Raw genomic sequence first — 72089 nt, forward strand, 5'->3', positions numbered from 1 at the left:
CCCCGTCTTAGAGTCTCGGCAAGTTTCTCTGGATTCTGCAATAATAAATGTTTTCACAGGTTACAGCCAGTAGTGGGATTCAGCCGGTTCGCACCGGTTCTATAGAACCGTCTCACGGAATTGTATGGGATCAGCAAACCGGTCAGTATTATTGGTTACTGATTTTTTGTGATAAAACCGGGTGAAAAAATATGTCTTTTGTGATGGAGACGGCTGACAAAAAAATTGAATCCCACCCCTGGTTACAGCCAATAATGCTGAAATCTTTAATTTAATTAAACGAGTTAGATAAAATTGTGTACAACCGTAAAATAAACAATATTCATCATGTACTTTAAGTGATACTTGCTCCACACAAGGTTGTAATGGGGCATTAATTAAATAATTTAGTTTAGTTTAGCGTGTCTGAGAAGATGTATCCTGTTCAAGACAGCCCATTAAACTGGAGGAAAGCTAACAAACACATTGTCGTGTAAACGATAACTACATACAATGCTCTCATGACTGAGTCTATTACACGACTGATGGTTCTGTTATCTAAACAGATAGTAGGTGGGCAGAGTGTAGATTATTCTGATATTCTGGTAATGCCCTACCAGGAGTATCCGAAGTGCTTTGGAGAACAATACATGTAATCTGCTCGCAGTCAACCCCACGGCAACTGCAATCGTAATTCTTCTGTCCAATTGACGTTATAAATCTTTCTCCACTTTCATAACGAGGAACACTGAAGTCACCTTCGCAAGTCAGATCTTGACCTAAATATTTTGAAATATCGTTATTAAACTAAAATCTCATTAACTCTACGGCTTCGCTGTTCACCAGATTGCGGAACCGCAACACGGTGCGCAATTTTTAAATTTGATGAAGTCATCACACAAAACTTCAGGGTTAAAATGAATTCCATACAGTCATCCACCATACAGAAATTTTCGTAATGAGTAAAAATAATAGCCTTCTAGCGATAACAACAATGTTTAACTACTGAAAATTTAAAAGCAAAGCGATTTTTCACAATAACAACAACAAAAAAGAAAAATACTAACAACAACAATTTAACAAAACGATCGTGTTCAATAACAGAAAAGGCCAAAAAATATTATTATTTATCCTATGCCTGAATTTTTTGTCTCATTTCACAATGTGGACATCACTTCTTTCTTTGAGCAAAACATGCACAATAAAAACAGTTATCAGATATATATGGAATCGTGTCTATTGAGATTAATCACCATCACAAAAAAACGAGAATATCGTTCAGAGGCCGAAGACTTATCGATCGAAAGTTAGGGGATCCCAAAACAGCGCTCTTACTCCATAGTGACACCTTGTGTCCCGTCACTAATTAATTAATAACTCGCTAATTATACGACATAATTCGGCCAAAATCAATAGGCTTCTGGTCCGAGATAAGATGAATGCGCATGCATCTGGAGCAGATTCAATTTCGCTTTCGTGAGATATCGCGTGCATCTAACAGACAAACAGACATACAGACAGAAAAATACATATCAACATACTTACCGATTGAAATCGATAAGTAATAAGAATAATTTTGTTAATGCATTGGTCTAGGGCTCTAGGCATTTGTTAATTGCGCGTGGGAAAAATGTTTTGCCACCAGGATCGAAATGAAATTGCATACAGGTTATGTCGAAAAGCAAGATGCTTTATGACGTACAATATTACGATACGAGAAATTAAAAATTAATAATTGAAAATTTCGTTTTCAATATTTTATTTTCGCTTGATAAATATACGCTAATATTTTGTTTGAATAACTCATTTGAGTGACTTCTTTCGGGGTGGTTGTGCTATAGGTAAATTACCACTTTCATATTTCTAGTTTCAGAGCAACGATTATTAGCGAAACGTTGCCGAATACCATTTGTGAAATTGTTATGTAATAATTTTGATTCATTCAATAAAGTCGTGTTAATTCTTGCAACAGTATCCTCGCAGTTAGTACATGCTGTTCCACTAACATGAAGACAGAGATAAAAAAAATACTTTCGGAAAATCGGAACACGGTAATCTAATCAAGCATATTATTATATACATAGATTATTGGTATTCTTACTTCAATTTTGCTTCGACTATACTTCGCAATAATTATTTTCCACTAATAAACTACAAACTAGCAGAATGAAATAAAACTCTACTTACATGAACCGATGAGTGAGATGCCAGCCAGTATATAAAACGATATGATAGTTCTTGCCATCCTCTAATCTAGAGTGGAAACTATTCAAGAACGTTGGCCTCAGCTGGTGAAATTTAGTAAGCTAATAAGCTGAGGTATTTGCAAAAATGCAAAACGTTCCATTTTCGGTTCATTTACTCTCAGATTCTTAGTAACTCAATGGGGCGATTGTTTGACAGAAAACGGGGTAGTACTATGAAAACAACAATAGGTGTTTTGAAATGCCGACGGGTGCCCGACGATGCGTTGATTTATTACAGTCTGTTGAAAAATTAGGATACAAGCCCATAGTTTTATTACTTGGACTTTTGAGGCATGTTACGTGACTCAGCTATAGGATATTCGGTAATCATATAAATAACTAATCAATTGAATTGAATTTTCTGGCGTCCTACAATTATATGCAGTGGTCATCAGTATAAAGATAAAATTGAACCAGTATATCTTCATTTATAGAATTAATGCATTCAATTCTGCCGGTATATGACATGTTAACTACAAGCATACTGACATGCATGTATGGATGGATATAAATTGATATATATGCCGATTTTGTCAGGATATATACCAGTGATACTCAACTCAACAACCTTTCCTGCGGCTCTTGTTAATGCTTTAAAACTTAACTACTTTCAAAGAAATTTGTTCACTGAAAACTAATAATTTACTTAATCATTGTCTTAATCATTGCCTGTTAGTCGAATGGATTACCCCGTGTTTATTTGCGAGGCGTTGACTAATCTACAAGATGCAATAGTGACGCAACAGCAAGCGTATTCGCGGCCACTCGGACACTTTTCACATGGAGAGATTTTAGACATGGCTGTAATCATTGACTTGCTTTCGTAGATTTTTCAGTTTTTATCGCATTTGCGAATATTACGTTTAAATCAAATAACTCAATAATTATTTTAATTTTTGGAGAGTTTTAATTTTGATTCAGTAATCGAAAATAGTCCTGAAATATTTGCCAATCAACTGGCGATCATCTCAATCAGCAACTGTACCTTGCATCCTTCACGATTACGGCCCGCTTCGACATACTTAATAGAAATCAAAGCCAAATTAAATGGCTGTTAGTCTCGGGGTGGGCAAAATCGAATAATTATCTGTATCGAATATTATGAATAATTTTAACGAATACCAAATAGTCGAATAATGAATATTTTTTTTATACACAACAAGGATCCAGAACGTCGGAGGTCGTTACTCCCGTTTGAAATGAATAGAAACATTGAAACGCAGGCAATAAAGCGTTTTTTTACTGGTTAATTTCATCATAATCGCTGATTGTTTTTGTCACTGCGATCGTTTCGGCAGCGATATCCTTAAGTTGGTAATCTATATTCCCACCCTTTCTCTTTTTTTGCAAAAATAATGGGTCACCGGATATGGAAGTTTTATATTTCCAGTATATCCATGAGCTCACATCAGCGACAGCTGTTGAAGGAATTAAGGACTGATTTCAAAACCAAATTAATTTTATTCTGAGTTTTATCCTCTGCCTTGGCTTTGATCTTACTTATCACCGCTTGTAAATGTAACCATGTCTGTTCAAACAATTTTTAAAATTCAGAGTAAGGTCTTATTTTCAGGCTAGGTCTTATTTTCGGGTAAACACGGTATTTAACCGGAATATAAATGTATTTTTCCCTGATATATATATATATATATATGTTTCTCTTTTTTGATTCGGTTAAAAATTTACTTTCAGACATACATGACTAACATTTGTTCGTAGATAATAGTTTAAAATCGAAACGATATTCAATTTATAATTCTCGTGATTGTGAAATATTCGAAATCACATTGATAAGGCCAAAGTATACATTCAAGTTTCGACATACGTTGAAATGTGATATCACCTCTGACATCATCACTCTTTGTGACATCAACGAGTTGCGTAAATAAGGTCGTTTGAATGACGACTTCATGTTTTTAATCGAACAAGATTCTAAGAATTATGAGCTGCTCAATTGTTCTTTGGTTTAATTATAGCAATCAGTTTACACTGAAATTTATACGAATATTATTTATTTTATTCTTCACTTGAAATTGATAATAGAATACAAGTCTCTAATCTGACCATTGCTTTCGCGCTGATCAAATTGAATGTTATGAGAATGACCACACACTGGAATATTACTCAGTCCAGTTACTTTGTCCAGATATGGCACCATTCCTGTTCACGCTCGCGTGATTAACATGAAATAAATGTCTGTCACGCCTGATCGTAGTTTTAATCCACCCATTTCAATACCCATTTTTGTATGGTCATGTTAATATCTGGGCTTTGTATGTAAAATCAGTTATTAAATACAATATAATTACCGGTAGTACACTAAGCATGCATTAAATGTCTGAGGTACAGTGAATAGCTACGACGATAAATATAACTAGCCACAATATAGGTTTACCCATCAATGGCGCTTGGCGCGTTCTGTGCAAAGGCAGCGATTGTTATATGTACCACGTGTTACGGTGACGCACATTATTTGTTGTACGCTGGGTTACGCGTCGGCTGGTTGTTTCGTAATGTTTATTGGCTTAGCGGGTATTTTAGCGAGTAGCATCAAAGCATGACTTTGTCACAACATATCTTTATCTATGGAAGTCCAATGTCGGTTATGTTTGGCTTTGAGGCTGGTTAGGACAGTAGGAGGTTATGCTTTATCTTTTCATGGGCGTAGTGTATTATAATACCACGCCTTCTGTCCTGAATTTGCACCGTTCTGCAATTCTTCATTGCATCAGTATCTTATCCATATTCCACAATTCGGCAGTTTGACAGTCACTACTGTGTCATGGTCCTCTGGCAGTCTGGTCTATGTATTCAAGTACAGAAGTATTACAGATTGTATAACTGCTGAACTGTGTAAGGACAGAAAAAGATGATAGTCATATACAGACTGCAGACAGACATAGATAGAAGCATCTCTAAACATTGTACAGCTGTAAGTCTGTAAGCCAAAGGCTGAAAGGCATGGATCAGACTAGGAATTCTGTCGGTCTGTTGAGACTACACTTTCAGACTTTGAATAATTTGAAATTAAACAGTTAAATAAACTTAAGTAATGTTTTAATTTTCATTAGTGCAGTAGTGTGAGATATCCAAATTTAAAAAGCTTTGTCCCATGTCAGCATGTACTGATGTAGCTTAATAATCTTTAGCAAGTTCCAAGGATAAACTGATAAACATATCTGAATACATAACTTATTTCAGTATTTATGCAAGTACAGAAGTACACAGTAATTTAAAATTGGTTTATTGTTCAACAAAATAGTAAGTGTTATTAAGCCTGAGTGTATTTTAAATTTTGACTTCTGTCATTTGAAAAATGTCTGAATGTGAATGTCTGCTGCATGTATCAATTGTACATGTTGGATTATTTTGAGATCTTTATTGATAGGATTTTCATATAGTTTTACTCATTAGATATAAATATTGATAATGCATCAATAACATGAGTATGGCAATGTTGGAAACCAATGATATTCCCGATCTCGATATTTTAATAAACGCAGCAGAAAATGGAGATTCTTCAGAAGGAAGCTGTCCGGGTATATAAGCTATGTTTCTTTATATTGTGATTGTTTCATTTCTAAAACATTTTTTGAACTAGTGGTGTGATCACACAGTAATGCTACATTTAGGGATCATCAGACCAACTAGCAATAAGCTTCATGTGATTACATATTTGCTTTAATACTGGAATATCTGGAAATTTCTGTTACTGCAGTACTGCAAGTTACAATTTGACCAAAAAAAATATTGGAGCAGTATGTGCAAGTCTATTTGGTAACAGAAATGTATTGATGGATTTTAAACTACTGTTTTCAAGGAAATTCCAAATCTCATAAAAACTTGCAATTATTTGTTTGAAGCAAAAACCCCAGTTTACTACCAAAGCTATACCAAAGTAATGCATTGATGTTTTTATTTTAACCAACAAAATGTTGTTGGTGTTGGCTTGGCATGGCATTTTTGTTGGTCATGGTGTTTTTTACAGCTGGAAAAAATAAACGGATATACTACTTCATTTTACATTATTACCAATCGTGACACATGCTGTGTGTATAACTTTCGGGATCCTTAAATCATCAATTTCATCTGCAGTTAACTTTTGTTATTATGTATTATGCTTGAGAGTTATCGAGTGGTTTGCCAACTAGATTTACATTGCTTCTATCATTGCAGTTTGTATTGATTACTTTTGCTGAATTCATAGATCACATTGCAATCACAATTTTATAATTTTATTTTCCTTGTCCAAACATAAAGCATAATCCAATTTTTAAATTCAAATTTTGAATAGTTCGAGGCATTTTCAAGTCCTATTTTTTTTTCTTCAGATAAAGTAGCTTTTGATCCTGATGAATATGCTGGTGTGGTACAATGGTATAATCAACAAACACAAAATTTACAGGAACACTACGATACCCATCTCGAGTATCAAGTAAGCAATTGTTCTATTATTGAATCACTTTCATTCATAATTGGTAACTAAGGTAGCGGGGGCAATCTGGTTTACTGGCTGGTAACCTAGTGCTTGGTTCATTAGTCTATGTTGTTTAGTCAAAACAGGGAATGAATGGCTAATGTTTTATGTTACATTTCAGTCTTTATCCATTATATTTTAACATTTCAATAAGGACAAACATATACAATTTTGAAAAGAAAATCGATTTTGTGTTTTAAACTTGATCTATTTTTATATTCAAAGCCCTATGAATTGTTTGTTATCTTATTTTTCAATTGACCTAAAAATGGGAGTAGTGGTCCATAAAATTTCTCACGCTCGAAAAAATTCTTAAATGAAGTCATTTTCGTGGATTGTTTTGTTTCCAATTTGATTGTATTGCTATCACTTGTAAATACGAAAATGAAAATTTTGGGCCTGAAAATTGGTCTCAAAATTAATGTTATGCATCAATATGAGCTAAGTATTCCACAACATACAGCAATAATTTTAATGCCATATGTTAATTAATAAGCATAACTATTAGTAGGTTATTAGTTTCTCCTTTGATCAAAAAGTACATCTCGTTCTAATATAATTTATATTTTACAAGTAAACAACCGTTCACAATATCCCTGAGTGCAAGCTGTTTTTTCTGTGTCACGAAATCGTGTGTTGGTGTTACATTTTTTACTTTTTTTAATCTGTTTATCATTTAAACTTTTCACAATATCTTTGTAAATGTTTTTGGTGGGAAATATCATATTCTGATCATTTTTAATGAATGTTTTCATTTAAGTTGATTGTTAAATTTGATCTTATTTTCAATTAACCTTCAAAATAACTTTGCATTTTATCTGATTGCTTGTTAAAATTGTAATTGGGTATTTGTTCTTATTAGCATAGTTCAAATTTCTAATTAGACTGAATTAAAGTTTACCCAAAGTCCATATTATAAAAGTCGCAACTGGCTATTTCTAAATATATATCATCCAGTAATTTGTTTTCAAATTTTTTGAATCCAAGTTAAAATATGTTTCAACCAAGTTATTTGAGATTTTTTTGTTTTGTGTCAACAGAATGGAGAATGTTATGGAGATATATCGTATATATATCGAAACAATATTGTTTTTGCATTACAGAAGCAAAAATTAGCTGAAGAAAATGAAGCTGGATTATTAGAAGCGTTACAACAATCTCTTGACAATTTTGAATCTGATCACATGTCAGATTTTGCTTGTCTTTCTTCATCATTAGACAATCCATACTCAACATGCACTTTCTCTAACTCAAGTCCTACTAAAACATATACAAGTCCCAATTCATCATCAGACTTCAACAATCTTTTGGGTCAGCCATCAATGGTAAGGGTTTGTATGTCTTTCGGTTGTATGCTGTCAACACAAAGCCACGTGCTTTAATGATTTGTTTGTACAACATTCAAGCAGAGTCATTCATATTGGTTTGTCAGAGGTCAAATTTATGTCGTGTGTCATCTCACAATTTTCTTTTAATAGCCATTATATTGTCATTTAGTCAATGTGCCCGTATTTGAGCATTGCTCCATTCTTTCTCAAAATAATAGCCTTTTTGAAGTAAGATTAATTTATTTTATACAGCTATTTTGGGCAAATTTGCATCTATAACCGATTACTATTGAACATCTTTTATTAGTTAAATATGTTTCAACTCCTGGTATAGCAATCAATGTTTTTTTTACTTTTCTTGTAGCTCAAGAAACTACTTTTGAGTCCTTCAAATGAAAATTATCCAAAGGAAATAGATTCACCGAATTCATCAGATGCCTCTTCCAGCAAGGTTAGATATTACTGTATTCTATATTTTGTTGTGAAATTTACCAAAGAGACTTTTGTTGATTTCAGGTATTGCAAATTTATAATTTACTCAGCCATTTAGTTTTTATCTTTTTTTCTGAATTCAAGAAATTTTCCCATAAACACTGATGTACTGACCGTGTTATGGTCAACTATTCTTCTATAATTGAGTAGGTTCTTCAGGCTCACCACTCAGCAGTAGAATCTATGTTCATTATTTTTATTTATCTTAGTCCAAGGTATCGAGTCCTTCGCAAAGTTCATCATCAAGTCGTGAAGATGACTTTCGTCCCAAGATTCCTAGAAAAAAGAAACCTTTCGCTGAATTATTAAAGCATATGGAGGCAATAGAAACTGATGCTAAAGATGAGATAAATGGTTAGTTTTATCCCTGCTTATGTTTGCACAATAATTTTCTGCATTACATGAGAGTGTTATAGGCACCAGCACCAGGAACACACTTGCCATCACACCTCTACCCTGTATGGTTCGTAGATTGGAATTATGGGAGAGATAATTTTGGTTGCAAGAAGATGGCTGAAGTCCTCGCTGTCATTTTGTGGTTTTGTAGCTACTGGCTGGTCCTTCATCACAGTAGTCATGGAACAATGGACCTGTAATCTATATCCTATTGGACCTGGACGAACAGGATGATTATGTCATCCTATTTCCTTTTTTCTCCGCAGAATTAATATGAAAATCCTGTTCTGTTGATGGTTTGTGCTAAAACCATAGATAGACCTGAAACAGTTATGTGATGATTCGAGTTTTTTTTATCTCAATTAGGCACCATAATATTTCACTGTCTGTCTACTTTTGTTACCATTGCACCTAGACTGAGGCAAGTTGATTTAAGGTAATAAATTTTTTCCAATTGTTTTACTCTGAATAAGGCAAAGCACAAGCAGCTGACTGCTTCGGTTCCAGTGTTATTGGACCAACATGCAAATCACCGGTAGACTATCACTTCCCACACTCTCAAGAGTCTCAGACTTTCATGAATGTCTGCTCTGGCTTATTTTACTAAAATTTTTAGGATGAAAAAAGTTCAATTTTCTGAAAGTTGAAAATTAGTAGATTATCTGAATTTATTTGACATTTCTTTCATATTTTTCCATTAGTGGTTGATCCTCCAGTAGTTCAAAAACCAAAACCTATACAAACAACAAGATTATTGAACACTAAGCAATACATGAGAAAATATGGATCAGCACCAAACAGCAGGGAAAGAACACCACCCTCGGAAAAGGTGACTGCAAAACAGCCAAAGAGAGCTAGGTAAGTTGAAAGCAAAAAAAAAAGTAAAAAATATTAAAAAGAATATTGAATTTCTAAATCATTGTATAATAAATTAATTTTAAATTTTTTATTTGCAAATATAACTTATAAGCGCGCTCACTCGTATTTATATTGATTTTTTATAAAAAAAATTGTAACACAATTGAAGATTTTAATTTGAAAATAGTAATTTATTCCTCTTGAACTTTTATTAGCACCAAAATTTACATTTGTATAACAGGATAATCCTTCATCCTGTGTCAAAATCCATTAATTCAAGTGGATTGCAGAATACAAAAAGTAGTGAAATGTGAGTTTGGGTTTTTAATCATTCAAACTCCCAATGTTGTAAATCAGGGGTTCTCGAACTTATTAAGCCACACCCCCTTTTTAGATTTTGTCGAGTTTCGCGCTCCACCTCAAAAATAACTAGCTAACAATAACCCTTTTTAGATTTTGTCAAGTTTCGCGCTCCACCTCAAAAATAACTAGCTAACAATAAGCTACAAATAACAGATAGTAAGGCGAAAGTATGTTTTATTTGAAAAAACAGGTTGAAAATACGTGGATAGAATGTGAATAATGAAATAAAGGGAAAGTTTTGAAATGTAAATATCCAAAATAATTCGGGTCTAAATCTAACAAATTTACAGGACTACACCCCCCTCGTGGGCCGCACCCCACCGTTTTAAAACCACTGTTCAAAATGCTGTAATTTGTACCCTCTTTCTCAGCCATTTAGAGGCATTTTCATCATGTGTGAATGAACGAGATACCTAAAACGGGTATGATTTGGTGCCTGGCATTATTCAATTCATGTTAATTTTCATATTTTGTTTAGATCACTAAAACCAAAATTACCAGAATCTGTGAATTTAAAACAGCAGTTAATCAGCAATATTGCATCGCCAATATCATCTGCAAGTGATTCCTCAGTGTCAATTAAAAGTAAGTTGAATACAATAATCTTTTTATTTTATTTTTTCTATAGAATAATCTGTTTTAAAAAGAACAAACTCTTCGGGTAGCCTACCCAGTTTATTACACAATCAGTAAGGTGGAAAGCGTGGAATTTGAACATAAAATTGCTCAATATTATATATTTTTTTAATATTTTTTGTTTCCGTATCGAAGGCAGCAAGAGAGGAGCGAATAGTGAAATTGATTTACTGAAAGTAAAGAGATCTCGAATTGCAGCTATGAATGATGAAAATGGCCAAAGAAAGTCAGAATCTAAATCTGTGGATCACGATTACTGTAATGGTCAAGATGCAGCTAACAATTTAATTACAACAAGTGAGTGTGTTTCATAGTTGATTGGTGTATCTCTTTACATTGGTATGGCAAATTGTTTTAAATCAGCAGACCAATTGGAAATCAATCACTCATTGTTTTCGTAACTATTTATGCGACCATAGCTGTTGAAAGTCTTTTTTCCTTAGTTTCATGTTCGACTTGGTTGTAGTCATTGTTTTTAGGATATCACTGTTTATGGCCATTTGTGCCAGATGAATTATTTCATGTATTACATACTTTAGTGTTTTCCTCACACAAACTCTTTTTTTCACACATCTTTTTGAATTTTTAAACACATCTGCACGATTCTCCCATCAAACTAATATCTTATCTCAATTTTATAATATGGGTGTCTAATTTCTACTATTTATTATATATTTTCTAGATTCTGGAACGATTGGCGGATCAGAAAGTAAAGAGTCTGAAGGAAGTTTCACTCAACCTGAGAATCCGCCAGCTTCTCAGTCAAAACTAGCATCACAGAAAGTTCTTAAGTGGGAAGATTATCTTCAACAAGTTCGAGCGGGAACAAGAAGTGCTCCTAACAGCCCAACATGCTCACCAAAAGTTTTAAGGGGTGCAGCTCGAACGCCAAACAATTTTATGGTTGTTTCGATCCCTGCATCTTCGACTCCACAACCAAAAATGATTTTGACATCATCCGCGGAAAATAGAGTACAACATCGCTCACAGAAAGTTGTGCATGAAAATGTTCCAGTTCCCTTACCTGAACCTTTACGTAAAACTGTCATCAAGAACCAGTGTGGTTTACTTGAATTTGACGAATACATTTCGGTGCTAAAGAACACTTTAAATACGCCGTCATCCATATCTGATACTTTGAGCGATAATGTATCGAGTATAGTAACAGGCACCGATGCTTTCTTATCCAGTGATCCATCCACTGTGAATGCTTCACGTATGAAGAATTCCGTGTCGACAAAACCACAATGCACAGTCGTTCAGAGAGAACAAAAAACCGATAAAGTGCGCAATAACTCTGGATTTATCAAACCAACTACGAAAGCACAACTTCTTAAAATCGGAAATAATTTACGGATTTTGCAGACTAGTATTAATAGTAATAACACTATCAATGTCAAATCATCGCCAGTTGTTGGCAGTTCAGGACAGATGTTAATGATACAAGTTCCAACAACTGCAACTTCTTCATCAAAACCAGCGCCGGTTCCAGTCGTATGCAAACTTGTGAGCAGAAATAAGGATTTGAAATCGGTATCAAATGTTAATAGTGATGTTATTCCTATTCAACCTTCATCCGTCGTTAAAACCATACCGGTATCATCACCAATGAAATTACCCAGCTGTTCAAATGCTTCATCGGTTCCGACTGATCCACGTGATAAACGAAATCCTGTCACCCCTGTCAAAGATTTAAAAATTCCAGCTATGATGACAAATAGGTCCATGCAACAAAAACAAACCGAATTTGTCGGTACAAAACAACCAGCTTCACCGACTTTTAAACTTGTTACGTCTAATAAACATGGTGTCGAAACAAAGTCGTTAATTCTTAGCGGTGTGACTGGACAATTGAAAGACATTTTGACTCTTATGGCAAAGCAGCAAATTAAGAAAAAAGATGAAAGTACTTCTCCGCAAGATATTGCTGATAATAAAGAACAACAAGCAGACGCGTTGAAAAAACTATTATCTGTGATAGGATCTCTTAAGCAGCCAGGAAATGATCAAGTTCCTGTTGTGAAAGCGGGAAGTTCGCATAGCGAAACAGCAAACTGTCGACAATCTAGTTCAGAAAAATCTTCTTTTCCTTCACCATTGACGTTGATTCATGAAATCAAACAAAACTTTAATAAAAAGAAAGAGGCTGAACTACATGAAAAGCAAAGGAACGTTGCAGTGAATGATAAAAATCAGTCAAGCAAGACTGTTTCATCCATTGCGAAGACTTCTAAACTTATTCAGAATGTTGAACCAATTATGAGTACAAAATTAAAACCAGTAGTTCAGACAATTATTGATCAACCATCATTTTCTGCATCATCTAAAATGGTTACCAGAAATGAACATAATAACAAAAATTTGAATTCGGAAATGATACACGGGGCATCTTCAACAGAAGCTTCAGATATCAGTACATCGGTTAAAGATTTTCCAAATAATGTTTTACTACCTGTCACCTCACACAAATTGCAGACATCATCTGCACAGTCATTGCAATCTGATTCAAATGCAATTATTACAAACTCGTCACCCTGTGTATCTAGTACAACCAGTATGACTATTTCAAGCGAAACACAATCCATTTCAAATGTTCCAATTACAAGCACTATTCCTAATTTGATTTTATCCAATCAGACAGTAGTTTCTTCATCTATGTTACAACCAAGCGATTCTGATGCCTCAACTGTACTTCTTAAATCAAACCACAGGACTAAGGACTCTGGAAATATCCCATCTGACCAAATTGAGCTGAATTGTAATGTTGTTAAAGACTGTCCTCAGGAATATGTACCTTTCGAACCAGACATTGCACCTGATTCTGCCCTTCCTATTGATTCTAATATAAATACCTCCGTTGCTGGGAACCCTAATAAATCAAGCACAGAATTCGCCAGCACGCCAGTTCCTATTTTACACCCTGGAGAGGAAATGGAAGTTATTGATGAAGTGCTACCAATATCATCTGTCACTGTCCCCTCACAACCTTCTGAGAGCATCACAAATACAGATACGGTGCTGTGTGCTAACCAGTCAAAAAGTAAAGCAAAATTTTCAATGACTCGGAGTATGGCGGCTGCTGAAATGTTAGCTTCTGATGTTATCGACGATGGAACTCAAGAGGTGAGATTGACGTTTTAACTGTTTTTTTTTGTGATGAAACTTAAATATACGGTAACTTAAACTTAATTTTCTATTTCAAAATTCCTACTGTATTTTTTTGACATAGCTGTTTATCTTAAGAATGACCTAGTGCAGGGCTACTCAACTGGTGGACCGCGGTCCGAATCCGGACCTTTCGTGTATTAGATTTGGACCGCACCTAATTATTTATTTTGGATCATTAGCCCCACTTTTTGAATTTCCTATTATAAAATGACTTTCATAGTTTTGAATATATACGAAAAGAACTATAACACCATAATAAACAAATTTAATTTGCTACTAATCATACTCGTTTAAGGATGCCGAAATATCATACCTGGAAAGACCGGACCCAAATAATTTTGAAGTTTTGTTTGCGGACCTTCGATAAATATAGTTGAGTAGCCCTGACCTAGTGCATTTTCCACTTAGGTGTAAACAATTTTTACAGTTCTTGCTGAAACATTGTTTATAGGCCGCGGACTGGCATGAATAGCTAATCAATATCAACTGATTGTCTTTATAATGACATAACATAACAGAGTGTCAGTCAAAATTTGACAGTATATGAGATATAGACGAACTTGTTAAGATATTTCAGTTGATATATAATTAGAACTTGCTAAACAGCTCTTCATTATTGAAAACGTATAGAAATGCATTATTAGGTCAGTTTATATAGAACTAAAGTTTATGCAAAACTGTGAATGGCATTTCTTGTAATTTTGGTTATTAATAATCAGTCAAGATAGTATTAATATCATACATGTACATCGTCTGGAATCTGTACCATAAATCTGTATTATGTGCAATCTATGCTACAACCCATTTCCTGAAACGGTATTATTGAATCAGAAGATGAAAGACTGAAGAACTCTGTTCTTTGATATTCTACTGCTTTCAAGCATACTAAATGGGAAAATTATGCATTCTTCCAATAATTCAATGGAATCTATGATATTTCTGTATTGGAGAGTTCGTTTTATTTTATCCCTTATTTATAGATTTTGCTCTACAACAAAACAACGGAAAACACAAGCCCGGAAGTTGATAATAATAATAATGCAATGGAGTCGACTCCTCTAATCGATGATCCTGATCCAGCTGTTATAACGTTAGAAGATGCAATGGCAAGTTTAGAAGAAGATCAGTTATTAGGTGGACCAGATGAAACAGGTTTGTTCTGAAAAATGAATTTTTTCAAATGTACATTACTTTTTTAACCTTGTTTGGAAACTTTGATTATAACACTAAATTCAGTTTTGCTTCAGCCATCACTTACTGCTTAAATTTATATGATCGTGCAATAGTGTGAAGATAACGGTTCGTGTTTATATGTAAAATAATAGGAGAATTTTTTTTATTATCCAATGTGTGTTTTTCATTTACATCTTTCTTATTTCACAGCCGCAACTAATCTATCCACTGCTGATAAGTTATTCTGCAAACTTCCATCATATTTTTTGACTGGAAAGCTCGTTTCAGAAGGTTAGTAGTTATGTATTTCTGTATATTTCACAGGTATACTTTCATTTGATGTGGAATCCCCCCTCAACCTGACTGTTTTCCTGGCCCAGTTGAATTTAATTATCTGTATTGCTGGCCGCTGTCTTAATAAGATTGCGTTTGACACTTCTATCTATCAGTACGCTTTTTAGTTGAATCCTGGAGATCTTTTTTCGTTGGAAATTCTAGGATAGTCATGCTTTTTTCTTAGCATTTTTCACCTCTGATTGCAAAAAATTGTATCTAAGGTCTATCTTTTCTATCAGTAATTCAGTTCTTTGATCATACTCAATTCTGTTCTTAAACGAAACCAATTGTACAGAGACTATTTGTATGGATGTGGAGACTGGACTTGAGGATTAAAACATACCATGCCATTGTCAACATAGTTGTATCATCAACGTCAACGTCAAAGCGGTAGTCTGTAGTACTCATGATAGTTAGTTTTCATCCCCTTTTTACATGATGCATGTATAATGCACAATGTGTTGATCATGCACAGGAGTAGTTTAGTGTATATTTTCTATTAGTTTGATATGTGTATTTGTATATATTTGCCATGTATTTGAGCTGAGGAAGATAATTAGCCTGTTTGTAGATGAACTAGTCGGACTGCTGCCCTTCAGAAGACACACTGTCAAAGCAACATGCTTTATGAGAGATGTTCTCTTGTGTAGGTACTAAAGTACAGGAAAAATGTGATTATGTGATTATGATGTGATGATTATGTGAAAATGTGATGTAAATGAAAAAGTGTTCAGGTTATTGTTTTAAGGTTGGTCCTAACCAGTACTAGAAAATGGAAGCATTATGAGTATTGTATATGTTCAGATAATGGAATGAGATCCAGTGAAGGTAGTGATTCACGAAGCAGATGGCGTCTAGCAAATATGTGGTCTTATCAACTCAAAAGAGGTGAAATTGTTTAGAAATAATGCTGCATGGCAATTGGCAAGATTAGTTTATCTGATTTAATTTGGATATTAATAAAACATACAGTCAGTGTAGTAATATTGTGTCAATTACTTCAGATCAGTTTGTTTACATCAATGATTGCTTTGTCTACACCTATAATTACTGCACCTATTTAGTCTTGTACTGTTCACTGGTCACTTATGTTTTGTCTGTGTTAAAGTAAGGAGCTAATAAACTCTGTGTTAAGTTAATATTTATCTGCATCCTTGGGAATCAGTACAGTCAGTTTCCAATTTTATAATTTATCATAACATATCATTTCGGCCAAGTGCTTTTCTATCTCTCGCGCTGGGTTACCATATTTGTGTTTTGAATTCTTACTCTACTTTCAATATCATGCATTAGTTGAGGGTTTTTGATTTATGATTCAGCTTAATGTGCCTTATTTGAACTACAATATTACAATTCATTTTTTCAGAAATTTTGGTCTTGCAAAAGTGATACCTCAATTGGCAACTTTTCTTCTATTGAATGAATATAAAATCCTATCGTAATTTGCTTCCTTATTTTGTGATTTGGTGTTATCAAATAAAAATATAAACATTAGTCTTTTAATGTATAGATATCGTATAAGTGAAGTTTTCACGATTCAATATAAAAAACATGTCTTTAGAAATTAAATCTAAAGGAGATTTTTTTTTAAAATACTTTTGTGTAATGTTGTCCCAAAATTTTACATTTTTCAGAAAGACAAGAGGATGGTGCGGATGGGTCAAAGAAACGAGGATTGAGGAATGTCATGTGTGATCCACTGATTAACACAACAGATAACACTGGAAATGACATTGAACTTGAATTTAACAAATTACCTCATTATTTCAGTTCCGGTAAAACAAGGTATGTGAAGACATAGACTTGCAATATGCGCTTAATAATAAGAATATATTAATGGTGTAGCTGTCTTACCTAATATTCAAATGGCTTTTGTCTAAATCAAAATATATACAGAATTGTATTACTGTATGTAAAATATTAACATCTAGATTTCACTGATTGAAGGGTTTATTCATCAAAATGTAATTTTTTGTTCTTTTATGTATTTTATTTTTTATGATTTATTAATAACTCTGAGAACTCTTCATGTGCAGCCACTGCTACGTAAGAATCTACTAGAGTTTAGAAGACCCTTAATTTCCCTGATTCGGCATTGCCTACCCTATGCAAGATTTTACCCTACGATGCCATCGTATTTACGTCTAACATTAACCACTATTGTTGTGAAATCAGAATTTTACTCTATTTAATTCCAACAATACCTGGAAATAATCTTACACCTCTCTGATAGAATATAGCATTCCTTAGAGCAAAGCCACAAAGATCAATGTATTATGAGAGAAAACCTAACGAAATTTGAGGGTCTACATACTCACTTCAAATGAAGTCAAGTCACTACAAGTCAAATGAAGATAAATTTTTGTCATATCTTCATTTAATTATTTTCTAACAGGCCAAACAGTGTAACACGAAACAGTGGAAGAACCCAGAACCTGAAAAAATCAAGAAGTAGCAATAATTTTGCTGTGAAATTAACAGCAGTCGGAGAGAGTCAACATTTAACTCCACAGGGAACTCCAGTCAATGAAACAGAAACATATTATTCAAGGCTTCCTACCTATTACTCGTATGTATTAAACAATGCTTTTGAATTCATATTATTGAACGCAAAGAGGACCTATGAATTGTTTTGCCAAATTGGTGAAAAAAACACTTTCCTTTGCAACTAATGCACCAATCGAATATAAATTTTCAATATTTTGAGATGGAAGAAATGTCTAGAAGGCTATTGCATTCCACGAGTCCTAGTATTTCAACAAATTTTGCTGTTTTTATATTTGTGGAAAGCATGTTGTATGTCATCTAGTACAATTCTTGGTGCTCCAGAAGTATGTGCACCAAGATGGCAGACAACGGAACGTAGTATGTGTGCCAGGTTAGGGTTAGGCCATAATTTTATTCCAATTCCAATTCTCTTTATTTCAGTTCTATTACGAGTCTCGTAGTATTTGTACCTGAAATTATGGCCTAACTCTAACCTGGTACACATACTATGTCCCGGTGTCCGCCATCTTGGTTCAGATACTACAGGAGTACCCAATTCTTTTTTCATTTGGTTGGAATTTGTAGATATTAGCGGTTATGAGTTTTATCATGCAGCCTTGGACTGTTCCCTGAAGATGGATTTTGTATTGATATCCATACTGGTCAATCTTACTGTCAAGACTTGACCCATTACTATATTTCTCCATGCATAGAAAGATGAATGGTCAAAAAATAGTTTACAACATCAGGCCAGAATAATTTGGAAATATTCGTATGGCTTTTCTCCTAATCAGTTTCCTAATCAATAAATCATGTGCTTTATGGTATTGAATGACCTACATGTTCAAAGATAACTAGGAAATGTTATTTCATTCAGTTATGGACGTCCTCACCCTGCAGTCAAAACTTTCAATGATGATGTTGCGGATGCAAAAGATGACACTGTTACTTCTGAAATTCTAACACAGTACGTTTTTGAATTGATCATTTTATTCACTTTTAAATTCATTTGCCCTCCGTGTTTAATATAGGCTCAAATTAGTAAATAAAAATAGCGTTTGGGCATACCTGATTCAAGAAAATGTAAGTTTATATGAGCTATTTTTAAAATGTAGAGAAAAATCTATTGTAAATTTTATTTTTTGAATTACCTTGGCTCAGATTTTTTGAAAATTAGAATCCCATATGCTTGTTTTTAGTGATAAGCAAGAACGCGAAAAGCACAGACATTCAAGAAAAAAGAGAAAAACAAAAAAGAGAAAGAAACACAAAAAACATAAAAGTAGCAAACAGGATGAAGAAACATCACAAAAAGTTTTATACTCTAAAATTCCAAGTTACTATTTATCTGGTCGAGTAGTAGCAAGTCAAGGTAATGATGATTCTCGCCGCATGTCACCACCTCATCGATCTCCATCTGTTCGTTATTCTTCCTCACCAGACTCTCTATATTATTCGTCAAGGAGTAGTCGATCCAGGTCAAGGTCGAGATCTAGGTCACGAAGAAGGTAAAAAATTTTGTTTTCAAGACTTTAAAATTTTATACTTTGGAAAAAATTTCCAATCACATGTTAGAGAACTTGGGTCAGAGCCTCACTTCAACCCGGAGTTATACAAGCTATGTGTTGGGATAGCCATGTTGAATCCTAAAAATTCAAGTGTTTGCTTATCTGGAGTTTTGTTTTGAAAGATAATTTTTAACACTTTGTGGAAATTTATATTGTGAACATCGAACATTTCGAATATTTTTTCTGAAGACTGAGATTTTTTTTCCAAGTAGAACACCTTAATATTTACCACAGTAACAATTTTATATAATTGGTGGTACCCAAAAAATTTGAACTCCTCCCACATCTTGTTCTAGGTAATGTATTTCACCCCAGTGTAGTAATAAGCTTGTCTGAATAGCTAAGCGAGACCCAACAGTGTCTATCAAAAGTGCAATACCTTGCATATACTGTTTAACTAAACACATTGAATGTATTTGTACAGATCATATTCCAGAGGAAGATCAAAACGATCATTCACACCAAGAGAAAGAAGTTATTCTAGAAGTTCACGTTCACCTTCTTATTCATCAAGTTGTAGGTTAGTGATTGAATATGTACTTTTAGCATGTGAATTCAAATCACATGCCCTCCACATAAGCATAGGAAATTGGGTAAGTTGAATGATAAACTGGAAGATTTCTAGTCTATCTAAAAACATAGCATCTTATACATATGTGTGATTGTGAAATCCTTTATAAAAGCATATCTCTTTGCATTCAATGCCTGGTTGACAACAATTTTCTTATTCAGTGAAAAAGAATATCGTGGAACATGGGATAACGAAAGAAGGTCAAGGGAGGCGAGACGGAATAGAAGAGAAAGATCAAGAGAAAAAAGAAGAAAAAGTTACGATTCCTCAGATGAAGATTCAGATGATTACCGTCGGTAAGTGAATCAACGGTTGTGTTGAAAACATACTTTTAATGCTTCCACATTTGAAATATAGGAAAATCAAACGCGAGTCCTAATACCCCTTCGATATGTTATAAATAAAATTTAGGATTAGATTAGGATTTTCATCTTTATCCTTGCTAATCAGGTTCCTATATATATTCTTTTTCAGGAGAAGAGAAAGGGAAGCTTGGAAAGAAAGAAGACTTTACCAGGAAGCTAAAGAAAAGAAGGTAAGTTTAACAGTTTTAAGGTTGTGATTACTAACTCCATTACTTTGTTACTTATCGATTTAATTGGTAAGTATGTTGATAGGTATTTGTCTGTATGTCTGTTTGTCTGTTAGATGCACGCGATATCTCACGAAAGTGAGATTGAATCTGCTCCAGATTTTGCGTGTGGATTCATCTTATCTCGGACCAGAAGCCTATTGATTTTGGGCGAAATATGTCGTATAATTAGCGAGTTATTAATTAACTAGTGATGGGACACATGGTGTCACTATGAGGTAAGAGCGTCGTTTTGGGGAATCCCCTTTCGATCGATAAGTCTTCGGCCTCTGACCAATATTCTCGTTTTTGTTTCACTCAAATGTCGATGCTGAAGATTTAGTATTTTTGATTTTTGTTGATAAGTTTGTGTATCTGGCTCTGAATGTAGTAACAGAAAGATAGGAAGATTTTATTGCCAGTTTAAGAAACAGGGTTGTGGAGCCGGACTTTTGACTACGAACTCGAAGCCATTTTAGAATAACTTCAGTTTCAAATTCTCGAGAAAACCATTCTGATAACAAAAACTTAGTGTAGTATTCAAGCTATCTTCGATTGAAATTGCTGCAATCCAAAATACTTACGTACATAGTCAATTTTACGCTTTTTGAGTTTCTGTCTGAAATTTTGACTACTACTATAACTAGTGAATGTCTGAAATCCCGAATCCTGGCTTGGGGAAGTTTTAAAATATGACACCAACTTCTTATTCTACAACCCACTGCTAAGGACAATACTCCGCAAGAGAGAATGTCACCGTTATAGATTAAAATTTGAATCATGTTATGATCGTTTGAAATATAAAAATATCATTTAGCAATTGTAAATGTGTGTTCACATATTCATACTAGGGGAAAGGGAATCCGATAAGACGGTTTATTCATATTGCGAAACACGGGCTCTCGTCCGGTCAGTTCATGTCTGGGGAGTATGGGATTAGTTAGCAAGTTATTTGTTCCAGATGCATAGACTTGATGGCGATGACGAGGGGTCTAGCACTCTTCTCGCTCATAATTATCCCCGCAGGATTTCACACAGGATGCGATGGCGAGCGTATTCCTAATGCTTAACACGATGCGCCACGTCGTCAAAGCCGTGTTATAACAACTAATATCAGTTTTTGATGTTTTTAGCAACAACGTGCAATGGAAGAACGTCGTGTTGTGTATGTTGGTGGTATTGACAAAAAAATGACAAAGCAGCAATTGCGACGATTATTTATACGTTTCGGCAATATTGATACAGTAGGACTTTATTTCCGTGAAGATAGGTAAGCACATAGAATATATCTATAGATACGTGTGCTTATGTATAACTTACTTCTATGACCGTATCATACTGATAGGAAAATAGCTATTTCTCTCTGAAGAATCAACATTTCTGTTTCTCCATTTCTAGTGACAGTTATGGATTTGTGACATTTCAACACAAGAATGATGCATGTCGAGCTATAGAGGAAGGAAACAATGGATTGGGACCCAATGAACCTCGTTACACATTGTGCTTCGGTGGACGAAGACAGTTCTGCAAAACTGCTTATGAAGATTTAGGTAGTTTATTTGACTTTTTATTTGTGTTGTGTTAATTTTTGAGCCACCAATGCATGATGAGAAATAGTGACTCTAATTTGTCTGATTTTCCAGATTTATACTTTGTCAAATTTGGTTAATTAACCCCTGTAATAGTTTGAATTAACCCTTTATTTATTTATATATAATTACAGATAGTAAAATGCAGGAACCAGAACCGAAGGAAGAAGAACTCGATGATTTTGATGCTCTGTTAAGACAAGCTAAACGTAGCTTACATCGTTGAACAAGAATTCTTTCAAAATATGCCAAATTTCTGAATGCACTTTGTGTTCTTAATATTCTATCATTTTGTTTTTTTCGGGTTTAATTTTGATTTTAATTTTTTTCTTTGTTTGCAATTTCTATCTATCATTGGCCACTGTGGATGTTTGACATCTGGCCAAAAAATTAGTTTTTTTTTCAGATTTGATTTATTTTCTCCCTTTTATGGTTATTTTACCGCAATCAGGTAATTGTTCTATGAATTGAACTGTCATCTATGCTTGGGTGGTTCAAGTGATATGTCCATGGGTATCACCAACAAAACATACAACGTCACAAAACTTCAACAATAGTTTAGGACAGGAATTTGATTTTCATACACGCTACAAGCTTTTATGAATACTAATCAATATGAACAATTTGGTAAAAGTTTGGCCAATAAATCAGTGATGTGTGCATTGATGTCTTTCGACTAACCAACTCTACTAGTTTAAGGCACTGGCGATAGTTATCTAATTTCAGGCACCCAAACTAACTGTTACTATTACACTGTTTAATTTTGGAAATTGCTTAAAAACTACTTAAACTTTTTTGGTGCGACCATTGGGGTGCTATGCTTAAGGCCCACGCCTCTGAAAAACATCATGGTTGAAATTGGTTATCTCCCATTGTTTTCCAACGCTGCTCATTGAATTGAATGTGAAAAATCATTAGCCGTTGATGTATGCCCATTCTGTATTGTTGAGTAACAGATTTTTCCTTAATCCACTCGAGGAAGTGAGTGGAGTGCATTGGCACTTTTGTGATTATCCTATTTTTGGTGTCGGTTTTTTCAGCTTTTCATATTTGTTCCAGCAACAATTTTTGCGAATATTGAAAAGTGTTTTGATTTATAGCTATGCAGTTTGAGAGACCAACCTTGTAGTAAGATCGCAATAATGGGAAAGATTATTTTCCGATATATTGTGTCAGGCGCAAGGTAAGGTACCTTATGCGTACCGGTATGCTGCCGTGTATGTATGTATGTTTATTCGTCTCGTAAAAGCAATATAAAAGAGTAAGTACTTATAAATACTGAAGACGGGATTCTTGACGGTTTTGGCAGTTCACCTCCTGCAAAAAGCTACTTTGATGCTTGCTTCTTCAATGTGTTGCCTGGCTTGCTTTTGCACACTACAGTACGCCTGCGATTCATTCAATCCGGTAGGTTTCAAAGGGGTTGCTAACCAACTCCACGGGCAGTTTCGCAATTGTATGGCATCTGCTCGCCCAGAGCGTTGCGCGAGCTTCTTCCCCAACTCCAACTTGGCCTCATTGTCTTGATACAAACGTCCAATGCCAACATTTATACGAATAAGCCGCGGTAACCGGTCCAAGCGTTGGCTTACTGGTATCTGTCCGCTCTCTGAAAAAATTATACTGGATGCCTTGTTTACAATAGGTCAAATCCCGCGGATTCAAATCTTTATTTCACGACAAATAAGCCCACTATATGGAGGCGGAATACGGTATCTGACATTTTAGTTTTATCTTCGTTGCTCTAGACCAGGGTGGTCCAAACCCAGGCCCGTGGTCCAAATGTGGCCCTCGGCCTCATGATCTGTGGCCCGCGTCGCATTCGGAAATTAGTCAAAGAATTGAATTTGGTGTTGTTTTCATATAAAAATAACCAGAAAAATCTATGGACATATCGTTACATCACTAATGTCGCTGAATTGATTAGTGTTATTATCGGCAGAGACAACTAGCGAAGTTAATGATGTGCTTGGCAGTCTAAATTTTTTTTTATTTTTTCGGTCAGGAATATATATATGCTAACAATTTTGGCATTATAGAAAACTAAAAATCGATTGCGGATTTTATTAGCCTAGGTTGGCTATGCCTAATAACTAAATATTATTGTTATGGCCAAACAATATAATTCATGCCGGGTGTTTTTTGCAACCACCCTGAACAGTATTGGAAAAAAGGCTTCCTTGATGTCAGAAAATTAGGTAATTAACCTCCTGTTAGCTTACATTCGGTAATCAATGAATCTAATGGTATTTACAAGTTATTTCGTTAACATGAGTTTGAAAAGAAAGCAGAAGAAGGCCTTTGCAGGTTTTAGTAAGTTTTTACATGTTTTAGCTTGATGAATGCCAAATAGTGATCAATGTGTTTGCACAATAAAATGTTTGATTTGTATTGCACTGTTTACCTATATTCTTGGCATTATTGTGGCCCGCGAACAATGCAAAAATAATTTTGTGGCCTCCGGAGCCGGTAACCTGGGACCACCCTCTTCTAGACTTATTTAACAGGCCATAAACTTCGTGTTCTGCCAGTACATTCCATATCTGCGTAGTGTTGATTGACAGTGAGCTCTGTCGTGTTCACCATCATCCAAGTAATGAATTCTAACCGAGTTCGTTTCAAAAGAAGCTCGCTAGAATACGTCATTTATTTTTACTTTAATTAGCTTCATATAACTTTCTTCCCCACGGTGATTATTACTGTACAGAGTCTTAGATTTGTTGCAATTCCTTGACGACTAATACTTGAATTTCAACGAAAAATACACTTATCTAGTTGTCTGAAAAAATTGTTTACCTGGGTTTTAATGAGACCGTATTCTCGGAAACCAAAATTCCGTACAAACAATCGGCTGAATTTCATTCAATTGGAGGAGAGGGAGAAAAATGGCAAACAAGTTGGTGCATATGTCGGGAGTCTAAAAACGTCTGACTATAAGAATAATATATTTTAGAGAGGACAGGCGTTTAGAAGGGGATGAGACGACTTTCGATTGTGGAGAACCACTGTCAGTTGTCAGTGATTCTGTTAAAATAGTTAATTTACCAGTTCATCGTTCCAGACAAAGCATTAGTCTCTAAAAGTTTAAACAGCATTTCAACGTAACTTCAATACTGTTAAAAAGCGTCAGTCGTCAAACATTTAAATGGCATTTCACGATAACTTGAATACTGCTAAAAAGCGTCAATCGTTTAACGTTCAAATGACATTTCATCCTAACTTCAATACTGTTAAACGCAGCAGTCATTTAACGTTTAAAAATAATCTCGTCGTAACTTCAATACTGTTAAAAATCGTCAGTCGTTACACGTTTGAATAGCATTTCACTGTACCTTTAATATATATTGTTAATATTGGATTTCACCGAAAGTATAATTTTGGAACGCAAGACTAACTCTATTTATTATACTGAAGAATTTCTATGCGTATAATAATGCACGGATGTTGTAGCCAGGGCTGAATTAATCATTAAGCAAAATAATCACGTGCTTTGGGCACCACAGAAATTTTCATAGCCGAGATTTCAATAGTGCATCAGTGTTTCATGAAATGATTGGTCAGATTAGTTCGGACCTCAACATTGTCCCGGTTGAAATAAATGAAAAATTTTGCTTGTTTTTCTTTCTCAAGTATCATCTTAAAGCTCTACTAGTGTGCCTAAGCATAAGAACTATTTTGAAAAAATGCCATGTAAATCAATCATAATTTGACCTTCAATCAGTATTGAATACTAAAAATTATTTAATTTCAGATAACACAGAACATTAGTTACTTTTCTATTATTATTATTTTCTATATATCGGGCACCAAAGTCTTAAGTGCTTGAGAACTCTAAGAGGCCATGATCAGGCTCTGAGCACAATCAACATGTACTCTTCCCGGAGAGCTGTGAAACATTTTTTCTGCAGTAACAACAGAAATACCCATTGCAAGTTAGCAATAAGCATCTTTCTTTTTGCTCTGAGCAAACTTATTAGATTTCAACTTCTGCGGAAAACTAAATAATATGACTATAAAATGTCTTTTTAACACATCTATTTAATTATATGTAGTGAGAAACTGATTTTGGTTTTGATTCAATTTTAGTTTGCGCTAGAAAAACTTTGCTCAACGCACTGCCAGTCAAGTCGTCTGAATGGAAGTTAGTTTATAAAACTCAATACATACTATACTTCTCGAATACAGGGCCGCTGGAAATAATTCTTTTTCTCCGATCTTTCTAATCTTGAATGATAGGTTGCGATCAGCTTGTTATTATTATGTATTTTAAGCGCAAAAAATCACGAATTGTATCTGAGGCTGATTATGCTGGAAGATTAATCCGTTTTAAACTGCTCATTTTGATTGTCGTTGACAACATTCCATATATATATATTATCATATATATACGTCTATGTATATATGTATAACATATTATGGTTTGAGAGTTTTATATCTGGTACTGGTATTTGTTCCATAACTTGGACTTTATTATTGAATGATAATCCATATATATATACGCTTTTTCAAATGTATGAGTTGTTCAAGTTAATGTGCATACAACTTCACAAAACTTCAGCAATAATTTACGACAGAAATCTCATTTTAATCCACACTACTGACCAATATGGTATTAGTCAATACGGATGGAATGTGCGAATAGATTATAACAAGACATTGTCATAAATCATGAGGGTGCCTACTGCCTATATTCAGGGATGTGCATTAATGTCTTGACGCTGACTGTTCCTACTAGTTCAAACCATTGGTGATGCGTTATCTAATAAATCGAAGTAGGCTACTTTAATGATGCCATGTTATTGTTTAATTTGGAATTGAATTATGCTCATTTAATCCTCAGTTGGAAATGGCTTGAACCACTGAAAGCTGTTCAGTGCTACCATTAAAGTGCTATATCAACGTGTACTATTATACAACTGCATATCGCTCTTCAGAAGTATTATGTCCTACATCCTCTTAATCATTAGCTGTTGATGCATGCCAAATCTGTAGGATTGAATTACAGATTCATCTTTGGGTAATTGGTTTTTAGTGAGGCAGTGCTCTTGGCATTTAGACCTCTGTCCGCATTCTATTATTTGAAGTCATTTGCAGTTTTTTTTTTTTAACTCTGCATATTTGTTCCTGCAACAATTATTTAACTATGGAAATGTGTTTTGCATCACAGTTATGTGAAATGAATATTTGTTACAGAATGGCTTGTTATATAGATACGAATAGTGGTCAGATTTTGTTTAGAACATATTGCGCTAAAAATAGAGCGTAGCGTTAAGACGTTGGTGCTTGCATGTTAGGTTACTAATCAGTTTTGCTATTTTGCCTTATTCCTACAGATACCCGTTCTAGCTGTCTTAGTGTCGTTGGTTTGAGCTTGAAATGTTTTGACACAAGGTGTCTACGATCTGTTCGATCAGATTGGTTTGATGATTGCCATTGGTCACCCAATTTTCAGTGGAGGCCCAATTTCATACTTATCTCCATATGTACTCGTCCACAACGGTGCCATATCGAAAGTGATACAAGCTCTTACAACAATATCTCGTAATCTTCCCAAAATTCCCGTCCTCCAATATATTAGGCTATATGGATCATTATTTTTATTATTTACTCTAATAGCTTGGCTCGCATTATTTCGGAAACGACATCATGAGAAACCTAGTGCTTCAGGTTTATGTTTTATGTAGGAAATTCAGGCCTGATAATGTTTGCATTGGATAATTTCTAGTGCGTCAAATCTTTATTTCGCAAAAGCAAGCATATTAAAACAGAATACTGTATCAGACTTTTCAGTTTTCTCTTTCCTGCTCCAGACAACGCCAAGTATATTCCACAGGCCCATGAACCTGATGTTCTGCCATTGCGTTCCAGATCAGCGCAGTGTGATTAACGGTGGGTTCTGGTGTGTTGACCATCATCCAAGAAAGAAACCCTTAACGAAATACGATGTTTAGTTTTAATATTACATTAGTAACAAGCTTTCTATAATACAGCATTTTTTTTGCCTCCAATTCGGTATATTCGTAGGAATGACAAGTTTCAGTCGCACTATCCCCGACTTTAATATATTCTGTCTACATGGTCTTAGTGTTCATATTTTGTCTACATGGCCTGCGTTGTCTTCATAAATGACTATTACTTGGTTTTCAATAAAAATATAAGCTCTCTTGTAGAAAGCCCCCCGCTGAAAAAACACCCTCGTCACCGTTCAAATTGAAAAAAAGAGCCTAACTATCGAGTTGGGACCTGGTATACAGTGGATAATTATTATTATTTTTCATTTTAAAACGTCTCGGGGATGTTTTTCTCTCATTTTTGCATTAGTGGCGGGCTTTCTATATCCGAAATATGCTTACCTCCGCTGGTACACATTACGGGAATGAAATAATTTTCTTCGTCTGTTAATATTGCCATCTCTAGTTGACTGAAAAACTGTTTACCTGGATATGAATGGGAATATATTACCAGTAAGAACTGTAAGACAAATGTTTGTAAAAACAATTTGCCAAACTTCAGTCAATTGAACAAAAAATAGGTCTTAACAAGTTGCTTATTTTGATTAATATATTAAAATTGTTTGCTCGGTAAGTTTTTGGTGGTTTTCAGTTTCAGCGCAAATTTTCAATTTTACTGAAACACTGCATGTTCTCTTGTATTGCGGTATTCTAGCTAGCCTAGCACGTCTGTGCGATTACGACCCAAACAACACCAAATTTGTAAAGTCAAACAAATGATTGCGTAATGGATATTATATTTGTACTTTCAATAATTCTTTTAACAGCAACGAACCGTGGTATATTATCTGAAATGACTTTATTTTTCAATCTTAATGATGTAATTGTCAGGACTCAGGAGTATGATAAGAGCTAGCTCAAGTATAATGATAGGGTTGTTCGCTGGTGGAAGTCGGATATAGGGATAGTTTATAGTCCAGTTTATCGTTTCAAATAAAGCCTCAACTAACCAGCTTTTAATTTGTCTTCTAAATCGGGCGTGTTCCTATGTTCGTTGGCTTTCATCATACTTTCCACCAGTTTGTTTGCTGAAAATACAAGTAGCACTTGATTCCAAATTTCTGGCATTGTATATATACGTGTTTTCAAAAGTTAATAGATTTATAAGGAAAAAACATGACGCGAAAATATAGTTTACGTACATTAGTGAACATGACGTTTAAAAGTTTGAAACCCACTACATGAATGCAGCCCAAAATGTTTATTGTTACTAAACTTCAACCATAACTGCTAAATTGAGCAGGATAGTGATTAAGAAATAGACACGATGCGATTTAGCTAATAAGCCTACTTTTTAAATTTCGAAAACAAAGCATCTGATATCTGCATGGTTTTTTTCTCAATTTTCAAATGACGTTTAAAATGAAGTCGATTTAATAAATAAATACATATTTGAACTTAAAATTGCACTTACTTCTGATTGGATCCAATGTATAAACACCTGTTCGTACTTTTGTGTAATGAAGTTGATAAGTTTGCTTGTCGTATCTTAAAATCAATCAGAAATCAGATATTCGACACAAATCAAATAGGATTTTTTTTAATTTTCAAATTAACTAAGCCTATATATACATAAAGACTTGGATTTTGCTTGCTTTTAGGTTGTTTTGAGAGTGTGGTACACGTGGTATTATGGATTCATAAATATTTCCGATAAAAACAAGTATTAAGTATTCTAGGAATAACAGAATAAAAAATATAAATAGGCTATTGGTAAGTGTCACGGAGACGGAATTATGTAGCGAATCACGCCTTTTATTAGATTAGGACTGCCAAATAGGATACTCGTATTACTAGCAAATTAATCCTTCCATATTCATAAACTTAAATGGCGGAGAAAGCTGTAATAATAAAGCGTTTATTACACAACCACCCTGCGATGGCGATAGGCTCGACAATGTTTACAACGAACAAAGGAGCTTATTAAATTACCCACAAGTCTCCTGTTAACAATTAACGGAAATATGATCATTGTATTCGTTATGCGTGGAAATTGCAATCACAGCTATCCGAATAAACGAACGACTTTATTTTAAGATATAGAATAGCTAAAATGCGCTCGGTTACCCGGATAATAGAAATCCGGGCAATTCAACCGACCCCACCCCATGAGGGCCGCGACATATAGCACTTTACATAATTTTCAATTTACAATTGGCAATGAAACATGATATAATAGTAGTAATAAATATATGTTGTTATTAAAGCGTACAAGTGGTAACTAAATACAGGTCGATAAATAATGCCTGCATATCCACAAGAAAAAACAGATTATCATAATACGATTAATTATAGATGTGTAAATCATTACCCGTGATTATTGCGGATACATCAGCATAAAACCCATATTCAGTTCCAGTAACACTTAGCCAATGATAGCAATCCACGCTACCCGCACTTTCTGGCATATCAAATATGCTATACCAGGAACTGTTTATCTGAAAAGAAAACAGGAAATATAAACTGTGTAGACATCGTTTTGTTTTCTTTAAGTATGGTGCTTGAAGTTAATTAAATTTGTTTATTACACCAGACCGTTATGCTCCATATCAAATGACACAAACAAATCAATAGCAAAATAACAGATAATATGAATTAAATTCGTAATATCCCAATGTACCCAATAATTGAATAAAAACAGCAAAATTGCTGAATCTAATAACGACCCCGACCCCAAAAGAGTCAAAAAGTGCTCTTCATAACCCATAGGTCCACTTTATATCTAATAACTTAAGAGGCCATAAGTAAGAAGGTATATAATCTGAGATAGCCCGCCACAAACACTATCTGGGAATCAAATTATGATTGTAACAAGATGTTAATTGTGTTTCTAAATAGAAGGCTAAATAGTATATATATATGTTACTGCTAATTCTACCAACAACTGAATTTTGAAATAAATACCAAAGAACAACACTACGCCATCCAATTCAAGGCTAATATTGAAATCATTAAATTTAAACTTGAATAACTTAACACAACGTAATTGATAAGCTAATGTTCATTGTTCTTGCTCCAGCATAACCAACTTGTATTTCATACCTTTGACCAATTGGGATCTTTTCCGGGAGAGATGGTGGAACATTGCCTTTCTGCAATAACAGCAGAAATCCATATTGTGAATAAGCAACAAGCAGCTTTCATTTTGCTCTTAACTAACTCTTAGCTCTTTACTTCTATTAATATGAAAACGAAATGAACATAAAATTTCCTTATCACGTCTTTCTAAATATATATAGCAAAAAAATATGATTTGAAAACAAATATATATTTAGGTTTTGAATTAATTTTAGTTTAAATAAAGATACAAGAAGCTTAATGCCCGCCATTCGCTCTGGATATTTGATTGAAAGTGAATACTTACTGCTGCTCGAATACAAGGCCGTTCAGCATTTCTTATAATCTTGAATGATAGATTGCCATTATCTTTATATTAAAATGTATTTTAACTTTAAGCCTATAACGTCTCGAATTGAGCTGGTACCGATTACGCGAGCACAATAAGTGGCTTAAAAATTCTGATTTTGATTGACGACAGCATTTTATCTGTGAGAAATCGAAAAATAATTCTGCCATTTAGTATGCTCTATCAATTGTATACTTAGATATACTCTCTTGTATAGAGAGATAAACTATATTAAATATGTACTCAAATAGCTATTTTGTACCATATAAATTGCTCACATGGCAATCACTTGCACACATAAAAATTTCATGCTACGCAACATCGATATTGGCCAAGGAGGTCAAATCGATAGGAGATAAGGATTTCCTTTTTATTCCGAGGGAGTAGAAAGTTGGTAAGAAGACTTAAGCATATGGCGAGCCACGGCTTTTCGTCCGGTTACCAGTCTATGTTGGATATGAGAATAGCTACCCAGTTATTTGGTTTATATGCATAGACTTGATGCACAAAATGAAAAATAATATGCATAAAAACTAATTCTATGAACATAATCAAGAGCCATATCATGCGATTGTTTGAAGTTTAAATTTGGATTTTTTATTCTATATATACAGCAACTTACGCACCACAAATAAATAACATTGGCTAATTCAACTACGATAACCTCGTACATAATTTTTGTAAACCATGTGCTCATGGACACGACTTCATTACTTGTATTGAGAATTCTGTATGCTGCTATTCTCCGGAAAAAGCTAAGGCCCCAGCGAAACGAAAATAATCATTCAACTGCTATCGGCAAAATGTAATTCTTAAAAACAAAAGATCGCTCCCGAAGGATGGGAATAAATTCAGAAAAATACTCAATAAGGCTAAAGAGAACTATGCAAAGTCAACAAAAACCCATATTCCGCTCAGAAATTTGGATACCGGGATTTTTAAAAAATAATGGTATAAATGGCGTAAATCGTCATTTTTTGTATTTAAATAAATAAATTAAACAATCACCTAAATACATAGCGTAATTGTTTATCAGATTATCTTCTAGCAATAGTAGATTCGAGATATATATATATATACATATATATATATATATACATTCATCTAAATGCAAAACGATTAGAATCAAAATGACCTTCCTGACTTGTCTAAGTCAGGGGTAAGCAAACAACGACCCACTATGATTCCGTGGATTCTATTGTAAAAATTGGAATGATGACTCTTGCATAACAAGAGAGCGATGCTGAAATATGTGGACATGAAGACCAAAATAAAGTACTTTTCATGCTATACCTGCCAATATCAATTAATCTCCGAGTTTTGCGTAGCCTCGCGTCAAATCGGAAACATCCGTCGCGCTTGTGGAATTGAAAACCGTGTTTTCATGAAAAATAAAAATATAGCAAAAATTGGATGAAATATCATATCTCATAGGATTGCTAGCAAATTTATGGATAAATATAAGTAATTTCAAAGCAATTGGTTCATTAGTGAATGAAAAAAGTGATTTTTTTGTAACAACAAGACGAATAATGCCAACAAGAACAAAAATAACATAATAGCCAACCGAACCGTGGGTTCACTTTGTCTACAAAATAACGACACAATTTTTTTCTTTTGTTGTGATTATCAATGCCGTTTGGAACACCCAAAATCTTTAAAGATAGATTTCAAAGTTTTCAGACGAAGTAGGTAATCAATTACAAGTCACTCTAAAGTCGAAAATCAAAGATCCCCAACCCCTCGATAAACTTTTAATCTCAAGCTTGGGGAGAGATCTTGCACGAATCATTTTAATTTTGTCTGGTTGGACTTACCACCACTAAGACCTTGATTAGGAATGAGTATATAATGAAACTTCAAAGGCGTCATGGAAGTAGGGAATAAAATGTATTAGTATTTATTCACGAAGAATACATTGATTGTGTTACAACTTTTGGAATACATATTTATGTGAATGGTTAATAAAAGGGCAAAAACAAACGAAATTCTGATTTATCTAGTAACAAGCTATGAGTCACAATTCTCAATAAATTATTGAACATGAATTCGTTCATGTATTGTGTTCCATGGTTTGACAAATAAAAAAATAAACTCTCCCATTTGAACATCTGCATCTACTTCGTTTTTCTTCTTCGGATAAATCGTAGCTTGTTAGGGACTCCATGCAGCACAATTGTTTTTGAGGCGCGAGGTCGGGGCTGTGTTGAGCTTTGAGATGTTTTTTTTTTTGTATTTAATATTACAGTACGGTAGATGTCTGTTATAAATTTGTTAATTTAGGAGTCAGAGAACACCGGTGCAATTATTTATCACCATTGCACTGTTGTACTAGTTTATTAGGCTTACCATATATCTGGGGCAAATTGGGCAAGCCAACCTTTGTTCGATTCCAACGCCTCGGAGCTTACTGCAAGTACTGGCTTAAACTTTTTCTATATCCTTGTAGGTAGGATACGGGCATCAAAATTAGCTGTAAATCTTAATAAAATATCCTGTATTGGTCTTTGATTCAAATGGGCTAATGCCTGAATGCAGTAGGCTACCGGCATGACCGGTAACTGCAGAACTGGGTAATGCAAATCGCTCTTCAACTCATCAAAAAAAATTTACATTTTGTTTTCGGCATTTTGACGATTCAACGATCTAACGACAGTAGAGTTCAGTGTTAAATTAACGTCTGGCTCATACTTCAGTACTTCATATCACTGTATCATAACTATGGCCCAGTCTGGATTTCATGGCCTTTTTGAACGAGAAATCGGGCGTGCAATCAGATTCTCCCGCGTGCAAATAGGAATTCCTGGCGTGCAATTATAACTCACGCGTGCATATATGCAACGCGTGCCATATGGATAAGCCGTCTTATCGGCTTTCCTCTCCCCCGGTATAAATATGTAAATCCTATCCTAACTGACTTCGACATTAGAAATCTCTCAATACCGTACATTCGCGTAAAATTACCGGTACTGAATAAAAAATACGTTGAATCAGAGCAAAAATGGACGTTTGACCTTTGACCCCCAAACATTATTTTTACAGTTTGTCGCTGTTTGTGCGACTTTGGATACTGTTCAGTACATCCGCGTAAAATTATAGGGTACAAAATACGTTCAATTAAAGCAAAATGGCCATACTTTGTCAATAATCTTGGAAGTGGGTTTACGTGGTATTATTGGATAAAAAATACGTCAAATCATAGCAAGAAATGGATGTTAACCTTTGACATTATTTCTATTCTTTGTTACTAATTTTGAGAAATGTTTGTGCGACTTTAGATATCGGTACTGTTCAGTACATGCGTGTAAAATTATTGTATAAATAATTCGCTGAATCAGAGCCGTAACTGGCCAGCGTCAGTGCAGAGGCGAACTTTTCGCCCATCACGGGATTCCTATCAGTCAACACGATATGGTCTTTTTGCTTCGCATTTTTCGATCAGGTCAAATCTTGCAAACTAGTATTAGTCGAAAATTATGGAGTTACAATTTGTTGGCATCTTGATATTACTGGATTATTGATTCAAAAACCATTTTAATTTCATTGGTGAGCAATTGCAAATTTTCGGCGTGCAAAATTGAATTCGCTGGCGTGCATTTTTGCGGAGCGCTAGCGCCCTCGGGCGTGCACCTGCCATGGAATCCAGTCTGGACTATGGCATGACAATTTCTCTATCTGAACCAGGGAAGTGAGTCAAATCAGTGGTAATAAATAAATATTATTGCAGTATTGGCATATTCTGATATCTTGATATTGTAAGAAGTTATCTTCAGAGTAATCACCCAGCGCCAGTTGACATTAGCTTTGTATTGGTCTGTTGGTAGACCAATTCTGCAATTGCTGAATTCAGCAATGACCAGCAGACCAGAGTCTTAGAGTACAGAATCAATTGTCTACCAATCTACAGTTAGTATCAGTTTCAACGGTTTAATGTTGTCACAGTGCGATATAGCAGCGTTAACTTAACATATACAGTACAGCACACTATCCAAATTTCAAGGATTTCCCCTTCATTTGGCTCAATAAAACAAAGACTCTATGTGTCTCAAAAACGAGGGGCGTCTGGGACCACGTCAGATGCTTCATATCGCGCCATGCTTGTCTCAATAATAATCTAAATTAATCGCGGCCGTCACATGACTAAAATTGCCTGTTTTTTCTAAAAACCTTACGAATGCACGGTAAATTTTTTTTTCCTTTGGTAAATCGGATTATTTTTTCTCAAGGAATTCAATGATGACGTTATTAGATTGCGCTTTTTTATAGTATTTTGGGCAACTTCATTATACTGTATTATTACCGATATTGAGGACAACAATGTCCAGACGTCTCCCAACAGAGGGGTGTCTGATCATATGTAAAATGGGTTTTTTTGAAACGGGACAATGTCACCCGATTTGCATAGTGTGTTGTACTGATATATAGGTAGCCAAAAATTTCCATATTAAGTTGGTACAAAAATAAAATATCATGTTTCATTAATTACAATACTGCAATACGAGATATATTTTAAGCTTTTTGTCAGGTGTTAGCACTGTAGAAAACAAAATTCCTTTCAGTCTTCTGACCTAACATTATATGATTATAGTTCTCTGTGTTAAAAAAGGAATTACTGTATTTCATTGCCCAAAAATGTACAGATTTTGAGAAGAAAGAGGAAAATGTAGTTCACTGCATGTCACATTACACCTTACCTCCCACATACATAATTCATTCAATGGAAATCTTGACCCTTAATTTAATTTGGTCTCGTGTAGTTTCGTACCTAAAGTCTGAAAGTACTTTCAGTGGGCGTAGCATAACGATGTTAATCCTAACCCCCACCTGACTATGCCATCCAAAAATTATGTCACTACTACGTTACAATCACATCATAGAGCTTGTCAATGTATACCTACGATTGCCCAAAATGGCATCTGCCCGGCGATAAAGAACTCGCTATCGACAGCGATCTTTCTCTTATCAGGATGGATGCGATGAGAAAACGAGTTTGCTAGGTTTCGGGTGATTGTCTGCGTGTTTCGTATAACAGTTCGTATTGTTTAAATTTGAAGGGCCTAATTACTTTATTACGTCACTGTGACGTCGCAGTGACATAATTTTTGGATGACACGGTGGGGGTTAGGATTGACATATGCAAAAATTGTTATGCTATGCCCTCCAGATGTACTTCAGGTATGAAACTACACTAGACCCATTTAATTTAACTTTCTTTTTTATTGTTTTCATTTATAAAGTATTTGCTAGATCTTATGTTGATATACAGTGGCAAATCATAAATTATCATGGCGAATGTGTCATACCATATCTCGAATTTATTGGAAAAGATGACTTCAAGTGATAAGGATTTCAGGTTAATATTTTGATTGAATCTACATGTACTTTGGCTGTTTGTTGCCTTGCAAGGATTACTATTTATTTGTTTTGATCTCGATAGGGATGACCTGATTTTGTGTTAAATTTTGCAAGCACAAAATTCAGATACTTCTCTATTATGCTATGCTAAAGGTTTCATTACCGGAACAAATTTGGCTGTGAAGCACATAGCGGAATGCAATGTTCTCAGTTGCGTGATACATGCTGTTATGTTCTCATTGAGGAGAAGACTGTCTGCATGTTAGTTATGAATAGAAAATCTGAATTCATATTTGCTTTAACTGTATTTATGTGAACAATTTATTTTAGACAACACACATTTATTTACAAGCTTGAATTCCTTCTTCTGAAGCCCCTTTTGCTTCATGAAGTCATTATAGATATTTATAGAAAGAGAATATAAAATAATTTTGTGTTTTTTCTCATTGCATAAAATAAATGATTTTTTAGATTCATGGCAACAAATGATCTGATGACTGAGTTACAGAAAGACTCCATAAAATTGGATGATGACAGTGAAAGAAAGGTTATTAAAATGCTTCTCAAATTGCTGGAAGATAAAAATGGAGAAGTTCAGAATCTTGCGGTGAAGTGGTGAGAATGGATGACTTTTCTACCCATATCCTAAATTCATAAACATAGTATCCATTAAGCAAACTTGTTTTCAACTTCTTTTCACCCACAGTACCCAAAAATGCAACTACTGTTAGGTTTGTTGAATTTTTTTTCATACAACAAGGCTTTATACAAGCAGCCACTAGTATCTATTGATATGTAGGAGGCTACTATTTTACAAAGGACTGGAAACTTGGCGTTGCCTGCCCAACTTAGAACACTCTGTTTAAGATATTGGGCATAGGATTTGAAACTGAGATGAATATGCCAACTCAGTTAGATCGAATTGTTTAACGCCATCAGGATTCTTGTCCAAAAGATGTTGATAAACAATAGGCTCTTGATCTAGAGCAGGTGAATTTAAACTACGGTAGTTATTATTTTAGCATTTCGAATGTTTAGATACTTCTGTTACAGTAGCACTATAGAAGGATTTACATATTGGCTAAAATCTCTGAAAATGATCAAAGAAATAGACTGGATAATGTAATAGACACCAGTTGTCGTCAAACTGTGGTCTTCAAACGACCTCACTTTTACCGTAAATGTGTATATTTGGTCCAGCAATACATTAAGTTTGCTGACCACAGATGCATTCAATTGCTTTTCGGATTGATGATTGCTGTGTAAACTGTGAATGAATGACCATGGCTGTTTTACTCAGTTGTCAAATTTTTTTTAGTTTATTTACCCTTATGTTGTAATATTTTCCAGTCTTGGACCTTTGGTTGGTAAGGTGAAGGAATATCAAATTGAATCAATAGTGGACACTTTGTGCAACAATATGTTGTCAGATAAAGAACAACTGAGAGATATATCAAGGTAATTTGATCATAGAATCAATTTTAATAAAAAACTGATTATGATTTGATTGAGTTTTATTCCATTTTCTGGCAGTCAACTTGAACAATACTGAGTTTAAAGTGATTTTTGAACTGCAATTCTGGGGAACCGTAATCACAGGGAACAAAATTGTCCCAACTGCGATAAATGCAGATTTTTAAACAAACTACATCAGAATAAACATCCCTCAATGTTTGTAACACTGTGTACTGAAATGAAATTATATTTTGTAATCTTTTGATTAACAATCGTCTAACCTGTTTTTAGTATTGGTCTGAAGACTGTCATTACCGAACTCCCAACATCAAATTATGGAACAGTTGGAACTATTTGTAAGAAGATAACCAATAGACTTACTTCAGCTATTTCTAAACAAACTGATGAATCAGTGCAACTGGAAGCACTTGACATTTTAGGTTTGTTGAGTTTTTTGTATAATACAAATTACGATTAAATAATAAAAATGTGATTTCCTCAGTGCTACACAAATTTACAAAAGCTATATTGATGTACAGTATAGGTCACCTTTGTGGTTAGTTCTGTGATTCTTACTATTAATAAATAGAAAGGTTTAAACCCCTTTTATTTGGAAAATTTTGAGATGTTATCTGGTGTGAGCGCAGTCAGCCATTTTTTGTATGAAAAAGTATGGAAATTGTTAATAAAGTAAACATTAACCATATACAATATGAAAAGCCCTACTACATTTTGTCATCATTCATAATATACAATGATTTAAATCAACAGTATATCTATTTTTTAACCTCCCATTTTTTTCAGGCGATTTATTGAGCAAGCATGGTGGTCTTCTATCAAATTTTCATTCTCAAGTAAAAGATTCGTTGCTTCCACTTCTGAAAAGCCCTCGTATGGCTGTTCGCAAAAGGGCTATTACGGCAATCGGACATTTGGTAAGAGGATTGTTGAGCAGTTTTTCAATCAGCAAATGAAGAATAAACTGTGTCTAAATTAATATTTAAAGTCTCTATCTCACACATAACTAATTAAGGTTTGAGCCAAGAATTTCACTGTGCAGGATGTTTTCTTATCTAACTTTCAAGTACTTTTTAATACTTTTTAGTACTGTGTGAAATACCCGTTAGCGTGCTTAACCTGGAAAAATCTTGTCCCTAAGTTCTTGCAAGTTATGCTGCTAATCACTGCTATAGATTTACTAAAATGTTAAACTACTTTTATTACAGGTTATCACCTGTAGTCAGACCACTTTTACTGAACTTGTAAGTCATTTGGTCACTCAATTAAAAGGTGGAGACAATATAGATTCAAAGAAATTGAGACAAACATATGTTCAATGTACTGGTGCCATCGCCAGGCAAGCTGGACACAGAATCGGACAATATTTAGTTGAAATTATGCCGTTGGTCAGCACTTTCTGCAAAAAAGAACAGGTGTAGTATAATTTTTCTGTAAATAATGGTTACAATTCATATGTAAGCTGTAACCGCTGCCCAAATAATTGCTTCTGATTAGGCAAATCCCACTGGAAATAGCTATCAGTTTGTGTTATACGAGGCTACATATCCTTCCTGTATGCTTTTTCGCTGATGGTCGCATTCATTACACACTGACACAATGCATCTTTAAAAGTTCCATCTGACTGAGGTCAGACTTCTTCAGACTAGTAGTATTCCAATCTGTGTGATTGAACAATAGTCTTTTTAACCATCTTTTTTCTGCTCCTCTAAAATAAGTTGTATTTTTCTATTGTCCAGGAAAATGATGAATTGAAGGAACACTGCATTCAGATATGTGAATTGTTTGTGAGAAAATGTCCATTAGAAGTTACTCCATATATCTCGGATATTACTAATTTATGCCTCGAGTATGTATATTGCTAAAATATTGATACTTTCAACTTTCAAGCTAGTTTAGAAGCCATTAAACGTTATTTACCCATAAGTAAAGTTGTACTTTTCAATTATCTGATACTTTTATCTTTCTTGGGGCCAGGTGCTAAGTACAATGACCATGCTTGCCATTGTACTTTTGACTACCCTGCTCAAATTGGAAATATTGAATTCTATGGAAATTTTGCATTTCGTTATCAATAGATATTAAAAATTCTACAGTTTATCAATCGTCAGTTTATGACTGAACATGACTGATTATGAATGATCTGAAAATGGTTAAATTATGTGATGCTCACTTTGTATTGACATCAAGCAGCGTATTTATTATACTATACTGTGAAATATTTTTTAACCCCAACCTGGTACACATACTGCTTTCCGGTGTCCGCCATCCTGGTTCACATACTACGGGAGTACCAATATTTTTTACTTATTGTTGACTTTTTCTACAAGATTACCCTGTTCAATCTAACTCCAGGTATTTGACTTATGATCCGAACTATAATTACGATTCCGATGATGATGACGTTGAGAATGGAATGGATGATGATGATGACCTTGATGTTGATGATGACGATGATTTAGATGATTATTCTGATGATGATGACATGAGTTGGAAGGTGGGATTGTTTTCAAGTGGAAATTGAAACATTCAGATTCAGCTCTGAACTCCAAGGAAGTCATATGTTAATAAAAAAAACAAAATATTTCAAATTAATAAACTGTTAAGAAAGCTTATAAACTGAAAGATTATAATGTTCATTGGAAACGTCTTTTATCACTATCGAAAATGAAATTCACACTCGGAACACTGGTCACTGGGTAAATTAGAACTTCCACTCCACTACTGGGAGTTTGACATTAAGACTCCAGTGACAACATGCCAGTCTCTGACTCCTGACTTCTCAGTCCTTGTTAGTAAAAATTTATCCAGTTTTAAATATATATGGTATATGTCCAGTTTGTTGCATGTTGAGCTGGTTGGGACATACAGTTCCAAATCTACATTTTTCAGCGGCAACACATTTTGGCCAACTGCCAAGCACTATCGTGTCATATCCACATTACTCCCATACCATATTAACACAACTGTTTAGCTTTTAAAATCTTCTATTAATGTGGGCACATACAGACAAAAATATTAATTCTAAACTGTTAAATATTTTGAGTGTCAACAATACAATTATTGCTATTTTAAACAGGTTCGCAGAGCATCGGCTAAATGCATTGAAGCAGTGGTATCAACCAGACATGAACTTCTAGTCGAATTTTATAAAAATGTCTCACAACCTCTCATTAGTCGATTCAAGGTGAGCCTAACATATTCTAAAATTTTTTAGGTTTTTTAAAAAGAAATTATTGTAAATGGGTGGCTCTTTCGTGTTGATGCGATGTGATTGCTTATATTAACAATTTAATATTGATATTTGTGAGATATTTTTGAGGTGACTTATTTGAATTGAAGTATTGTTTTGTTACTCATTTAGTGCTCTTTTAACTCTTTCATCGACTATGTTATGGCTTGTAACAATTTAAATAGTAGAGCATTTCACCATGTTAGTTGGTGGAGTGTCTAAAATGTATTAAATCTTTATGGCCAGCAATTTCAATAAATTGAGTTATAATATGCCATAGATAGGTATTTGTTGCAATGGCATGTTATTTTCCTCTTAGGAAAGAGAAGAGAATGTGAAATCTGATGTGTTTGCTGCTTACATATCATTGGTGAGACATACCAGAAACGTTCTGAGTTCATCCACTAAATCTGGAGAAGAAGATATTTCCATGGAAACAGAAGACACTCCCTTGTCACTGTTGGCAGGACAAGTACCAAGCATTGTAAAAGGTTGGTTATGCTTTTTTATATCTTGATACCAGTAATGCAAGTAATATTGAGTGCTTACTCATTTATTCTAAGTATGGTTATGTGCGATTCATAGGTAGATGAGTTTATGATTTTATTTTTAGTAGTTAGCGCAACATGCTAAGCGTTACGAATATGTTTGCCATTGCACCTCCAATTACTCTGTGTGGGTTCGCAGATTCACAGATTGTTGGAATAATTATGTCCGAGAGCATTGCTGGACTCCTCCACTCCACGCCACTGTAGCGTAGGGAAGTTATTTACATTGCTTGCGTGATGCTTTTAGAATTTGCACAATAAACATTTGGTTGCTAATTAATAACAACAATAAATTGGTTGCTGATCTATGTGGAAAATAATAAGGATCTGTCAAAATCAGATGATTATTACGGTATATCTTCTTCTTCATGTACCAGGTCTGTTACAGACATCGGCGATCATGGCCTTCCATTCCAATCTGTTGTTAGTTCTCCTGATGAGTTCATTGTTGGGGGATTCTTTCTTCGTTACGTAATTATTCAGACTGTCGATGTGTTTTGTGCGCTGTCTTCCCCTACTTTTGGTACCACAAATCTTTCCACACAGTATTTGCTTTTCTATCCCATTTGCTCTGTTTATGTGCCCAAAAAATTGTAGTTTCCTGATGATTTTAATTAGGGATCTTTTGTACCCGGCCTTTTCCATTATTTCTTCGTTTGACTTTTTTCCATCCACGATATTCTCATAATTCGTCTGATATACCTACCACATTTCTTGCTGCCTTGAGTCTTCTTTCGAGGTCTTTTGTCAGCGTCCAACATTCACATCCGTACAGAAGGATGGACCATATGTAGGCTTTTAGAGTCTTACGGTATATATAATTGTGGAATGTGGTATTTTATGGTAGTATATTTTGTTTTTATGAGAAAAAATTTTCAAGATGCTATCATTATCTTGCTTCATCAGACTGCTTATGAATTATTGTTTGTTTATTTTAATTCTTTATTCTTTCACTCCAGCTATCTACAAGAATCTCAAAGATAAAAGTGTCAAGACAAGACAATGCTGTTTCTCCCTGTTGACTCAACTTGCTCTGACATTCCCTGGTTGTTTATCTGAACATTTGGTTGTTTTGATGCCAGGAATACAACATTGTTTATCTGGTGATCGACATAATACTTCAAACCTAAAAATTGACACCTTGAATTTCGTTCATGTTCTTCTCACTCATCATGATCCAGAGGTAATTTGTTATTTTGTTTAGAAATAAATGTATCATAATAATTGGATAGTACAAAAATTCTGGTATGCGAGTAATTTTGACTTTTCGTAGCAAAGTCAATTTTTAAGCTAACATTTGACTCAATCCCTTATTTTACTTTAAAATTTGACGGTTTTACTGTTAAAATTATGCTGATTTTCTTCAATCGCCTAAAATCACCGTTTCTGATCAGTGATGGCTTCTCTCGTTATCAGTCCAATACAAAACCAACTTTGACTCTTATTCGATAGTTTGTTCTTAAATGTTCCCTTTTTTAATTGTTATCCCAATAAAAACTTATGGCAATGAATGATTAACAATTTATAAAATATTATTGAATATTCAGAATAATATTATACTCTCGTTTTTTTTTATATTTTTCATTCCAGGTTATTCATCCATTTGTATCTGCACTCGTGCCCGCAATTGTACAAACAGCCCAAGATCCTTTCTATAAAATAACTTCAGATGCTCTACTTGTTATGCAAGATCTTGTGAAGGTAATTAGCATATATTTCCACTATTAACTAGGAAATGACAGCATATAGCAGGTGATTCAAAATGTTTTCGTTAGAATTTCTTAGCTGACCTTTTTGATAATCATTAGTACAGGGAAACCTCGGTCGTTGAACGACTCGATACTCGAACAATTCGGTAGACGACCAATCCATCTGTGTGGCTATACTCTGCAAAATGTCTGGCTCTTGTCTTTTTGTGTTTAAGTGTCTGCTTGTTTAGAGTATTTTTTGGGTTGAAATTGTAAAATCATGATAAACAAAATAAAGAATTTATTATCAAATAGCATGACCAATTTATTTCCTTGCCATCTAATATTTGGCAGCAGAAACTACTTCTTATTATGCCTCGAGTATGTATATTGCTAAAATATTCATACTTTCAAGCTAGTTTAGAAGCCATTAAACGTTATTTACCCATAAGTAAAGTTGTACTTTTCAATTATTACCCTTATTCCCTTTACAACATTTAAGTATTTTTTTTACTTTAAGGTTATATGTCATGGAAATTTAGCTGCTAGTCCAGAATCGTTGATTAAAAATCTTTATGATGCGACTTTCCATCGATTGAAAGCATCTGACATTGATCAAGAAGTCAAAGAACGAGCAATAACTTGCATGGGACAAATTTTGGCTTCTGCAGGAGACAAGTATGTTACACTCATGAGCATTACTCATTAATAGCAATTGAAATGAGTTTAGGTTATTTTTATAAAGAATGGTCTTTGTTATTCAAATTTAGATTTAGGTCTTTAATAAGAATTGTATTATCACCATACAGATCAAATCGACTTACAGCTATTTAAATAAGTGAAAAATCTTAATTTTATTTCTCAATACTCCTTAATTTTCAGCAGTGTATGTCAGTTGTACTCATGATGATTGAGTCAACTAATTGGAAATTAACTATATTTTTATCTGGTCAGAACCGCGGAATAATAATTTACGACATTATCAAGCATTTTTATGAATTTTTTCATTTTATCTTTGAAGCTAATGAACAAAATTTGGAAACTGGGACATTTCCTACCTTGCGTGAATTATTTTGGCAAGTATGCCGCCGACTCTGACCACATATCTGCTTGTAACTGTCGTTCGGATAAGAAAACCTGAATTTTTTGAGCTTGAATGTCTATTTTCTAATGTGTATTGATTTTCTTGTAAATCAATGATAACCATCTTTGGTTTGAATAGTATAGTATATTAACATTACCCATTTTTTCAGGCTTGCCTCTCACGTTCCAGAAACTTTGGAAATATTCCTTGATCGACTAAAAAACGAAATCACACGATTGACGACAGTTCGTGCGTTACATACAATTGCTTCACCCGAAAAACCTATGATTTCTCTGAACAATATTCTAGCGAGAGCAATGCCGATTATGGCAAATTTTTTGAGAAAGAATCAACGTTCGTTAAGAATTGCTACACTTCGATGTCTTGAAAGTATTTTCACCAATTATCCTGGGTAAGATTATGAATATGCGATTTTAAAATTGCTTCATGACAAAACACTAAATTAATTCTAGGAGTAATTGTCTGATATTAAATTCGAAATCGATACAATGTTCTAACCTTGCCAGACAACAATGAAATAATTCTGCCCTTTGTCCATGTGGCCATGGGGTAGTATAATTGCAATGACCAATAATGATTTGATTGTTTATGTGTATTTACCGTACATGCAGACCAGGGGCGGACACTTTCCATAATTTTGGGGGGGCGAACTTGGATCGCCTACCGAAAAACACCGCGCCGTGTATCGTCAGGTAACAATAACCTGCCGATGTCATTCTCTAAGTATTAGCATGTCATTTTGTTACTCATATATCGATTACCTAGGCTGCTTTGCTCGGACACGGAACTTGCGCGTCACTGAACCAATTTCTTGAATTCCGCGAGAATTAGCCCACGGCTCTTGCTAACAAACAGAAAATAACAAATTTGAGGAGTCGTATTAGGTTATTGTTTCAATTCCTAGTTTTGCAGGGTTTTTATCTATAATTTAATACGAAAATAAACAGGCACAAGTTCAGGCGCGCAGCCAGGATTTAAAAAAAGGCGCGGGGGGGGGGGAATTAATTTTGATACCTATTTTTGCAATCTTCCGAACTCGTTATCGCCGTTACAAAAATCTCGATATCTGATATAAAATCCCATATAGTACAATTTTAATTCATACAATGAAAATAATTATAAAGTATACTAGTAAATCAAAATGACAAATTCACCGCCTCGAAATCCAGGCGGAACAGTCGCCGCGATTACGCCACTTGTTAAAAGAGCAGACTTTATCAACGAAAAATGATTTTTCACTTGTGCAAAGTAATCAATCAAAGACCGATACGGGCATATTCAAAATGTCTTGATTTATTAATTTAATTATCTTCAATTTAAACTGCGGTTGAGTCGACAAAACAAGAGCCACTCTAAAACACGACGGCAATCCGCGGACATAAAAATGTGTGGTAAACTGCCCGTTTATATATTGTTTTGATCCGTATTTTTGCTATTTTGCGAATTCGATAAATTTGAGATGTACTTGTCACACATTTTTAAAGATAACCCCTTTCGAAAAATCCGTAAATTTTCTGTCAATTCTCACGTAGTAAAAGTTATTTCAGTACAATAAAAATACATAAATAAATACAAAAAGTGATCGAATATACTTTATTTATCTTATATATCATCAAAAACCGGGAAAAAGTCGCGTACTCAGCTTTGTTTGTTAACACGAAAATTTTCGACGTCAATTTAAAAGTAATGGATAAAAAAGGCAAATCCCGCTCACAATTGACCTTGTTTCGATTTTAGTGACGAAATGTTTTTAAGGGTCAAGCAAACATAATTTGTGGCGTAGGCACACGAAATTTTGCGATTTTTGATGCCTAGAAGAGCGTTTTTAGACTGACGCGGGCCTCAACAAAACTAATATTGTTTACAGTTTTATTTTTAGTGTTTTATATTGCTGCTTTTCAACTTTTCGACATAGTAAATGCTTTGATCTTTGCTCGCAAATTATGCTGGGCCTTGCACGAAATCCATAACGTGAAAAGATACGTCCAGCGGTGAAAATTGTTTATATTAACTTTAGATCTAGTTAATTTTTTAGCGATAATAATTAATTGTTGTAATGAAACACAGTTTGCCTCTTTCACTTCTCTCGCACGTGCCAACAATAACACTATTGAAAGATTTTGACAATGAGAAAATCATATTAAATTGTACAAAAATGAATTAGTTGTGCAAAACCGTGGCGCGCGGTCGGCGGTGCGTTTGAAGACGGAGTATTACCCGTGCGGGCGCGCATGTTTCACGAAAATGTGAGGTGCTCCGAAGGCGCTCTGGTCCACATTTTTGTAAGAAAACAGTTATAATATCGGTGACTATTAACCGTTTAATTGCGCTTGACTATCGCACTTTTCGGAAATGATATTTTTGCAAGACGGAAACAACATGTATCAAATTTTTTTACGAAATTATTGGGGGGGCGACCGCCTCCCCCCCCCCCTCGCCCCCCCCGGGTGTCCGCCCCTGATGCAGACCACATTAATCACTTGTTCGTGCTTGTGCATGTGATACTTTATTATTGTTCGAAGCCAAGTTTCAGGCACTCGAAAACAAGTGGAAACTTGAAAATAGTTACTTTCTGCATTTGAATAAACTATACCACATGACAACTGGAAAACGTAGGCTAAAATTTGCCAATTGTTTCTGAAAAGTGAAGCATTATAAAAAACTGTGTTCACAGGGATATCACGGTGAAAATGATCCACGATGTTGAACAGGAACTTGCTCCACTGATTAATGAAAATGACCTTCATATTACTCAGCTTGCTATAAGACTTCTATCATTGATGATCAATACACCTGCTGCATCTGCAGGTATGGGAATAATATATATTTCTTCTTTTCCTTCACGTAACTCATAGAGGATGTATTGTGTTCTTCACCATTTGTAAACTTTAGAGAAATCTCGGAAAGCATGAAAATTTTTTAGTCATAAAGATTAAATATGAGTGTAGGTAATCACACCATTTGTATGATCATTTCAATTGGTATTAAATAAAAAAATAATGATTTACCCTTTCTGAAAAGTCATGGTTTTTGCAGTGATGATTTGTTACATAATTGCTTTATCTAAATACAATCTAAAAGACTGATGTTTTGCTTCTTCACTTGTGAATGAACTCGCACGGACACAAATTTCTACTTTAACAGGAGGTCCCAACTGGCCCTCACCACTCGATGCCCGTCCCAATTTAACAAGCGATATTTTGCCAACTGTGTATGTTATCGTTCAGTCATCACTTCTACAAGGTGAGCATGAGGTTTTCACTCAACATATTTTAGTTTTTTGTACTTGTGTTCCATATGCTGTATGTTGTTGTTTCAGTGATACTATTGGCCAGGTTATACTAGGAATAAATTTTCCTGGCTGCTTCATTTAAGAAGGTGTTTTCCCGTTTGAGCATGAAATGACGTAACACAGATGGCTATGTGTGAATATGCAGCAAGATTTAATTCGACTGATCTGTGCATTTCATTGCATTTAGCTATTGACTTTTTAAAGGGAGTTTCAAGATTTGATGCATTCTATTTAACTTTTTTTTATATACTGTTTAGTTAGACCTTATAAAAATAAAAATCTTTGTTCTTACTTTTGCAATCTCAGTTTGGTATTTTTGCCAGCACAACGTTGAAGTTTGTTATTCGGAGTATAGTAAGTTTACTGCTACCTGGATATATACCTTACTTGTAATATTGTTCAGGTGGAGCATTGAAAGCTGTTTTGGATTTCTTCAAGACATTGGTGACTTGCCAGGCAGCACGATCTGATGGAAGTGAGATTTCATTCCATAAAGTTTTACGAAAACTAATCGAACCGATTTATGTACCGGAAAAACAAACAAAACAACAAGCAAGAGCTTCCATGTCTCCGCCACCATCAGCAGGACAGGCTAGACAAACTTTGAGCAAGCAAGCTTATCATTCAACTGGTAGGTATCTGGAATATATTTCACTGAGTTTTCACTAAATGCAGGGTAATATGTTGGCCTTGACATAGTTTCATAAGAACTATTTAAAATTGGAATTGAAAAGATGAAATTGATATTTATTGCACTAGTCATATTCAAAAGGACTTGATATTTTATTTTTTATTAAATGTGTTGGCATCGCGGATTGTACATTGCAGAATGCTTGTATGGAGTCATGTTCAGAGCAAAGGCCATGTATGTGTGTCATGTATTTTCTGTAATCATGTTTATTTTACATCTAAAATACTTTTCATATATTTTACTATTCCCAAGAAGGCAACATAGACCATATTCAATTGATTTTGATTCATCAATTAATCAAATGAGAAGATGAATAATAATTAATTAATACATATAATAAAAAGGACGTTATTTTGGTTTCGATAAAAATAAAACGAAAAAATAAGAAAACTCCAACAACATTCAAAACCTGTAGTCCGTACACTCATAACTTCGAATTTTCATAAGCAATATTTATTTTTATTCAACAGCAAAATGCATCTCTGCATTGACTCATGCATGTCCAGAAGAGACTGACAACATTGTTCGACAATTTGTCATGGATACTTCTAATCCAAAATCTAGTGATTCAATTCGTACATTCGCCGTTCTTTCGATTGGTGAAATTGGATTGAGAGTTGACTTGAGTCCTTTCCCAGATATTGAAAAGGTATTATAGAAATATTGATAAGAATCATAGTCCTGGCATAAGCTGTGTGTAACATTTTGCAACCCTGATGCTTAGATTTCATTTTTTTAGCAAAATAATATGAACACTGTACTGATAAATAATAGAGGTTTGGAAATTGGAATACTACGTTACTCAATTTAAAAATGAGTATAATATATAATTCAAGATTATGTTTTTTGGTGGCATGAGGGATTGATTGCCCGACTAACTAATCATAAAGTATCAGATTTAAAACTGTTGTCAAACAACCTATTTTATTACCATGTCTGTATGTATTAAGGTTATCATGAAAGCATTTGCAGCATCTAGTGAAGAAGTCAAGTCTGCTGCATCGTTTTCACTTGGTCGTGTTAGTATTGGTAATCTACAGCATTATCTACCAATACTTCTGAAGGAAATTCATAACCAGGTACTAACTTGACTATAGATATTAAATTCATGGGGTGGTATAGAGCTGTATTCAATTTGTTATATTGTCCGGTTGTTGAGAAGTTGTTGAATGTTTCGAATTGAAATGTGCTGTCATGAATTAGACCTGGAAACTGCATTTTTTAAAGTTAAATAAATATGTTGTAAGAGTTATTGGACAATTTGCTTGCCTGGCTGTTAAAACAAACATGTAGCAATATACAATACATTTAGTAAACGTATATGTTGAATTCATATGTATTTTTCCATTAAAATTTTTTTAACATTCAGCCAAAAAGTCAATATCTACTACTGCATGCTCTCAAAGAAACCATCAGTCTGTCAGAATTTTCTGTCCTAGAGAAATATGTTGTCGATATCTGGAAACTACTTTTTAAGCATTGTGAATGCGAAGAAGAAGGCAAGTGTTGTATCTAGTGTAACAAAGATAATTCCATCATGTCACACATGCATATGTCATAATTTGGTTGAATATAATTACTTTGCATCTAATCTTTTTTTTGCAAACCATTACACACTTAAAATCTAAAAATGAATCTCATCTCAAAAACCCATACCTTCTCATGGGTATGTTTTGATTTCTCAAAAGTAGTTGGGGCTGGCAGTTGATCAGGTTTTCAAGATAGTGTAAGGTGAAAGAGACAGTCGATTATGCGAACTATTGACATGTTCTTTTGTTTGCGATTAGTTAAATTGTCATTTCATATATTTGGGCTTCCATGGTGAAAGTACTTATAATTTAACTAGCATGGACCACCCTGGGATGCTAATAAGCCTTTTAGCATTATAATCCCTCACAAGATGCGAACTGATGAATCTGATGATGCAGCGTTCCAAACAAAGCACAATGTCTTTGCAGACTCAAGTGTATGTCTGTCACACCAATCCCGCCTCTGAAAATCTTCACAATGCAAGAGAGGTTCAATAAATGCTTCTCCATCTGTCATAGAAAAAATTTTCGAATCTAAATCAAATTTGTATATTGACACAATGCTTTGCAGGAACAAGAAACGTAGTAGCTGAATGTCTTGGAAAATTGACTCTCATTCATCCAACCATATTGTTGCCTGAATTACGACAAAATTTAACATCCACTTCAGTGCTTGTACGAGCAACTGTCGTCACTGCATTCAAATTTACAATTACGGATCAACCGACTTTGGTTGATGCATTATTAAAAGAATGTATTGGAGAATTCTTAGCATTACTGTTGGTGAGTACATTGACATATTTTTTGATACTCTGGAAAATCTGTAAAGAGGTCTTTTGTCATGAAACCTTCGAAGTCACATATGTGCATTTACAAAGTAAATGTTAAACAAAAATTGATTTGAAATTTGATTACTTGTCAACCAAAACTACCATTCCTAATTGTATAAATTGTCTGCATTGAGCAATGTCACTAAATATTGAAAAAACCATTTTCAGACAAAACCGTTGCAGACAAATTTTTTGTGAGAACTCACTACCTTGTATCTGTTTTCCTAACAGTATTGACTTGAACTGCTTCAAGTCTCTCGTTAACCATCCTTTACCCAACTAATACCTTCGCTTGGAGAGTAGTCCCATTATTGTGAGTGTGACGAATTTTTTCGAAAAAATTTTATCATCTTTTTTTTCTTATTCCAGGATGGAGAGTTGAATGTACGTCGTGTCACTCTAACCATGTTAAATTCTGCGGCTCATAATAAACCAGCATTAATTCGTGATCTGCTGCCTGAGATTCTTCCGCACTTGTACAACGAGACTAAGATAAGGACTGAGCTAATAAGGTAACATAGTTTGAGTCTATAGCAAAAACAGAATGAGTATATATTTTGGTTTCAATTTGGAATCGAATTTTCAAAGAATCAGTTAACACTTAACATTGACACCCAAATAAAATATTCTGATAATCCAGCAGTTGTTTTCGAAATTGATTTCAATTTATAAATTATAAGTTCATATTGTATATAAATACTTCGTCTATGATTTGATGTAGATCGATTTCACTGATGGTTATTGGTATACAAAATTATGCTTCGTGAATATTCATAAGAATGGATAATTTTATGAGTATCCCAAGTGTCAAGTTGAGTATGTCAAGTTTGTCTCTACTATTCTCTATTCAGAGAGGTTTTGATGGGTCCTTTCAAACACACAGTAGATGATGGTCTTGATGTAAGAAAGGCTGCATTTGAGTGCATGTACACATTACTTGATACATGCGTACAACAGCTTGATATATTTGAATTTTTGAAATATGTTGAAAATGGATTGAAAGACAGTTATGATATAAAGGTATGTAATTACTTGGTTTTATTTTCTTTGATAACAATATATTCCATTATTAATTGTATAATAAATATGCACTTCAGGGCTATTTCTTTTCTTGGTTCCCAACTTCCCATCTTGTTTCTGTTATACATATAAGATTTAAACTTTACACTTCTTATGATGAATAGAGACAGTGTTTTCTAGTTTGCAGTAAGAGATGAATAATGGTTAATTTAGACTAATATTTGCATTGCTTCATGACAATTGGCTCCTTTTCTTATGGTGCACATCGCAAAATATTCTGTGGAATACTCGGAAGGCATTTGCAGTTACCTCGGGATAAATCTGAAAATCTCGTTCTTTCTGTTCATGATATATTTTCGAAAATTTCAACCCTTGTTCTGATTTGCAGATGCTGACTTTCTTGATGTTGGTGCGATTGGCAGGATTGTGTCCAAATGTTGTCTTACAACACTTAGACAAACTCATAGAACCATTACGTGCAACTTGTGCTGTGAAGGTAAATATTGTATATATACATATATCTCATCATAATCGAAAATGGCTTCAGCGGCTAAGATATTGCTCCTCCACCCACTTCACGGTTTCAGTAACTATTGTAGAATGCCAACGATAAATTGAGGATTCATTAATGGGAATTCAAATAGCATCAGACTGAATTTGTATGGTTGTCTACAGCTAGATGATTTGGTACGCTAAAATTCATCTCAGCATTTTATATTAATTTGGATAAGGTTCGGTAATTTAATTCCAATGTACAAAGGCTATTTAAACTATAAGTACCTCGGAATGAAGTTTAGAAATATTATTGCTGCCTACTTTTCTCAAGATCTTTCTGCCTGATAAAATAATTAGATTTGTTTATTTCACGATATATTGCAGGTGAAAGCAGATTCAGTAAAACAGGAATTTGAAAAGCAAGATGAATTGAAAAGATCTGCATTACGTGCAGTACATGCTTTACTTAATATTCCTGAGGCTGATAAATCACCAGTCATGAGTGAATTCCTAGCCCAGGTACGGTCAATAACGTGGGAAAGAGCGTTGATTTTTTAAAATAATACATTTGAACTGCATTGTCCTTTCTCTTTTTCGCTATTTGAACCTAGGCACAGTTTAAAATCACGCCTGATTGAGCATAAATGACCTCGCTACAGGAACTATGGTATTGTTAGTCTAATCATGTGAAATAATTGTTTACTTTAGGTATGCCTAATATAAGGCGAACTTGTTATAAATTCAGTGGATTTCCCTAGAACTTTTTATGGCTCGTTTATACCTTCATTTCAGTCACGTCCCTCCACTGGAAATTAAGTCAATGCATCTGAAAAATCGAATAACCGGCTAACTAATCCCACACCCGACATGGACATGGTCTAACATAGTTGAGGCCACACGCTGGCTACGTAATATCACCAACTCTTTATATCATTCAGGTGAGGTCAAGCGCAGAACTATCATCTATGTTTGAAAGCGTGCAAAAAGATTCAACAGCAACATCTCTGACTGCATCAACCTCTGTTGAAACCATGGACACAAGTTGAACGGCTGTGTTCTAAAATGTCTTACAATCTGTATACAGTTCAAAAGTGTCGTCCTAATTTCTTTATTATGAGCATATGCGCCACAAGGAATGCCAGATAAAGAAGAGAGCGTACACTATCACTACAAGATTTTGTTTTGTTAAAATCCCAAACTTCAATCATTGATTGGAATAGTTCGTTTTATCGCCCTGAACTTATAAGGAAAGCTTGAAATGTTATGATGCCAAAAGTCAATTTCCAATCAGGAGTTAGTAAACGCAATGTTGCGAGAGAAGCTTTCTGATCGAAAAATTCATTTACTTCATGCCTTATTTTGATACATTATCCATGGTGAAGGCACAGAACGCACCTCTTGTTAAGTGTCAAGTTCTATTAATAAATAGCCAAGCGTTGGCTTTGCCTTCCATATAACTATTCATGGCTCATGTTGTTCAGTTTATTTATAGTATGGTCACCCTACGAAATTTGCTATCCATTTGTCCAAATAATGTTTAATGCTAAGTTTTGTGTGAGATTAAACTTCTGTGGGCACATGTAATTGCAGATTAAATGTCTTTTGCCTTTGTTATATAGCTTATCACGATCTCATTTCTGCACAGATTATGTATATAATGCTCGCATGAATTAATTTGTTCATTTTTCTCACTGCTGCGAATATGTTCGATTATTTGTTCCAATTAGGATGAATGTTATGAAGTTCAAAATGCAGCAAAATCTGTTAAATTTGCATTGATTGATGTATAATAACTTAGTAGCCAGGAACTTCTTGTGAAGCAGTATTCAGATATTAGAAAATCTTAGTCCGCCCTAAACCATGTCGTGATGTTCGTATAACACAAACGGTATTACAGCTGTTACTGCAATAGGATCCGCCAAATTGAAAAAGGCAAAGGCCGAAGCAGGTGAGTTTTGGTATATAGATGTGATTGCAAATGCGGCAATCTTGTCTGGAAAGTGCAGGTGCGGGATTGTTGTCCGTAATCCCCGATTCTCGGAAGTCGTTGCTATGTCCAGCTGTGGATTTAATAACAAGGGTGAAATGGATACACATAACTTCCATCTCGTGCGCACTTCTAAAATTGATAATACTTTGTCGGCACCTCCTTTAGAGTGGTTCTGCGACAAGCTGACAAGTTTTTGGTGCAGCACTTATCAACGTAAAAATAGTATTTCACGGAACCACCCAGTTTTAACCTCGTCTAGTGGTTAGTTGAGCATTTCGTTTGGATGACTCAATTCTTTGACAAATTAGACTGAAGGCAACATCAGGTGGAGGTGAAGTTCGCTTTTGGTGTCGGGTAACGCTGGGAGAAGCAGAATACTGTGATTACATTAAAATTGTGTTTTCGCCAAATAGATTAGATATTTGCGCAGTTGTTCCACGCTTGTCAAGTACCTTGTTTTCCCAAGGATACCCAATAATAGGAAAGCGTTCACTCATTATGCTTAGTGATTTTCTTTTGTGTTGTGCACGATAGTCCCCTAACCGGCATGAGTGCTTAGTTTAACTAGAAGCCAGTGAAATATAGAATGGGAAGGATACAAAATAGGCTTCTGCGAATGTTGGGGCCGAGTGACGTTCATGAAATCTTTGAACATGCTTGACGTCCAAGCACATTTTTCGGGCTTCATGTAGTTTCGTACCTAACGTACTTCTAGTAGGCGTAGCATAACAATTTTTTCACGTGTCAATTCTAACCCCCACCTGACCACGCCATCCAAAAATTACGTCACTACGACGTCAGTCAGTTCTTTTTCGTCGGCGCCGATGCCATTTCGGGCGATCGTGCGAGAATTTGGCAAGCTCTATGACTTTATTATGACGTTGTAGTGACGTAATTTTTGGAGGACGGTGAGGGTTAGGATTGGCATGTCAAAAAATTGTTATACTACGCCTACTAGAAGTAGGTTAGGTACGAAACTACACGAGACCCTTTTTCTCGTATTACAATTTGAAGCAAATACAATCGTCGTTATGCTCCAATGAATTTGCAGGGTTCAAATTGCACACGCGTCACTTGGCAAGAGCTAACGACTGTTCTTGGTCAGTTGTTCTGTTCAGCATAGCAGTGAGGTGTGAGATACTTCTGTTGAAATTGAAATATGTTGTCTACAACTGTTCGAACAGCTCTTTCTGTAAGCAGGTATTAATCTATGGTTGTGTTTTCGGGTTTCGTCAGGTGATTTTATTAATGTGTTGTTAGAATATATCTGCGCCAGGCCTGTGTAAGCCAAATCAGATGTTGTGTAATGGCAAAGATTACATTCAGATAAATATGAAGTCAAAAACTTGGGTCTAGTATAGTTTAGTACCACAAGTATTTCCAGTGGGCGTAGCATAACGATTTTTGCATATGTTATTCCTAACCCTCACCTGACTATGCCATCCAAAAATTACGTCACTACGACGTCACCATCACGTCATAGGGATTGCCAAAGTATAATTACGATCGCCCGAAATGGCATCTGCGCCGCCGATAAGAACTTGCTAAAGCCGGCGATCTCTCTCATATCGTGATCGTTGCGACGAGAAAACGAGAGAAATAGCTTGCTCGATTTCGGGTTATCGTCTGCGCGCTTTGGACGACCATCCGCATACTTCGGTGGGACTTATTACGCCACTGTGATGTCGGAATGACGTAATTTTTCGGGGGTTAGGATTGACATATGCAAAAATTGTTGAGCCAGGCCAACTAGAAGTGGATGTGGTACTAAACTATACCAGACCCAAAAACTTAGCCCAGATTTTTCTAAACCAGGCGGATATGTGTTCGTCACATCGGACTTTCAGCCTCAACATGCAATTCAGGAATTGATGGGAAATTTGAAGCTGCGATACAAAAATTGGGTACACTGACAGAAGACCCAGACAATAGTGCGAAACTGAAGATTTATGGTTTGTTTAAGCAGGTAGGTGGAACTCGTATCAAGTTAATTTGATACCTGCATCTATCCAACAACATCGAACGTGTTTTATCACAGGCAACTTTGGGGAAGAACACAACAGATAAACCTGGTGCTTTCAACTTTGTTGCACAAGCAAAATGGGCAGCGTGGAACGACTTGGGAGAAATGACACAGGTATTTTGTTGTAGGGACCCTGCAAATACAGTGGGTTGGAAGAGGCACTTCGGTTATGTTTTACAGCTGTCTGGGGCTACTGACTAGCCTATTTATACTATTTTGTAAGAGATACAGTGGTTTAAAATTTGTGTGGTATATTTAAAAACGTGTTGCAACTATATTATTGCTCGATGTCAATGGCATAATAAAGTAATTTCATTGCTTTACTGATGACCAAAATTGTCGGGATCAATGATATTGCTGTTGCAATATTATGTAGTAGTCGTATCATTATTCCTTAACAATGCCAAAATGTTTTGTATTTACTGTCTTCAGGATGAAGCAAAGCAAGCGTATGTTGATATTGTGGATGATCTTGCCTCAAAAGCATAAAACCGTGTCATATTTCCTCATTTTTATTTGTTACATATCTAAGTTTACCTTATTAAATATTGCAACTTCTGTTTGACTGTGATTTATGGTGAACTATGTTTAGCTATACAAGTTTACAAAAGCTCTGCTCCAGTGGGGATCGAATTTTCTAGTATTAAGACAATTTTTGTATTACAAGAAATATTCACTTATTAAGGATCCTTGGATCACGATGATTCGACATCGACGGGGTTACTGGGAATTCTGCAAACCATAGTCATGAATATTTTTGTTAAATTTTGTGATGAAATAAAAAACGCTCCTACTTTACTGCCAAGAAAAGTTAATAGCGTTGTGCCATGTGTGTTAATATTTCGTTCTGGTTTGAGAGCTCACTTTCAATCCATAGAAATAGCCTCCAGATCTAAAATAAGTCTTTCACTATCTAACTCAGGGGTGCACAACCTTTTTGCTATCGGCGGCCACATTGCATTTATTTGTAGTCAATACAGCCTCCAGGGGGGCGAATTTTTTTTTGCTTTCATCACGTCCTAACTGCGTATTTGACCCAAGCGAGGTGAAGTCTGTCCAATTATGAAGTATGTAGGACTACTTGGGAGTATAATATTCGCATTTTTCTTTTCGGCGGACTTATTCTTGAGCAGATATATTGCAGCAAATTGCATAATGGTTGCATAATTTTGAAAAAAAAATCGAAGGGGGGGGGGGGGTGCTGAGGTCACTCTCATTTTTTTCCCCGAAAGCATAATAAAATGTCGAATATTTTAATGAATTTATTCTATAAAAATTTGCAAAGCATAGCCGCCTAATCCTATATTTTGAACTTTTTTTGTTCGTTTGTTTATAAGATTTTGTATGTGGACGGCCGCAGGTTGTGCATCGTTTATCTAACTATAGTGAGTCGCGAAAAGGGAATCGGGAGTTCAGTATAACGATATTGGAGGCAGAGTCGTCAAAATCGCGTAGGTCTAGGAATCAAAGTAAACTCTTTTTCCCTCATCTCTGCCAGATTTTCCTTTGAAATGCTAAAAAAATCACTCATTTTAGCTAAACTTGTTAAATTTATTGATTCATATACACGGCATCGAAAATAAGAAACAATAAAACATTTATAATAAATACAATATGTAAAATATTCAATCTTATTTCGGTTATGTTTAACACAATTTTGTTAATTTTCGCGGCGCACTTAGCAACTCGTCGCTTCGCACCCTTTGGAAATTGCTGCACTACAACATGCATGTGCAAAAGTTTTTGTTATCAAAATTTCTCACAACCGGGTCACGGAATCGCAACGCAAAGAGTGTCGCCATTTAAATGGTTCGGACGGGTACGTCTTGGAAGAAAGTCATTAACTTTATATACATCCTTCGTCCTAGCTTTTCAAGGGTTACATATCATTACCTCGGTAAATTCATACTCACCTTTCTGGCTTTCTTCAATAAAATTTTTCTCAGTATGAAAAACGCGGTTGAGTTCTGGAAGCAAGGTTTAGTCACTACTTTACAGGTTCACACATGTTGATAGTGAATAGAATTATTTGAGTTGAACAATGACGTGACTGAAGTAAGTATTTTACACTCATCATTATTGTACAACTCATATAATGCAAATCATGATATTATATCGTATTCACTTTTATATACAATTTTGCTCGTGAGATCTCGAGACTGAATATAAAGTGATGATAACAGTACTTACTAATGGTGGAGTTACAGGGCACGATTGACGATGAGATGTCAAATTGTAATGATTCATCTAAGTACGTAATACATAAGTACATGCATGAAAAGTATAAAATGTACGCTAATTAAATGTTGTTTTAATTTTCATTATATCTTGTTATATTTCGCCTTGATGCAAAGAATTTAAACGTCAAGTTAACAAGTTCATACATGAAAAGTGTGAGCCTACCAAGCAAATACGTCAACGACCATTTCTTGTAAACACAACCCGAACTAAAAATTCTCGAAGGCCTGTCGGCTAGAGTCAGCCAATCACGATTGGCATTCTGTAACCTAATTTGTCAAGTTGAAATTCAAAAATAGGCCATGTTATAACATGAATATAACCATTATACATTCTTATTGACGTTGTCATTGTGAATAATGAACACAGGTCTGTCCGACAGGCAACAACTAACTAAAAAGGTACAAGTTTCATGGAAAATTTGGCAATTTATAGTTTTTGAATACCTGTCAAATTGAGAGTTTCCAATTTTTTTTTGTGAATACAATAGTTTAAAACTAAAAAAGTAAGGACCCTAACCCCGACATATTTAGATTTCACCTTTCAATTATTTTAGGAATTCCGAGGTGTTCTTTTTGTAACAGGAAATTAACTGCGTGTATGTGAGGGCATGTAGCTGGGAGTCGTGAAGCGAATTTTATTAGAGAACACTACGAGGTTAAAATGGCGTAAACAAACATAAAATGATGTTTTATCGATGCTCTCATTTTCTCCAATGGACGCTCAACAAAATGGCCGCGCAAATTGAAAAGTCGGCAGTTTCTTCATTTCACATATAGTTTTTACTTGACAGTGACTGTTTTTTATGACGACTTGAATATCGATGTTGGACAATATTGCACCTGGATTTGATATTAAAAAATGTAAGCACCTATTGAAAGTCCTTTAACCTTGAAACTTATCGACTGGTTTATCAATAAAATGATAAGGTTAAATAAAACCAATAGGACCTTTTTATACAATACTTCAGTCGAAATTTGAGTAATATTATATTGGTATTAATATTATCTTAGAGACGATACTGAAATATACTACGTTACAATTTTATCTATCATGCTATCCCATTTATTTAGGTTAGTTAGGCCCATCTTCAGCTGATCGCCTGAGCTTGACAGCAATAGAAGCGTCAGCAAGTAGTATTGGGAAACTACCGACTGGGCAATATGATTGATCGCAAGTAAAACTATGGACTTAGCAAAAATACTAACTGTGCACAAATAAAATTTAATTTGAAACATTAACGCTGCGAAGTTGTCACATATTACAGATGACATCGTTAAATCAGCATGAAGCTACACAAAAACAGAACCGACGATTTATTACAGTCCTGATTTTGTCCAACTGATTGCTGACAAACAAAAATTATGAAATGTATCGAAACTTCAAAATATATTTCTCCTTTGATATTGAACTATTAAACTACAATACATTTTTCAAAGTTTAAAAATGGCCCGATATTCGATACGTCATTTTCGTCAATAGTTCGAACCATCGAAAACGTCTGTTTTAGAGTATTTGAAATCAAATTTTTCCTGCGTTCGGGGATCGTTCGTTCCAACACCAAAAACCTTTTATCCAGCATAATTATTACTACAGTATATCAACAAGGCAGTTTATAGTGTAAACGCTGAAAAGCTTGTTCCGCCTTACGAACACACCAAAGTGACTCTTTGGAACACACCTACCACCAGCAATTATAAAGGGGTATTCGCCGAAAGAGAAAACTGATGAACAAAAACAGGACTGACTCTTTCCTTTGTTTCACAGTCTCATTTTGGTTCAACTAATTCCTCTTACGCAATCAAAAAGTACTTGTTCGTGAACACAGCGTAGGGTTTCTACCAAGTCATGACCAAGAAATATTTTGATAAGGCCTAGAACGCATTTATGAATTACGAATCTCGTGTTCTAAACGAGCGCCGCGCACTCGTTACTTCAAACCAGAGAGGATAATTTCATCTACCCAGGCCATGTTTTTCTGGTCAGGTATTTTTTTTAAATGAAATCATTCTAAAATCTCAATAACTATTTGCAGGAAGAAACATCACGCGCACCACAAACAGATTACCATTGCAAAATCCACTGCGCTTAAGCTTGAAATAAATTCCGGAACGACATGTACAAAGGTAGCCCGTTTACAACTGGTTATGACATCAGGGCTATCAAACGCTGGCAAAAATAGTAATGTACGGGCCAGTTACGGTAGTTAGATTGGTCCTCAATGTGATGTAGAACAGAGAATCAATTCCCTAAACCCGTCGAATTGTGTCCGATTTGAAAGTAATGGTCGGAATTTGGAAATTTATTAATGAATCTATAATCAATGCTCAATTATTCTCTCCATCGAATCTTATACCAACTTGTCAGCTGCTCGTAGATTTCACAGCATGATAACATCGTCAATCAGCTAATTAAAATCGGCATGACGATTTATCATCGTCCTAATTTGTCAAACTTATTAAAAGTATTTTTGTCAAAATTATGAAATTAATCTTTGCAAACGTTCACACATCAAGTTAATTATTTATAGACGGCACATAAATGATTTTTTTTGTGTTTGTCGATAATCCTTTACCTTGCAAAGCGTTCTCTTTCAATATGACAACAAGTGCTCTATTTTTCTGAAATCGCATAACTGAGATTTATAACCTACCAAGTCTTTTTGCCAACAGAAATATTAATAGATAAATTACCTGAAATCCCATAGCTATGATGTTATCAGTAACAACAGTACTGCGACTTCTAGTCGCAGGTTACAGCAAATATCGCACAAAATAAAGCGAACATTCATTCATTCGAACACATGTACACAATTTCGTGTTCTAACATGGTGAACAATAAATCATGACTGCGTAGCATTGATTTTCCAACTCTAAAATAGTGAATTACACTTCAACAATAATATAAAGTTATTATAGAATATATCACAACGGCATTGGTGCCATTCGTTTGTAAAAAGTTTACCTGACGCGTTAAAAATGTTTACATTTTAGATACATTTCGCCAATGCAATGCATAAAAATAAAAAGGTTGTTTGAGCTTTAATTGTGGCGTCAGAATTCACAATCTGTTTGATATGAAAAAACAATATCTGAATTTATTCTATTCTCCGAAGGTTAGTTTGACAAAACAAATAGTCGGCCTCAAACGCGGCTGAACAAAAGTCCAACAGCCCTGTTGGAGTCCAACTGAGTGTGGTGTCATTTGTAAAATGTAAACATGATACATTGCTTACAGATATTTCAAAATAACATCGGGAAAGTGGTTAAAAATTTAAAGATGAAGAAGCATCAATTCGTTCTGTTCGCAAATTGAACCCAAGTTATTATGCGCCTTTTAACATATAATATGTTATCTATAGACTTGTGTCTAACACGTGCGTTTTGCATGGTTCCACACAATTTTAAATTTAGGTTAACAGCAGTCACACCTATTCTATGACCGGGGCAATCCCAGAGTAGCAATGACTGAAAGACAAAGATGGCGAACAAAAACAAGGCTGTGGTATTTCAATTTTTAACAACTTTGTTTTTGTTCAACTACTTGCTCTGTTCGCAATAAATTATTCAGTATATAAAAAATCATAATGACCGTATACGTGTTGAACACATACATAAATGTGAAATGATTATCGAATGTCTGATTAAAGTGTTATGTGATTGGTGACAAAGTCTTCCGTAGTATTATAATAATGTATCAGAAGTATCAGAGATGGCTACTTTATAATTATTGTTCAACTATTTATGTTGAACTGCGTATGTCTGAGGAAGTCTGACCCTTGTCAGACGAAACGTTACAGAAATATATTTGCGTTAGTGTGCAGCAAGACTATTGAATCCCTCAGAATACGTATCTTCACTCTTGCCACAGCATCCTTACATTATATGCATACGGATCCACCGGCGCAAAAGAATAGAAGACGGAAAATTAGTTAGTATCCTAGAAATCCTATCGATCGCACAATTTAACTATTGTAGTTGAAATAATTTTTGTTCATCCCATAGGCTAATCAGACAAAATAAGTGGTGTTGGAATTCGTTAGATTTAGGATTTCCTTTTTATAAATAAAGCCGTAAACATTTATCGTGAAAATATCAACGCGTGATCAATGATCATGGCAGTAGTTTTATTCATTGGAATTGAACATGGCGATGAAGTTATTATTTACTCTACTAAGAGTTTTATTTCAATTGGCTAACAACTGTTATTTTTTCTAAAATTGTGGGGTTAAAAAGTTATATCTTGCTACGTCTTTTTGCTAACAGAAATCTATATATTTGAACTGAAATCTCACAAGTATGATGTTGTGAGTACCAACAATACCCCGTCTTTTACTCGCAGCCAATATTGCACGCAAAATATAGCGGACACTTATTTATGTACCCAATTGTTATGTTCTACCACGAGGAATATTAAATTAAGACTCCGTTGCCTAGCCCTAATTTTCCAACTCTAAAATGGTGTTTTCCAACGCAACATTAATATAATGTCACTAGAGAATATATCACGAGGGCATTGGTGCCATTCGCAATGTAAAAAGTTTACCTAATGCTTTAAAAATGTTTACTGTTTAAAATACATTTTGCAAATGCAATGCATAAAAATGGAAAGGTTGTTTAGCTACAATTGTGGCAATTCCCAAACTGTTTCGGTATAAAAAATAAAAAAAATGTGCTTTTATTCCCCGAGGGTTAGTTTGACACAACAAATAGTCGGCCTCAAACGCGGCTGAACGAAAGTCAAACAGCCCTGTTGGAGTCCAACTGAGTGTGATGTCATTTGCAAAAAGGAAATTATGATACATTGCTCATAAAAATTTCAAAATAACATCAGGAAAGTGGTTAAAATTTAAAATAAGCATCAATTCGTTCCGTTCGCAACTTAAACCCAAGTTAATATGCGTCTTTTGACATAATAACTAATATGCTATTTATACACTTGTGTCTACCACGTACGTTTTTCATGGCTCCACACAATGTGAATTTACGTTAACATAAGTCACACCTATTCTATGACCGGGGCAACCCCAGAGAAGCAGTGACTGAAAGAGCAAGATGATGAACAAAAATAAGGCTGTAGTGATTCAATTTTTAACAAACTTGTTTTTGTTCAACTACTTGCTCTGACGCAATGATTTATTCAGCATATAAAAAATCGTAAACATACATGCTGAACACATATATGCATGTGAAATGACTATCGGATGTCTGATCAAAATGTTATGAGATTGGTGACAAAGGCTCTTGTAGTATTATAATAATATGTAGAGTATCCGAAAAAGTTACTTTAATTATTGTAGTTGAAATATTTTTTATTTATTCCGAAGATTAATCAGACAAAATAAGTGGTGTTGGGATTCGTCAGATTTAGGTTTAAGAGCTAATTTTTAAGAGCTAATAAGCTGTAGGTTAAAATTAAGCAATTATGGTGTTAAAAGATATAAAATTTCATTTGTCGTGAAAATATCGGCACGTGCTCATGACAGTAGTTTTATTCATTGGAATTGAACATGGCGATGAAGTTATTATTTATCAATTCATCGTCGATGATCAACTCAAACGAAACGAAACTAGTTAAACAAACCGTACATTATATTGCATACTAACAATGAAAGAGTACACCATTGATTCTCGCTTCATAACTCATAATGATGAAGAATTTGGCATTGAGTGATTCACTTTCGATCTTTAACTCAAATAAAGTTTATATTCACATATTAATTAGACAATATTTGCGAGTGCTGTAGTGAAAAATGAGGTAGCAAAATTGTTTTTAAATTTTGTTTCTTCACAACATTGGCAACACCTAACCCTAATCCGTATTTGCCCTGGTACATCTACTACGGGAGTACCCCAAAACATCCTGCTGGTATGCAAAATGGATCCAGTCATTCAGTATAAGAATGTCTTCCTGGTCGAGAAATTTATTGAAGGACACTTTTTAGTCTTTGTTAAAACGATTTTTAAATTTAAACTATGAATAACTGAAACCAGCAAATACCACCTTAAGTGAAAGTTGCTGCAAAAATTACTTGTAATTAAAGAACTTCGCTTATTACGAGGATTTCCTTCTCTTGCATACATTGCATCCGATATTGTTGAGCCATTGTTTCTAATGCCTTTAATTTAGAATTTGGATCATAGCGACGAATAGATGTAAATGGGCCTAATCAGAATAAAATAGTCTATTGGTGGAATCGTACGTGGAATAATTTTGAATATCGCTCGCTATGTACTGCGCAATGACGAAATTAATTTTTACTTCATTCAGGAAGGCCAATAGAGTTGTTTATATACCTCAAAGAAGAAGATTTGCCTATTACCAACAGAAGAAGAAATGAACAATAAGGTCCGTTAACTCGAACAGTACTTGTCGCAACGTAACTTTGTTTGCGGCGCTTGAAATAGGAAATATAATTTTTTATCAGTAAGAGAAAGCCTTTTCATGCCCAAACGCAAAATGAAATTGATACTAAACTTTCCTTTTATCAGTATTCGGAAACTTGGGCTAGACTAAAAACGAGGCAATTAAAGACAAATAACTGACATATTGTTAATCTGTCGCAAATCGTAGGACTCAACTTGAACTAATCAAGTAAAGTTACCACTTTACGCATATCGCATTTTGTTACAAAATGATGTATCCGAAATATGGCAAGGCTTATACTTTTCAAACGTTAAAAATAAAAAAAATTATAATAATTGCAAAATCAGTATCTACCAGGACGCAGCGAGCAATTCATATAGCCCAAAATTTTCCACTGTGGTCTATTTGAGCTGGCAACATTTCTGGGGATATTCTGTTGCAGCCAAAGAACAAGTCATATGTGTAGTGTATACCATAATCCATATTAAAAACTATCACTATTGAAATGCTATAGTAACATACCTTCTACCTTGTCCTCCATACCACATCAAACGTCTTTTATATTCTGGAATCCCGACTGGGTCTTTGTCGTCGCTCTTTGCCGATCTAACGCTAAGTAAATTTCTTGCTGGACGATATCAGCAGTCAGCCAACAAACACATAAAGTGCAAAATATTTCCCTGATCATTGCGAGTTGATTGTATTGTCTCTCGCCCGCCGAGATCAGAAAATGCTTCTCCTTTTCCGATCTCCCGCAGCCGTCGACCCGTCATTTTAAATCAAAGATGCCGTCAGAAGCAATCGAGAACAAAGAAGGGAGTCGCGGATCATCAAACACTTAGCGACACAAGCTGATTGAATACTACCCTATTGCTGTATAGGCAAAGAGACAACGCCTTATCGAATGTTTTTAACAAAATTTGAATGTGCACTTGGAAGAATTAGATGTCAGATTTGTAGTTGTACCAATTCACACAAACACGAATTACACGATGTGTGTGTATTGCAGACACAACGTGTCAGCATTTTTCAATGTCGCAACAGCGTGCAAGCGCCCTGTCCGCCACTGCTCGATTCAATTAAAATGGCATTCAGCTACACTCTATCAGGTTGGATGTAAGCAGTCATTTGTCGACGGACAGTGTACTCTTGAGGAGAAAAATTTTTTGTTGGAAGTTTTGTTGGAAAATTCAATAGCTATAGATTCTCTGCCACCGAATTGCTTGTTTTCGTCATCTACAAGCCAATGCTTTTAGTCTATCTTGAAACAAATGCTTAGGTACAACCTTTCCTTTTGTATGTCTGAGATTAAATAATATTTGTATGATTGATGAGCACAAGCGCTTGGAAATCAGCGGTTAGTCAAGTAAGCGATATCGTCGGATTCATTTGAAGTTGCGCCAACCACTCCGTTTAAATGTTGATTTTATGACATTTTGCTGGAATATTAAAATTTGCTGATTTCATTTTATTCAAGGAGTGTGTTGTACGTCAGCTACCGTTATCTCAGCTCAAATACTGACTGTCCAGTTAATCCTTTTCAAAAATGGAAAATAAATAAAATTCGAAGAAATTTGATTTTAAGGTTGATTATTCAAGCCCATATCCTGGCATGTGCCAAGGCCATGATTATTGGAAAACTGGCAATTTTATGATTGATCCATAGTTGTTGAAATGATAGAACTATCTATATTAGTCATTCAATCGGTGCAGTTTGCTGAAATGATGTGCTTAAAAGCTCGAAAGAAAATTTATTTATCATTTACTACATTGTAACGTAATGCGCGATCTCGCGATAAACAGTGCTACGAATTTGACTGATATCGATACAAGATGTCAACATAATTTGAACGACAATTTACAAAGCGACGTTTTCTGTCTTTGTGACATGGTTGGCATTTTTCGTTACAGTTTTATACTTCATGGAATGCGTCGCTGGGTATATTTGCCGCGAACTCGAGAAGCCAAAAAATTTGAAATTAAATATCCTGGCAAAATACCTGCATTTGTATTTGTGGAAATGTTTTTTTTATATCAACTCTGAAACAAAATTCTCTTCTACTTCTATCACTCAAGTTTAATCGATACCAATAAATTATATGTCATGGCACTGGTATTGTTTTTGAGGAGTTGAGAAGGCGATGATGTAAAATCTAAAAAATTTAAAACTAAAAAGGGGGCTCAGTGTCATGTTTTGAACCGGATGCCGTTTGAGATTAAACATGATTTACTGGGTGGATAGCGTTGACTCGACAATTAGTCACAATTTGAACACAGTCATGATGGAATCCAACCCATTGAGAAATTACATTTTCTAAAATTACGACAGGCGAGTTATTGCGACATACTGAGTTCCACGAATGACCGTTGGAACCGGTGGAATGAATGAATCAAAAATATATCATTAAATTAGTGGTTTGCAGTTGTTCTTGGAATAACACAAAATCATATATAAAATTATCGATTATAGAAGCCGATGGTAAAATATTTTTTTCAATACCAATGCTTTCTGAAATAGTCAGATTAATAGACAAGAAGAAACTTTCCAGTTGTTATGATTTAAGTGTCCTCCCTAAATAAGGTAACCATAAAATAGCTATGATACAATTTGATTATGAACTCGTCTGCCTTGTTTACAATTATACCCCAATCCCAATACTATTTTCAATAACAATAAGATTATGTTCATTTTGTTAAAAAAAAAAACAGGAAGTAAAATTGACTCATTATCGACTGTTGTGTTTCGGCGAAAATTCGCCAGTCAGTCGAATCGAGAATTCCAAACTGTGAAACAAACTACGCAACAATAATAATCAATTGGTGATAATTTGATTCAACAAGTAGTCGAATACTCACGTGGCTGAACGAATGTTAATGACAGCCCTGTTCGAATCCAACTAAACGATAAATCACAAGTTCAAGGAGCCATCGATATTTTACTATTGTCAAATGTACGACTTCCAAACTTCAAATCAGGAGAACTAAATTGAACATGAAATGAATTTTAGTACAAGTTCGTTTATCGCAGCACAATGCTTGGAAATACTATGTCATGGTTTTCCAAATGCGACAGACGATATCAAATATACCGGTAGTTAGATTACTGATTTTGTATGTTTTTGTTTATAACATTAAATGAAAACTAATGATAGACAAGTTGGAATCCCACATTGTTGTACTGCGCAGTCATAGGTTTGTTGCTACACAAATCTGAGAAAAATCTGTGAGATTGCTGCTACTGATATTTTAGTTATGTTTTATGGGATGTTAGGTTTTTACTCGTTTGTGTTTTCTTGATAAAGTTGATATGTTTCACAATTGCGAATATTTAGCTTCAACACTCATAACATGAGCCACAAAGAGATAGTATAATTTTAGTTCGAACATCTTTTTTGCGAAAGTAAATTATATGATTTACTAACATTATTAGCAGATTGGACCATTATTATTTTGTTTACTCGAGAAAGAGGGAAATTAACCTAATTGATGTAATATTGAAACAGCATAAGAGACATGAAAATCATTTTCACAAAAATATTTTTATATTATATAACATTAATTAATATAAGAAAAAGATCTTTATCCTAGCGACAACGGAAATACTCAAATTTACAATAAAAGTACAATCATGATTTATTTGACGGAAGAAAATGATTTCCATTGAATGGATTGAACATTAATAAATAAGATATTAAATTCAATTTTAATGTTCAAATCATGCAATAAAAAATAGTATAAAATTGTGGTGCGTTTTCGATCATCATAAAATTACACGTGAGAAAATTATTATTTTTTTGTCCCTGGTCTAATCGATGTAATGCGTAATCATATCTTCAATATAGCATTTATATCGTCAAGCATTGATTATACTAAAAATGAATATAAAAACTATATAAATGGAACTTTGTTCAATCTTTTGCACTGTTGTAAGAACCCAAATACTCTAGCTAGTGTATAGTTTATCATATTGAGGCAAAATGATGCAATACCTACAATTTGATTGAATTCTATTGCGGTATGAGATGAGCAAATTTTCCTATTTTCGATTGGTTTCCAAAAAGAAAGAAGGAAATAATTTTCATTGACTAAATTGAACATGAAATGAATATTAGGTAAAATTCAATTTCAATGTTCAACTCAACCAATAAAACTTATGAATATACCAGGAATGTTCTTGTCAACATGCAACCAATATTAAATACTTTCATACATTTTCAGTCCAATATTTATAGCGGATTATATAGTGGTTCTTGAAGTTCGACATTTCTGGTAACGTTAGATAGCAGGTTTGCTATGCTTCAGTGTTGATAGTGTTGGTTCGGCAAATAGTTAGAAATTAACAGGTCTGTATAAAAACTGCTAACACCCCTGTTCAAATCCAACTGATTAGAGAACCACATAATTGGCACTGAACCACGCCGCCGTAAGTTGGATATGTTTTTTAGTTGGCGCAACTAATAGTCAGTGTTTCACGAGACCAATATCTTTCCATGCTATGTTCCGATGCGCAATGGTCCGTATTCGTATAACGCAAGGGTGCTGAAGCAAAAATACGCAAATCTGCAAATTTACTGCTACAACTTTCGTGGTTATTGGTATCTAAGAAAACCTTTTGAATGAGGACTAAAAATTATTGTTTCACAGCTTGTATTTTGTATAATGCGAGGGGCACATAAAAAACTTTGCTTTAACGACCATGAGCTAAAATGGTGAAATTATAGGTACGTTGTCATTTATGCAAAAATGAAACATGCTATTCATTATAAATTCCATTTGGTTCATTTAGGAAATAGGTAAATAGCTTTTATAAATTGCATGATGTGAATTAAAGCTTAATTGTAGTTATCAATGTGTTAAACTCCGACAATAAAAATGTCCCAATTCTCAAGCCAGAAGTGAAAGTACTAGATTGAAATGTACCGTGTTTCCCCGAATATAAAACCTACCCTGAAAATAAGACATAGCCTCAGTTTTGAAATGATTTTAATGTAAGCCCTCCTCTCAAAACAAGACCTATAGCCGATAGACCTATAGTCGATAGCGAGAAATCTCTCGTACACGTTCCGAATGATAAATAATCTATGTTTTGGTAATTTGGTAAATTGTGTATTCGATAAACTGGGTTCCATTACATTTGAACCCACGTGCATTTGAACCCACGACGATTGCACCGGCATACTATTGCACCTATGGAAATTTTTGTTGTTTTATGGATATTTGAACCCATACTAACCCTAACCCATGGGTTTAGCACCCGCATATAGATTGAACCCGCGAATATACACATGGGTTCAAATGTACGGTCACCGATAAACTGTTTTACCAGAGACGAAATTTTTGAAGACATTTTTGAAGAAATGCTTGTAAAAAGTCATTTTACAAAATAAAATCGACTTACCAATTTTCAAAATGATCGTTCCATTTAAAACATCGATTCTAACCGCCGTCGGAATGCCATAGAATTTGAGACTGGGGCTCTTCAGTTGGGAATACAGAAGCCATCAATATTCAATAGGCTACCATCTGCAACGATATTCACTATCACGAAAACTTCAGCTTAGCTTTGTTGTTGTTTTTTTTACAATGAAAAATCGTCATTTTGCTCTAAAAATAAATCTAGATTACGAATCTCATATAATCCGAACTATAGCAAATGTGAGTAATAACAACTAAATGTCCAATTAATTGTTTTCTTATCTTTATAGAAAAATGTAACAATAGGACCCCAACGTAATTTATGTGATTTTTGTTATTCGGTTTACACGAAACATAAAATTAGATGAATATTTTGAAATGATAATACCTCAATATTATCTAAAATTCGACAATTTCATTTAAATTATTGTTAGACTTTCACATGGCTGAACGAATGTTAATGACATCCCTGTTCGATAGATAAATCACAAGTTTTATCACTGATTTATCACTTCCGACAAAATAACGAGTACCCACAATTTATTTGAATAAAATAAATCCAACAGTTAGACTTTCAATTGGGTTTTTCAAGTTGATGAAAATAGCTTCCATTGTATAAATTGAACATGAAATGAATTATAACTATAATTTATAAGTAAAATTCTCTTTCGATGTTCAACTCTCGGAATGAAAACAAGGTTACGTAATAGAGGAAATGAAAGGGTGAATTAAAAAGGAAATAAAACGAACAAAAAAATTATGAAAAAAAATTTCCTATGATTACTAAAATTATAAAAGAATGATTTTTTTCCTGAGATTACTTATTGTGTATCATGCAATGTTAGTTGAACTAACATAAAACGGTTAAAACCATATATTCCTAAATTTAACAAAGCGTGTGATATTTGAATATGATATAAAGGTCATGAAGGTACAAATCACAAGGTTTATCTGTGAGGAAAAAGCTATCAACTAATAGTTTTTGACGTCGTCTAATTTAAACCTATTTGCCGACAGCGTTGATTCAACAAACAGCTGATAACAAACTTGACTGAACGACTGAGAATGACAGCCTCGTTTGAATCCAACTAATTGTAAAATCACATATTTAACGATTTAATTGTAGGTTTGAGCCGATGCTTCA

General features: G+C 34.6%; 4 protein-coding genes and 2 long non-coding RNA genes across 7 annotated transcripts in view; 3 read left to right on the forward strand and 3 right to left on the reverse strand.

The window, feature by feature from the left end:
- Nucleotides 1-2425, reverse strand: part of LOC120339055 (uncharacterized) — a 5051-nt gene extending 2626 nt beyond the window's left edge. The window contains exons 1-3 of the mRNA XM_039407097.2: nucleotides 2167-2425; nucleotides 597-758; nucleotides 1-35 (exon numbers count right to left, since the gene is read on the reverse strand). The exon at nucleotides 1-35 is cut by the window's left edge and continues 163 nt beyond it. Coding sequence (XP_039263031.2) covers nucleotides 1-35; nucleotides 597-758; nucleotides 2167-2224 — 255 coding nt within the window. The 5' untranslated portion in view covers nucleotides 2225-2425. The remainder of the gene's footprint in view (nucleotides 36-596; nucleotides 759-2166) is intronic.
- Nucleotides 2426-5572: 3147 nt separating this feature from the next.
- Nucleotides 5573-23322, forward strand: LOC120339273 (uncharacterized). 2 transcript variants are annotated; one of them, XM_078116007.1, is made up of 22 exons: nucleotides 5573-5764; nucleotides 6557-6660; nucleotides 7806-8027; nucleotides 8395-8481; nucleotides 8732-8876; nucleotides 9620-9776; nucleotides 10018-10086; nucleotides 10618-10724; nucleotides 10911-11072; nucleotides 11458-13898; nucleotides 14924-15095; nucleotides 15327-15407; nucleotides 17087-17237; nucleotides 17848-18021; nucleotides 18817-18906; nucleotides 19139-19447; nucleotides 19932-20027; nucleotides 20240-20374; nucleotides 20553-20613; nucleotides 21783-21919; nucleotides 22048-22199; nucleotides 22373-23322. In XM_078116007.1, the coding sequence occupies exons 1-22, from the start codon at nucleotides 5668-5670 to the stop codon at nucleotides 22462-22464; spliced, it is 5241 nt and encodes a 1746-aa protein (XP_077972133.1). In that variant the 5' UTR covers nucleotides 5573-5667; the 3' UTR covers nucleotides 22465-23322. The 2 variants fall into 2 exon arrangements, with proteins under 2 accessions (XP_077972133.1, XP_077972134.1); XM_078116008.1 differs by lacking the exon at nucleotides 10018-10086.
- Nucleotides 23323-27867: 4545 nt separating this feature from the next.
- On the reverse strand, nucleotides 27868-29778 carry LOC120339778 (uncharacterized). The gene is made up of 4 exons (XR_013477752.1): nucleotides 29664-29778; nucleotides 29200-29277; nucleotides 28592-28675; nucleotides 27868-28167 (listed from the first exon to the last, which is right to left on the reverse strand). It is a non-coding gene; the product is annotated as an uncharacterized LOC120339778 (long non-coding RNA).
- Nucleotides 29779-30534: 756 nt separating this feature from the next.
- On the reverse strand, nucleotides 30535-31469 carry LOC144427397 (uncharacterized). The gene is made up of 2 exons (XR_013477964.1): nucleotides 31292-31469; nucleotides 30535-30687 (listed from the first exon to the last, which is right to left on the reverse strand). It is a non-coding gene; the product is annotated as an uncharacterized LOC144427397 (long non-coding RNA).
- Nucleotides 31470-36864: 5395 nt separating this feature from the next.
- On the forward strand, nucleotides 36865-54682 carry LOC120339052 (cullin-associated NEDD8-dissociated protein 1-like). Its single transcript, XM_078115978.1, has 26 exons — nucleotides 36865-37008; nucleotides 37482-37625; nucleotides 38361-38468; nucleotides 38757-38905; nucleotides 39270-39400; nucleotides 39692-39898; nucleotides 40223-40332; nucleotides 40839-40980; nucleotides 41563-41670; nucleotides 42035-42206; nucleotides 43223-43446; nucleotides 43854-43964; nucleotides 44472-44629; nucleotides 45205-45447; nucleotides 47731-47864; nucleotides 48201-48299; nucleotides 48752-48979; nucleotides 49510-49688; nucleotides 49990-50118; nucleotides 50409-50538; nucleotides 51140-51351; nucleotides 51768-51910; nucleotides 52250-52418; nucleotides 52807-52914; nucleotides 53298-53432; nucleotides 53852-54682. Exons 1-26 carry the CDS (start codon nucleotides 36941-36943, stop codon nucleotides 53957-53959), a joined length of 3849 nt encoding a protein of 1282 aa, XP_077972104.1. The 5' UTR covers nucleotides 36865-36940; the 3' UTR covers nucleotides 53960-54682.
- A 1257-nt stretch (nucleotides 54683-55939) lies between these two features.
- Nucleotides 55940-57486, forward strand: LOC120339054 (acyl-CoA-binding protein homolog 1-like). Its single transcript, XM_078115979.1, has 4 exons — nucleotides 55940-56103; nucleotides 56719-56869; nucleotides 56942-57040; nucleotides 57359-57486. Exons 1-4 carry the CDS (start codon nucleotides 56063-56065, stop codon nucleotides 57413-57415), a joined length of 348 nt encoding a protein of 115 aa, XP_077972105.1. The 5' UTR covers nucleotides 55940-56062; the 3' UTR covers nucleotides 57416-57486.
- The last annotated feature ends 14603 nt before the right edge of the window (nucleotides 57487-72089 follow it).

Source organism: Styela clava, chromosome 9 (assembly GCF_964204865.1).
Source record: "Styela clava chromosome 9, kaStyClav1.hap1.2, whole genome shotgun sequence".
Lineage (NCBI taxonomy): Eukaryota > Metazoa > Chordata > Ascidiacea > Stolidobranchia > Styelidae > Styela > Styela clava.

What these genes read in the sequence shown, in the direction of transcription:
- LOC120339273 (XM_078116007.1), top strand. Translation starts at nt 5,668, where the DNA reads ATGAGTATGGCAATGTTGGAAACCAATGATATTCCCGATCTCGATATT. An exon ending in ATACCCATCTCGAGTATCAA is followed by an intron (nt 6,661 to 7,805) that starts GTAAGCAATTGT and finishes TTTGCATTACAG; the next exon opens with AAGCAAAAATTAGCTGAAGA. An exon ending in TTCAGTTCCGGTAAAACAAG is followed by an intron (nt 17,238 to 17,847) that starts GTATGTGAAGAC and finishes ATTTTCTAACAG; the next exon opens with GCCAAACAGTGTAACACGAA.
- LOC120339052 (XM_078115978.1), top strand. Translation starts at nt 36,941, where the DNA reads ATGGCGAATGTGTCATACCATATCTCGAATTTATTGGAAAAGATGACT. An exon ending in AGTACCAAGCATTGTAAAAG is followed by an intron (nt 42,207 to 43,222) that starts GTTGGTTATGCT and finishes CTTTCACTCCAG; the next exon opens with CTATCTACAAGAATCTCAAA. An exon ending in TCAGTCATCACTTCTACAAG is followed by an intron (nt 48,300 to 48,751) that starts GTGAGCATGAGG and finishes AATATTGTTCAG; the next exon opens with GTGGAGCATTGAAAGCTGTT.
- LOC120339054 (XM_078115979.1), top strand. Translation starts at nt 56,063, where the DNA reads ATGTTGTCTACAACTGTTCGAACAGCTCTTTCTGTAAGCAG. An exon ending in TTTATGGTTTGTTTAAGCAG is followed by an intron (nt 56,870 to 56,941) that starts GTAGGTGGAACT and finishes GTTTTATCACAG; the next exon opens with GCAACTTTGGGGAAGAACAC. An exon ending in ACTTGGGAGAAATGACACAG is followed by an intron (nt 57,041 to 57,358) that starts GTATTTTGTTGT and finishes TACTGTCTTCAG; the next exon opens with GATGAAGCAAAGCAAGCGTA.